This window comes from Petaurus breviceps, unplaced genomic scaffold, assembly GCF_028583685.1.
Source record: "Petaurus breviceps papuanus isolate PSGF00001 unplaced genomic scaffold, PetGlider_PUasm1.0 90879, whole genome shotgun sequence".
NCBI lineage: Eukaryota > Metazoa > Chordata > Mammalia > Diprotodontia > Petauridae > Petaurus > Petaurus breviceps.
Window position 1 is genome coordinate 12,570,370 of NW_027187368.1, and position 72,089 is coordinate 12,642,458.

Below are 72,089 nucleotides of genomic sequence, written 5' to 3' on the forward strand. Positions count from 1 at the left end.
GTCTCCTCTAAGCATCTTATTACTCATTTTCTGAGGACCCAATTCCCTCTGGCCTCATCAGATTCTGACTCAAGTACCAACACACTATCCTCTTTTGAAGATGCTCCAAGTCAGGAGATTCTCTGCCAGAAAATGCTAGTTTAGTGATGAAACTCTTTCTTTCTCAGGAAGCCATGGACCACATTGTTCCCTGAATGTGACTTCAGCATATTGAATTTTTGCTTTAACCCTCACCCCCCACCCCTAAGCTTCATGTCCTGGATGCCACAAGTCTTTGCTTTTGGCAAAAGTTACTGTGTCCTTGTGGCTTCCTCTGTTATAAGAAAATAGATGGGGTAAGAGGTTAAGGGCTTTTCTTTTCCTGGGGTTCTTGGCCTCTAATGTTGGCCCCTCTAACCTATTCTGCATGTGCCACCAGGTCCATCTTCTGATGACAGTGCTTCTGATAGGTCCCTTTCTTGCTCAAATACCTTCCATAGCTCCCTGTGATCTATAGGATCCAGTCTAAACTTCTCAGCTTGATATTCAAGGCATCCCACAACAATGGCTCTAACCCATCTCTTCAGCCTCATTTCCCACTGTTTCCCTCTACCCCACCATGCTATGTTCCACTCAAACTATTATTTGAGATTCTTGGAACATATTCTACCTTTTCTTACCTCTGTGTGTCTGCTCATACCACTCCACTGACTACTAGTGATGGCAGGGGACTTAGAAACCTTCTAGTCTAAACCCTCCTTTCACAGGCAAAACAAACAAACAAGCAAACAAACAAAAAACCCACGTAAGGCCCAGAGAGATGTTATTTGTCCAAGGTCACATAGCTTAGAAGTAGCTGAGCCCAGATTCGAACATAGGTCTTTTGGCTTAAAATTCACCAGACGGCACTGCACTGCCTCTCAACCATAAATAACAATATAATATTTGGTAAGTGCCCTTGTGCAGAATCATAAGGTCATGGGATTTAGGGTCAAAAGGGCCTTTGGAATTCAGTTATCCTACTCGAGATTTTATATATGAAGATACTGAGTTCTGAGAGAGTGCCTCTTAGTGTCAAAAATTTATCGCTGGAAAGGCTCTCTGTGGCAATCTGGATCTTTGTTCATTTTACAGATAAGCAAGCTGAGACTTAGAGAGAGGAAAGGTCATATGTTAGTAAATAGTGGAACTTGAATCTGTATCCAAATTCTGTGCTTTTCCCACTGTGGATGCTGTCTGTGAAGGCTCTGTAACTATAAAATGCTACATAAATAAGGTATTCATATTACTATTATTGATAAAGATGGAGCCAAGAAACCTGTGGGAAGATGTTCAGACTCCTGAGACTTTGATCTGGAAAGTGTCTTTCTCTTCTGTGAACCTCACTGAGAGGAACTGGGCTAGTTAGATCCGTTCTAGTGAGAGGATTGCCTAGTGATCCTTTCTATGCCTGGTCTAGGCAGTAATGAAGGGAAGGGAGAGGCCTAGAAGAACTTAATACCAAAAGAGACACTGAAGAGTGTGTGGAGGTGCTTTCACTGACAACTTGATTTGTGAAAGCCCTGGTTGGAGAGTAAAGTTGTACCAGCTAGCTGGGAGCTGGCCAGGGTACTGAACTAGCTGGGGTTTTTCACCATCTTTTCTGTGCTACTGAAATTGAGTCAAATATTACCTCTAATAGAATCTTAGAATATCAGAGTTAGAAGGGACCTCAGAACACAAAATATCAGAGTTGAAAGGATCTTTAGAACATAGACTCAGGGCTGGAAGTCCATCAATAAACATTTATTAAATGCCTACAATGTGCCAGGCATTGTGCTAATCGTGAGGACACGAAGACAAAAGACAGTCCCTCCCCTCAAGGAGTTCACAGTCTAAAGGAGGAGAAAACATGCTAATAATTATATACAAACAAGATATAGACAGGATAAATTGGAAATAATTAACAGAGGGCCATTGGAACACAGAACACAGAATACCAGAGTCAGAGGGAAATTTAGGCTATAGCTCAATCCCCTTGACAGATAGAAAAATGAGACCCATATAGGGGAGGTGATGACCTGGCTACAGCCACATAGTGGTAACTTGCCTAGACCAAGTGTTCTCTCCATTGTTTCAAGTTATTCTCAGTTCTCACCCTGGTGTCCCAAAAAGATGAGGATTCGGAGACTTGAGGAAGACACACTATTATAAAATGGTCCATTACTCCAAAAATTTGGAGGCACCACAGGATGAAACCATGTCCTCCTTGAATATAGCCTACAGAGTAAAGCCTGATTGAATCTAACCTATCTGGTAGAGTTCTGTACTGACTGCCCACAGAACATAGATCAGTATTTCCTCATCAAGAATGCTTTCTTCCCTCCCCAGCCTTCAAGGCTCAGCCCGAATCCCACCTCTACCAAGAATCTTTCCTTGATTTCCCCAGTCTGGTTGTGTGAACTGGGCCCCTTTATTTTTCAATCTGTACCCTCTCCCCCCTCCTGTTGCTCTTTTGAGCAAAGTATTTTCAGTCATTTCAGTCATGTCTGATTCTTTGTGACCCTACTTGGTGTTTTCTTGGCAAAGATACTGAAATCATTTGCCTTTTTCTTCTCCAACTCATTTTACAGAGGAGGAAGTTAAGGCAATCAGGGTGAAGTAACTTGCCCAGGGTCACACAACCAGTGTCTGAGGCTGGATTTGAACTCATAGTCCTGACTCCAGGCCCTGCACTCCATCCACTATGACACCTAACTGCCCTTTAAGCAAAGTGGCACAGTGCCAAGAACCAATGAATCAGGTGCTAGGTTTATTACCAATATTGTGAATATCACATAACTGCATCTGGTCCAGGTTTCCTCATGTATAAAATGGAGACAGTAATCTCTGAGACCTACCTCAAAGGGCTATTATGAAAATCAAATCAAAATACTTAAAGGGCTTTGAGAAGATAAAAATGTTTGGTTCTATTTATTACTATCTAATTCACATTTTTTATGAAGTTCAGATAGAAATGTATTATTATAATCTTTTTTTTTTTAAACAGAGTTCAGATAGAAAGTCCTGGGACAAATTACTACCTATTATTCTTTTTATATTTAATACTTTGACACTACTGTACAACTGGATAAATAACTGTTTTTTTGTATTATCACTGTTTACTACTACTACTACCGCCACCATCCCCACCACCACCACTACTGCTGCTGCCACCTCCACCACCTCCACCACTGCTACCACTACCACTACCACCACTACCACTACCACCACTACTACTACTACCACTACTACTACTACTACTACTACTACTACTACTACTGCCACCACTATAAAAACTGCTCATGTCCACATTGAATTTTACAGTTATAGTGTTTCCTTACAACATTCATGTGAGGCAGGTATTATCTTTATTTTACAGACAAGGAAACCAGTTTAGATTGTGTCTTGCTTAGGGTTATACAGCTAATAAAGGGTAGAATTAGGGTCTCTAATTCTGGATATTCAGATACCAATAGCAAATCCCCAGCAATAAGTCAAGGGATTTTAATCAATCCTTGATTTTTGTCATAAGAAGTGCTTTAAAAAAAGGACAATAACCTTCTTGAATCATTGAGGCCCAGGAGGAGAGGATGGGAATTCTATTAATCTAAACCCAGCCCATACAAAAATCCAATCAAATCCAAAGTCAGGGACAACAGACAACCAAGGGTGTAGTTTGATCTCAAGATTCATTGTCCACTTGATTGAACACTATATAAATGTTTTATTATCCATTAAACTGAATATTTATTAAGTGCCTACCAGGTGCAGAGTGCTATTAGTTGCTGGGAAAGAAAAAATTTTTGCTAAGATATGATCACTCTGCTCTCATTGGAGCTCAGTCTGGAAGGAGATAAGACACAAACATAAATATCTATAATGAACAGCCCTGCATGGTAAATATCAAACAAAGCTGAAAACAGGTGTTTACATGGATTTCAGGTGGACTTCAAAGGAAGTTATCACTGACTGGGGAAGTCAAGGAAGGCTTTATGGAAGAGATAGCATTTAGGTTTGGCTTTTAAGGATGGCTAGAGATTCAAAAGGGGACAGCAATAAGATATCTTTTCCAGCAAATGTTAGAAAGTTTCAAGTGATGAAATTAATTATTAAACTTACCTTTCTAATTGCCCTTTCTGAGGCTTGCTCAGCTGCCTATTCTTTGCCCCAGTCTTGAATACAGGGCCTTGAATATTAAGCAGGTGCTTAATAAATGTTTGTCGAGTTGAATTGCACTTTTCTGGGTCTTCAATGCCAAGCTCACATGTGTCCAAAATCATCTTCTAATTTCCTGCTTTGGAGATCAGCTTCCGCCTGGACACAGGGAAAAGGTCCTAGATCAAAGATAACCCCAATAGCCAGTCATAGCTCCTATTCTTTCCCATACAATGCAATCCTACCCAAAAGATACAGAATGTACTATGTCACTTAACATCAAAACAAACATTTATTACCTATTATGGAGGAGATACAGATGTAGCTTAAGGTTGTTGTTGGTCATGTATACATGATAAAGGCAGGGATGTAGAAGAAGACTGGGGAGAAAATGATCTGGATCTTTAGGATTAATTTTTATGCTTGCCCCAAGTCATTTGCCTGGGGTTAGGGGGACCTAAAAAAACTGGAGTGGGTAAAGTCCAAACAACTCTGTTGGGCATAGCCTCCCCAAAATGGCTTGGGGCAAGTCCCACAAGAGAATTAAGCAAGCATTATATGGCCTTTCTAATTTCTAAGTCAGATAGAGGCTTGGAATAGAAACCATTGCCCCTTGTGAGCAAAAAGTTAAGGCTAAAAGGAAAAACCACACAATGTCAATGGGTGCTACTTAGCTGTTTTGTGTTCCAAAAGGGCTTTGTAGTCAGGGAATGAGACAACTCTTTTTGGAGAGGGAAAGCCCATAATTACCAAGATTCTGAGGACTTTTTTTTTTTTAAGCAATTGGGGTTAAGTAACTTGCCCAAGGTTACACGCCCAGTTATTTTGTGTGGGTGTTAAGTATCTGAGGCCAGAACGATCCTGGGTCCTCTTGACTCTGGGGCCAGTGCTCTTACTCACTGTGCCACCTTCCAGCCCCCAGACTTTTCTTATGTGAAAGAAACTAATAGTTTTTCCCCTAGTCTGATATTTGTTGTATGAAGGACCTGCCTCCCTAAAGGAGCTAAAGTTTAAGCCTCTGGGCTCTAAGTTAAAAGGAACTTGGGCTTTAGCCCACTTTTCCTCACATAAGTGAAGAAATAGCACCTCAGCCGAGGGCCCCAACTAAAGTAAAAAGTTGGAAACAGAAATTTCCAGAGATATATGCCCTGCAGAGCCACACCAGGCATCTAACAAAGAGGTCAGTGGAGCATGTTCCTGTCTGGACCATGAGACCAGCAGGGAGCAAGTCCTGTGAGAGACTGCCTATCTCCCAAGACCAGGATGGAGCTAGCCCAGAGGAAACAATATCATGACATCAGTAGAAAATGGTCTTACATTTTTGAAGGTATAAATTGCCCCTTTACATGTGTGATTTGGCCACACATTCACTCTAGATGTATATTTCCCTACCAATATTTCCTAAGAATGCCCACTCTTCCCACTGATGATACATGCATTTGTGGGAGAATGTGCCCAGTTTAATTTGGTCTTCTGATTTACTACTAAAAATAAACCCACAGAGTGAGGCTCATAAATTGTGGCTTTTGAGTGGATTTGGACCCCCAGAGTATTCTGAACATGATATACTTTGAGGGGATCTATATTTGAATGAAAATGTTCCCTAGGTATAGTACAAAGTTTAGATGAAACATTTTTCCCTGCCCTTGTGGAGCTCAGTTTGGTAGGGTTGATATGACCCCAATACAGATAACCAGAAAACATAATATTTATTATATAATAAATACATGAGTGCTGTGTGAGATCACTACTGATAGAAATCAGGTAAAACTTCCTAGAGAAGGTAATATTTGAGTTGAGTTTTAAAAGCTAGGTAAGAATTAAACAGGTAAAGTATGGAAAAAAGGGCATTCCAGAAACAGAAAAAAAGTGTGAATACTAGTTAGTGTGTGTGTGTGTGTGTTTCAAGGATTGAGTGGGCCAGTTTGGCAAGTGTACTTTGTGGAGGGGAAACAATATGACAGAGATTCCTTTATATAAGAATGCATGTCATAAATTCTTCTTTCAGGTTAGCTCCAGGGAAAATCTTTGATGATGAATGTTTGTTTCTATCATCAGGGAATGAAAATTGTGTAGCCAAATGGATTCCATTTTTCCTTTAGGTGGCAGAAAACTAACATTAATACTTTGATCTGTAATCTCATTCATCTGAGGAGCTATACTGACTGCAGCCCAGTTATGCCTTCTTGTCCCATGCAACTCTTGTCCATGTCCTCCTTTAGATATCTCCAGAGAAGCTCCATTCATTTTGTCAAGCTTTCCTCCACATTGGAAAATTGAACTTTTTTCTGCCGGTTATAGTTTGTTCATTTGGGGTGCCCATAAGTATTTATTCTGACTTCTTCTGGTATCTTTTATCTCTTCTGTCATTTCATCATCTCTTCTTAGACTTGGTTTTAATCTGTAAGTTGGCAGGACATTGGCAAGCTAACATCTGTCCAGAGGAAAAAAGTGGGTAGGGGGTGGGGTTTGAAGTCATGACAGGATGTTCAGTAGAAAAGTATAGGGATGTTTAGCTTACTTATGTAAAAGAAAGCTTAAAGAGAGCTGGGTTATTATTTTTTAATTTTTTTTCCCACAGGGCAGGGGGAAGAGGAGGGATTACAGTTGCCTCCAAATATCTGCAGGGCTATCATGTGTGAAAGAGACATTCAACTTGTTCTGCTTGGCCTCTGCAGGCAGAACTTAGGAACAGTTGGTAAAAGCTGCAGTCATACTCAGCTGATGTAAGGAAAAGTTTACGAATAATAAGAATTTGTCTGAGTGGAACACACTCATTCTAGAGGCAGTGAGATCCGCCCCCATCACTGGAGGTCTTCCACAGAGACTGGAACACTATTTATTAATGATTTTATTGGAGGGATTCCTGTTAAGGCATGGATTGGATGGGTCTTTTCAAATTGTGAAATTTTATGAAGTAGGTGGTATCTAAATCTTATATAAACATAAAAAATTTTCCCACTAGACTCCAAAGTGGAAGCTAGGGTCTTGTTTTCAGCTGTCAGATCTTAGTCTCCTACTTTTTTACACATGATTTTAGGTTTTCTAATTTTTAATTTTAATTAATTTTTACATTAATTTTAATTAGACTCCTAATTTCATAGAATAAGGCTTTTCACTGGAATAATGCTTGTTACCAGGATGCATATACTAGTCCTAGCCATGTGTCTCATCTCCTAGGACTCATGGTTCATTTTCCCTCCAAATTTATTCCCCACTAAATCCTAGCATAGCACAATTTTTCCCCCATGGGGTATTTGGTGTCCACCAAACACCAAACTTGTTCACAGCCCTACATGGACTTAAACACTTACCTGCCAAAAGGTCACCAACCACTGTAAATCTAGGTCTCCAAATGCTCTCTAGGCTTATTTCTCATTCATTCTAGTTACACTATACCCAGAGGCCTTTTTTCCCCATTAGTTTTCCAGGCTACACCACACAAAACTTCTCTGTATACTCAAAACTAAACTACTCACTGTTCCCTGGTTGACCTTGCCCACCAAAGTTCTCCTCAAGTATTGTCTTTTTCATTGCCATAATCACCCCTCAGCTACACGTGCACTTTTCTTCCTCAAACCTCTCAAGACTCTGCTTGGACCTCTTCAGTGAACTTACATTATAATTTGCATTATGGCTATCTATATTTCTTATCCTTCCTGCTAGGCCAAGCTCTTTAGGGACAAGGAGTATCCTGTTTAACCTCTGTATTCCCAACCTCATGCGCATGTAGAGGGTGCTTATTAGTTTTGTAACTGGAACAATTCATGACAACAAAATTAATCTGTAGAACTTAAAAATTAAAACACTTTGTTTTCTTCTTCTCTAAAATCTGGAAGAATTTGAGAGATAATGTGCTTTAGGATAAAAAGCACTGATCCTAATCCCACACACCTTCAACTTCTCTCCCAAAGTTATACATTCTATCTTAATATGGGATCTGAAGCAAATTGCTTTATCTTCCAGGCCTTAGCTCCCTATAAAATTAAAGGGGGCAGGGTGTCAATACTCATTTTGTTGGAAAAGTAGTAGACTAGGGATGTGGAATATTGCATACAATGTCAAATTTGGCGCCTCTTTTGCTTAAATGTTTTTCTTAGAAAGTAAAGCTCATGGGGGTGTCATATATCTGGAAATAGCTTATGTAACACAGAAAGCATCAATAAAGCTTTAAAAAATAAAACTAAGATGAATGGGTTGCTTTGATTTGGGAATGTCAAACAAATTAGTACATGAAAGATGTATTGTAGGAAATAATGAACAGAAGAAATTCAATGAACCATCAGGAGACACCAGCAAAAACTGATGCAGTAAGAAGCAGAATCAGGAAAACAATATGTATGACTACAACATTATGAACAAAAACAGTGAGTACTGTGAATTAAAACCCACTTTGGGCCTGAGAAGAGATTAGAAAATGAACTTCCTAGGGGCGGCCTGGTGGCTCAGCAAGTAAGAGCACTGGCACCAGTGTCGGGATGACCTGGATCAAATCCGGGCTCAGATACTCAGCACCACACCTAGAATTAACTGGCCGTGTAACCTTAAGCAAGTTACTTAACCCCGATTGCTTTAAAAAAAAAAAAGAAAAGAAAAGAAAATGAACTTCCTTCCATCCTGTTAGAGAAGTAAGAGTATAGACACTACGGGTATAGATTATTGCATATGTTCTCAAATGCCATTGATATACTGGTTGGGTTTGCTTAACTTTTTTTGTTTATAAGAGAAGGATAAGTGGGGAGAACAATGGGAGCAAAGAGAAATATATCCAGAAATCATTGATGTAAAAACAAAAGACACCAACAATATGTTAAAAAGTAAATTAAAATGAAAGCATTTGATTAGATGATTTCTACTTTATCAAGGGTCAAAAGTGCCTTTCAGAACTAATGAACACTGAACAAGTCTAGTGACTTACAGATGTATTGCCCAATAGTGCAGCACTATAAAAGCTCTGGTTTTCATTTCTTTCTCACTCTGATCTCCAACTCAGCTCTGGCTGAGCCCCACCATGGAAAGCAACCCCAGGCTCCAACAAGTAAGAATCAGTAAAATTTGTGTTCCCATTCCTCTTTTCTCTTCCCAAATCATCCACATTGCCTCTACTAAACAGATTCCAGCTATGCCTTTCCATCCACAGCAAATGAAATGGAAATTCTAGTAATGAAAGCAGCAATAGTAATTTATGAAAGAAAAGCATGTGAAAATTATACAAAGGCACACACCGGGGAAAAGAAAGGGAAGGCTAGTCTTAGAATCATAAAACATCAAATTTGGAGGGAACACTATATGCATTAAAAAAAAAAAGATAAGTGGAAGATTGACCCAACAACACAATTTTTGTATTGACATTTGAGTTCTTAATAATACATCAAATGCTTTCTGTCCTTAGAACACTGCAACCAGGATTGAAGCAGGAATGAGGTCACACACTGCCAAAACTTTCCTATGGGAACCAGAAGTTGGTGATGAGAGATAAACACGTTGACTTCTCTTCTTGATTTACAAGCAGTGAATTTTTTCAAGGCAGAGGTGGAGAATGGATGATGCCTTGGTTATTGTAGGGATGGGCACGTAATTCCAGCTGAACTTCCAACCCATTAGAGGATTCCTAAGCTCCAGGACTGGATGAAAACTGATGATCTTGGTTCAGCTCTATAAGGATGCTCAGGCTGGGATGTTACATTTTTATGGCCTTCACATGAACATGTCATCATAGCCTGGGGGTGGGAGATGATCTGGACTGGGTCTGTAATGAAAATAGCAGTGGTGAATTTGGGGAGGAGGAGGGATTTGTAGTTCCCTGAGTGAACCAGAAATCATAAGATCAAAAGATCACAAGGTTATAGGATTAGAGTTGGAAGGGACCTTTTAAATGTCATCTATTCTAACTTTTTCATTTCACAGTTAAGGAAACCTGAGGCTCAGAGAGTTATAATAACTTATACAAGGTCACAGAGGTAAGAAATAGCAGTCAGGATTTGAACCCAGGTCTTCTGATTCTAGATTTAGTACTTTTTCCATACCAGGTCAGTGGAGGAGCCTTCTCATTTAATCATAGGTGTACCTGGCTTATACTCCTTCAAGGGAAAAGGATGGGGGAGGGCTCCACAAAGTCTGCAGGCAAGCTTCTGACACAGAAATGTGCTGGGCTGAACAGAAATGACAGGAACAGCCCAGGATGCCTTTGATTGCATACTACCCCTTGGTCAACTCCAGGGGGCCAATTCTGCTGCCACAGAAGGTAAGGCACTCATTAAATACTTACCCAGATGGACTAGTTCCAATGGGGCCAAAAGGATCAAATCGAGCTCCTGGAGGAACAGCTCCTGGAGGAAGCCGGTTAGGGAGTCCAGAAGATGGGTCAATGAGAGCTCTTGGGAAGCCAGATCTCAGGGGGTCCAAAATCATGCCACCTCTCTGACCCCTGAAGCAAGAAAGGAATTAGGGTGAGCAGTGGGTATCTCTGGGCAAAGGTAAAGGGTACAGGGAAAGATGATGCCATTATGTTGCTATTTTGCTGGAGAGATAGGAAGTTTGGCTCTGAGAGCCAAAGATGAGATGTAAATCTGGCTGTATAACTACATACTAATAGGAAGTGGTGAGTGTAGAAGAGCACACTCTATCGATTGAAATATGACTCTGGTTCTGAACTTGTGTCCTCAGTCCTGAAGGGTAAATTCAATTCTGTGAGGCTACGTGAGTCAACAGTAATATAAACAAAGAGAATCACCCCTACATTTTAGAACAAGGGTGTTCAATGGGACTAAAGGTGGGAGTCAGAATTCTCCAGTGTCATCGGCAAAGGGCCACAATCAATTTTCGAATGAGTAAGAGAAATGTTCTCTTTACTTTTGGTTCATTAGATTGCCCTTGTGTGTTGCTTGCTACATTATCATATTTTATGCCTTCTGAAGAACATTACTCAACCATAGCATTAATATAATGCAAAATGGCAATTTATTTCTTTTTCATGCTTGCATTAGGATCTACATTGTAAGCTCTGAAGATCCACATCTGGTTTTAAAATGGGAAATTGGCCACCACTGCTCTGGTTCATCTGCCTTATGCAACTCCATATATCTGAACCTTCAGAGGGGAGACTTAAACTTACGTTCCCAAACTTGCATGCAGAGCCAAGTAACCACTAGGTATCTCGCACCCCCCAACCTCCCACTTTTTTCCCTAGAAAGAGATGCCAAAGTTGTCATCAACTTGCAAAAGAGATTACTATCTTAAATTCAAATGATATGGTAAAGAAAGGACTCATAAGGGAGAAGCAAATGAATAAGGTTATCCAATAAAACTTAGGGGAAATCACAAAATATTAATTTACAGGACCCAAGGCTACTGAAGGACCAATTTCTGCAATGTGGGGTCTAACATCAATGATTTGTAAATGGCCCATGAGGCTTTCTAAGAAGGGCATCCACTTGAACTTCCCTAGGGCTGGTAACTAATCACACACCCACTGTTCTTTTCAAACTCAGTATCCCTGTCAGGTAAGATCATTTTCCATACCCCCAATTTGCACATGGGGAAAGTGGAGCTAGGAATCAGTGGTATAACTGCTTATATTTCCCCCGCCCTCAAACTTCCCTTCCAGAGGGGCTGAATGTTAGGTCTTGACACCATTCTCCATCTCACTGTCAAACAAATACTCTTCTTCCCAAAGTTGGGTGTCAAGAGTAGGATGAGCTATAATTATTTCTGATTTGCTTAGTTCCTCCTACCTCTTCCACTCTGAACCACGACTGAATAGATCTAAAATTAGAAGATGAGCTGTAGGCAGGGAAAGCCTTGAAAGCAACCTGGAGCTGTCACCTCCCCAGCCGCACTCACCCAAAGGGGTCCAGGTCCTCTCCCCCAACAGCAAAGGGACCCAGGGGATCACGCCTGAAACAAATGAAACACAATTATGCCAGAGCCAAAGGGGATGTGCAACGTCAGCCTGGCACCTGTGGGAGGGGACAGGGCTGGGCATGGTGGCTGAGGAGGTGGGGAGAATATGTACATAACTTTGGCAGTAGGAAAATATAGACAATGGCCAGCATTTTGGTCTCAGAGGAAAGACAGCATTTAAAGAACCAAAAAGTCTTTACAACCTACTTATAACCCAGAGGTGACAATGTCAGTTAGCCAGTTTCTTAGGACAAAGGCCTGTTCTCTCCTGATCCTAGGTAAGCCTTTAATTCTGCCTAATGTAAGATTACTTTAAAAAAAAGCTACAAATTATAGTACTGAAAAACCCACAAACTGGTGCTGTTCCAGTCAGCTTCTACTAATGAGCCAGGAAGGATTCTGTGGTTTAGAGTGGGTGCAGGTATGTTTCCAAGGAAGGGGATTTTATTGATCTGGGTCACTGTTCTACAAGCCATCAGCCACAGAGCACCTGTGACCAGGAAAAGGTTTCTGGTGGCCACTACCATCATGCTTCTAGTGCTAAACGGTATCCTCCATAAGTCTTACAATATCTGTTATTAACTCTGAGCTAATAATAGAGTTGGGGCAGCAGTGAGAGAGAACAAAAAGCATGAAAGGACAGTTAAGAGGGGTCATACCCATAACATGTACACTTGAAAACTGATACAAAATAGATAGGAGGATCTAGATACATACATATGTGATATACTTAGGGTCTTCTTATCTTTCTACTGGATGTGGTCTAAAGGAGATTCCTGAGGGAAACTGATTACCTACTGATTACTACAGGCAACAGATTTGCTTTCATCTTAAAACTCTCTATTATCACTCATTTTATCTTTTGGCTCTCAGTGAAACCAGGCATCCTCCTGATGACAGTTTCCCTGGCCTTCCTTTTCTAGAATTTGTTGTACTTTCACTCATTTGCTACCTCTCCCCCCCCCCCCCAACCTCTTCCCCAACTCCCTTGTTGAGGGTGGGGAGTTAGGATACTCCTTGCTCCCCATTGCCACTTCCAGCAAGGTAACAAGGTAATCCTTTTATAACTTCCTGCCTGACTCACTATCCCAACTCACCACAGTGGCTTTTCCAAACCTTTTAATCTCTCCTTAAGACATATCACAGATCCTCCTCCCCCCCTCACCCTTCTCAGTAAGAACCTTGCCTCATATTTCATGCAAGTCATTTGCTTAAAACTTCCTCTTCTGCCCTAAACTTACATCTCCCAGATGCTTTTTGCCACAATCTCACTTTACCCACCTCACATGATGAGGTGGTCCCTTCTCCTTACTGAAGTAAAAACCCTTCTAATATGCAAAAGTGATCCCATTCTATCCCTTCTTCTCCAGCAGCCTGCTCCCTCTACCATCCCCACTTCCTCGCTTATCTTTGGTCTCTCTGTCTGATTGCTACCTGCTGCCTACAGACACGCCAATCCTCAAAAGCTCTCACTTGAAATCCATCCCTGCTAGCTGCAGTCCCATGCCACTCCGCCTTGTGTGGTTCAACTCTCTGAGAAAACCATCTTACAACAGGCGCCTCCATTCCTTTCTCTCGCTCGATTCTCACTCTTGTTTGAACTTTCTGGCTTCTGACCTCATCATTCAGCTGGAACTTTTCTCTCCAAAACTACCACAGACTTCTTAATTGTCAAATCTCAAGGCCTATTTTCAATCCTTGTTCTTCTTGACCTCTCTGCAGTTTTTGACACTGCTGATCAGCCTTCTTCTTGATACTCTCTTCCTTCTAGAGTTTTTGTGATACTACTCTCCTTTTTCTCACTTATACAATGCTAACTACTGCAAAATTCACCTATTACCCCATATAAAAGAGGTAGCAGGCAGCTTATGATATCTATCCTCCTGGGATGCTGTTACCTATAGTACTGTTTCCCAGGCAGCATGAAGCAGACACCCATTGTATTAAGAGAAACTAGGTTTCCTCCCCTGCTTCATTGCAATTTTTGACCACTGGACAGAAGGCATGTAACTAAGATGATGGGAAATATCAATGGATGGTGGGGTGTAGGCATGTATGTACATAAATTAAAGCAAGCCTTGCATGCTATAGTTACACAAATATTTAACTGACATGTGCCACATCTGACTATAATAGACTATATGCTTCAAATGAGATTTCCTTGAAAAAAATGTGTAGCTATGCATTGAAAAAAAAACTAATAATAAATCTCATTCATATTTCATATGTCAGATTCTGGAGAAATATTTGTCTCATATTTATTCCATTTTATATACATGACTAAGAATCAGAAAATTTAGGTTTGACCATGGGTAAGGCACAACTCTTGAGAACCTGTTTTCTTCTCTAAAAATTAGAGATGAAAATCCTTGTATCACCTACTTCACACGGATGTCATGAAAAAACCCTGTGAAAACTGTAAAGTAATACAGAAATGTGAGCAGTCATGTATTACATAAATTATTCTACATTTATCTTGTACTTTATAGTTTAATTCAACATCTTTACATACATTTGATCTCCTTTGATTTCATAACTACTTAGGTGGTATTATCCCAGTTTTACAGGTAAGAAAACCAAGGCCCACAAAGATGAAGTCACTTGCACAAAGATCATACAGCAATAAGTAGAAGAAAGACCTTAAACGTAGTTGTCTGACTGCAATTTCTCTTTCCACTACACCACGTTGCTGTGGGTGGGTAGATATACATACAACTGTAAGTGACTAGAAAGGGAATAAGGAGATAGGAAATAGGGATATCCCCAATACGCCCTAGTAGATGTAAGGTTCTGAGGTGAGAAGGGACTGAAAAAGGCCAAGAAACACTGTTCTACATCCTTAGTATATATTCAGGTCAAGTTTTTAGTGGGGTACAGCATTTTCATGCCAACATCAATTTAAAAGAAAAGTGATCCTTTTCAACCTCTTCCTTTACCTGCATTACCTAAGGGTTGAAAGCATTTGCTTTCTTGGTGTCTAAAGGACATTTTTAATACTTGCTGTCAGAGATGCTGTAAAAGGGACTTGGTGGGAGATTGGATTGGATAACCTTTAATTATCCCTTCTAAGATTCTGATTCTAAGCAAAAACCAGTCATAGAACGACTTGTTTCTGGGGGAACTTTTGTAGATTAATGGCTAGCTTCTACCCTAGATAAAGCTGCTAAACATCTATGGTTCATCCTGTGCTAAAAGCCTTAAGACCCTGCAGGATAATACATAACATATAACAAAGCCTTGATATATGTCCTACCTGGCATACAATTAAAGAAACCAGCTTAGATTAGGGCTTTTATCTTTTATTTTAAAGGGTATCTTAGAGGATACTGAAGTATGCAGGAAGGGTAAACATACACAGGACAAATACGAACATGCAGAATACAGGCATAAAGGCTACATACCTAGTTCTGCCATTTTCACTGTTAAACCTATGGCTACTTGGTGATTCTAAGTATTTTAGCTCAAGGTCAGTCTGATGAAAACATTACAAATTAAGTCCTAAGTCCCAGGGGAAGGAAAGCTAAATGGATTTTTGAATCTGTAAGCAGGATAAAGGGTTTACATATTCAGTCTGGATGTACCCAAAGTATTCTCAGCTTAAAATGAAATCACCACTCGTGTTCTTTTATGAGGGAAAGCTATAGGCTTTTAAGCAAGGGGAGAAGAATATTATTATAGGACCACAGAATCTTGGGAGCTGAAAAGGACCTTAGATGTTGCCCAGCCCAACCAATACCTGAAACATGAATCCTACAACTGCTCTGATGGTACAACATCCTACATCTGAATACCCTCAATACTGCGGAGCATCTGATTCTCCCCAGGTCCTTCCAATGTTGGGTATTTTGGATGGTTAGGAAATTCTTCCTCATAATGAACTGAAACTGGCCTCCTTATAACTTTACTTATTCTAGTGAAGTCAATGGAACAACTCTTCAGACATTTGAGGATTCCAATCAAGCCTGACCTCTTACCTCTTCTCGAGACTAAACATTACCATTTCCTTTAAGTAATCATTTCAAGATGCTGTTTGAGTCCCCTTCCCATTCTGGTCACCCTCTTCTGGATGTGTTCCACCCTGTCAATGTTCCTCCTAAAATGTGGTACTCACAACTGCGCATAAATCCAGATGGGCTCTGAGTAGATTAGACCCCTGAGTAAAATGCTGTTAAAAATGGAAAGGTAGGGAATAGGGATAGAGGGAAGATAATGTCTCCCAAGGTATAAAATTTTCTTTGGATTACTAATTAATTGAATACAGGGCAAATCTCATTACCAAAAACTCGAAGGGGCTGCCCAAATTTCTTCATTGCAGTGGAATCTGGTTATGGAGACTATTAGCTAAGGGCAAAAAATTCTTGAGCTATATGGAGATTTTTATTGCAATATCATGAGACAAGTTTGTTTGCAAATAAGGGTTTGGCTAGATTTCTCTTGAGGCTCCTGCTTTAAAGATGCCAGCAGGAGTCCTAAGAGAAACAGAATCTCACCCTCCTGAAATGGCAGGTCCTCTCTCCCCGACGAAGGTCAGCCTTATGGTGGAATGACAAAGAATCTGCCACCAATGCAAAGTACAAAGATATGATTTGGTCTGGAGAAGAAAAAGCTAAGAGGTGGCTGCCTCAGACTTTAAGATTAGTGAACGGTGGTTGGTAACTGGTAGTTCTCTAGCTTCACTGATGATGAACTGAAAGGAGAAATGAGCATTGCCTATGACAAAATGGACTCGGTGCAGACACGAGAATAAACCAGGGTTAGGGAACCTGCGGCCTAGAAGTCCCCTAGGTCCTCAAGTGTGGCCCTTTGACTGAATCCAAACTTCACAGAACAAATCCCCTTAATAAAAATCCCCTCAACAAACTTTCTGACTGTGAGCTAAAACAAAAGGACTGTTGGGGGAGATTAAGGAAGAGTTTTCCCTAATTAATTTGAATTCCTATGCCTCATTAAGATTTACAAAGGAGAAAAAGTCTCATGTTATGGCACAGAAGAATGACCAGTGGACTTGTGGTCAATAAACTATGGGCTTGAATCCTGGGTTTGACACTCACTACTAGTTGTGATTAACTTTTTTTGAGCCTTAGTTTTCTTCATCTGTCTAATGGGGATAATAACATCCAGAGTTGTGAAGAAAAGTACTTTGTAAGCCTTAAAGGTGTATAGAAATATGAGTTACCATCATCTCCATCTGACAGATGAGAAAATTGAGGCAGAGTAAGATTAAGATTAAGTGACAAATTTGCTCAAGGACACACAGATATGACAGTCAGTGTTGGCAGCCATCCTGGGGACGCTTGGGGTGCTTGCTGCTACAACACCACACTACCTCACATTGAAACAGATCAGAAGTCAAAGACTATCAGGGCTGAAAGGGGCTTGGGAACAGAATGTTAAAGCTGGAAGAGATGAACCATACGTATCTACAACCCAACCAAATGTTTTCTTCATCTATATTCCCTCATACATCATGAGGCAGGTAGCCAGCTGCCGTAAGACATCTCATTCACTTCTGTCTTATGTTTTGAGGATGGGGGATGAGTTGCTTTTGGGGATGGAAGATTCATTAATTCCTGCCTTAGAATTCTACACTTTCTATCCACAACTTTCATAGCTTTTGGGGCTCACTGGCCCAGTGCGGAATGAACACTAGCTACTTCTCCCACAGAACTCGAGTCAGCTGCTGCCTCTAGAGCCCAAGGAGTTTCTGGCCTATTTGTTACATAGATGCCATGAAGATAAATTGTTAGCTGGCTCACTCACAGCTCTTCTGGCCCCAAATGACCCATGGTGAGAAAGGGGGAAAAAAAGGGAAAAGGACTGCCACTTACTGATGTGGGATCTCTCCCCAACTCTTGCTTTTGGGGATGCTGTAATTAACACCCCAACGAAGCCAGACAGGAGGCCCAGCTGCTGCTATTCCCTTTTTCCTTTCTTCCTTCCAGCCCCACCCCCAGGATGGGCATTTGAGGGGAAATAAAAAGGTGAAAGTGTGTGAGTCTGGTTGCTAAGCAACTTGGCAGCTAGGTAATAATAATGGAATTAGTGTCATTACTGACAATCTGTGCTGACAAAGGAGGGCGTGTTGGAAGGAAAGTGGGGGTGGGGTGAAAGGAGAGAATTCAACTATATGAAGAAGCATGAAAAACAGAGAGAAGCTTAGTTACACATCATCCCAAGACTTGGAGCTTCTGCCACTGCTTAGGAGAGACCATTCTATCATCCATCAAGCCTAAAGGAGACTTTTATTGATAAAAAGCTGAAATGTATTTCTTCTGGGCTTATACTATCTCATACCCAAAAGGTTTCCTCTTCCTCCTTGGGTAGGAATACCTGCCTAGTACATTAACCCCTTTGCCTCTGTTCCCATCTCTGTCTTACTGAATGAGTGGAATCAATTTCATCCTTTTTTTTCTATCTTATCTCACCAACCAAGCCCTAATATAAGGACTGAAGATTAAAATGCTTCCATGGTCTAAAATGGGTATGGGTGAAGCGCGGCTAATGCTGGCACTGCACCTACCTGCTTGGCTGCCTGTTTAATGTATGGAATAGTATCTGTGGATGCTGGGAGGTGAGAAGGCAGAGAAGAACTCCATACTCTTCCTCTAATCCGTTCTGGAAGGCTGCCACCAGCCTAATTTTTTAAGAGAACCGCTTTCCTATTACTTTCTCTTTTTATTTCCATTCAAGTCTTCAATGACCTCTCCCTCCATTGGCTAAGCTAACATATCCCGGCTCCTCAACTTCAAATGGTCCTCTACAACAATTTGGGCCCTATTGAGTCAGTATGAGAGATTTATTTGCCCTGGATCTGGAGTCAAAGGATCTGGATTCAAATCATGATTCTGTTACTTCTACTACCTGTGTGACTTTGGGCAAATCACAACTTCTCTGGGTCTCAATTTTCACATATATAAGATGAATGTGGAGTAAATATGATAGCTAAGGTACTGTCTAACTCAAAATATTATGAATTCATCTTTTTTAGCCTTATCTTCCAGTACTTACATGCATTTTCACTCTGATCAAACTAGCCTATTCATCAGCACAATTAACAAAAAAAAAAACCCTGATGAGTCTCAAAAAAAAAAATTGTGTTTACTAAGTGGCAAGGCCATGTGCTCAGCAAATGAGACATAAAGCTTGTCCCTCGAGGAGCTTATGATGTTTAGGAAGATCAAGATAATACATGCACACAAATAAGTATGAGAAAAGACTGAATTGTGATCAGAGATAAAGGCAATATGCTCTGGGAAAACTTGAAGCAAAAGACCTGCTTTCAGCTGATGGAACTGGGGAAGGCTTCCCTCCAAAGAGGAATTGGCACCTGAATACAAGACTTTAAGTAAAGAAGAGGACAAAGTGCTAAGTGATGGGCATACAAAGATGGTTAAGACTGCCTCTCCCCCTCAAGAGTTTCACAGTCTAACTGGAGAAAAAAAAAAAGACATGTGGCCCAAAAGATGGACCCTAGGGCTGAAGTGGTTGGGTGACTTTAAGAATTTGCTGACTTGTTTCATATCCTTTGACCCAGCAATACCACTCCTAGGGTTATATCCCAAAGAGATCATAGAAGTGGGAGGAAGACCCATACGTACAAAAATGTTTATAGCAGCTCTTTTTGTGGTGGCAAAGAATTGGAAATTAAGAGGGTGCCCATCAATTGGGGAATGGCTGAACAAGTTGTGGTATATGCATGTTATGGAATACTATTGTGCTATAAGAAACAAGGAACAGATGAACTTCATATTTACCTGGAGAGGCTTATACGAACTGATGCTGAGTGAGAAGAGTAGAACCAGGAGAAATTTGTACACAATTACAGACACAAGGTATGTGTGATGACCAACTTTGATGGACTGGACTCTTTTCAGCAATGCAGTGATATAAGTCAATCCCAAAAGACTCATGATGGAGAGAAATGTGAGCATCCAGAGAAAGAACTCGAAAGAATTCAGTTTATATCCAGATGGAAGCAAAATACCTGATCTTTTTCCTTTTCTTGTTTGTTTTTATGTCCTCTTTACCATTTTTCATTCCATCTGATAAAATCCATCTTTATAACATGACTAATGTATAATGGGAAAGTATTTACAGATCCTATACTTGACTGTATGCCGCCATGGGGAGGAGGGGAGGGAGGGGGACAAAATGTGACACTCAAGGAATAGTGGAATTGAATCTTGTAAACTAAAAGTAAACAAACAAATTAATAAAAAAAATCATAAAAAAATAAAAGAATTTGCTGACTTTGGCTTTTGAAGCCACTGTATTTCACCTGGTGTGACTGCCTTCTCCCCTCTACCAAAACTCAATCCATTCTTCAATGACCAGCTCAATCTTACCTCATTTGGATGCTTGCCCAGATAGCTTGCAACCACAGATATTAATCTCTCCTAACACCTCCTCAAAAACTATCTTTAACCCTAATACAGTAATTTTCTATACTTTCTTATGACATCTTGTATATGTTATTTATCTTGACATGTATACATCTTGACACTGCAATTAGGTTGTAAGCTAGTTGAAAGCAGGGAAATGATCCTAATTTTTTTGTGTCAGTTTGAGCATAGTACTGAATATATAATGCTATACATGTGAAAGAGTTTTTCAGTATCTGTTGAATCACCGACTAATGTGTGTAAATGTTCTGGCTTTATAACACCTCTTATTTCAAATGGCTTATGATCGGAAAAAAGTATAAGTACCACCAAAAACTTGTCATGCATTAGAAAGACTGAAAAAAAAAAAACTAATGGGAAAGAAACCACTCACTATGGGCAATGCCTTAAGGATTATTTCAGCAAGCCAACAGTTTCAGGAACCCTCATTCCCTCCCACTGGAGCTATAGAATCTTGGAACTGGCGACATCAGAAATCTTCTAGTCCCATCCTCTTGTTTTACAGAGGATGAAATTAAGTACCAGAGTGGAAGAGACTTGCTTGAGGTCTTGGAATGACAAAGCTGTGACTAAAATCCAGGGTTCTGGATTTCAATTTCAGGGCCAGGACTCAATCTCAGGTTTTGAATCCCCATCTAGTATTCTTTCTACTCCAAAGTGTTGTGTTGTGTCATAAAACTCTTGCATATAGTGGGCGCTCACAAAATACTTGGTCTTGAGGAAATATCACTAGAATACTAGAGTAGGATTTTTACATTGCTTGAGCTTCTACTGAACAAACAGGACCCTAAGACAGCTTCTAATAACTCAAAAATCACTTGCAGAAACCAGTGGGGTTAAGAATTCTGGGCAATGAGGGCGACTACGTGGCGCAGTGAATAGAGCACCGGCCCTGGAGTAAGGAGTACCTGAGTTCAAATCTGGCCTCCGACATTTAACACACACACACACACACACACACACACACACAAAACTAGCCGTGTGACCTTGGGCAAGTCACTTAACCCCAATTGCCCTCCAAAAAGCAAAAACAAAAAACAAAAAAAAAGAATTCTGGGCAATTAGAAATTTCTAACTGGTCTCTATGACTCTAGTTCCTCCAGTCTTCAATCCATTAAAACACAGCTACCAACATAATATTCCTAATGTTCATATATATTCCCTTTGCTGCTCAAAAACCTGCCTAGAGGAGAAAACCTAACTCCTTTCTCCTACCATTTATAGCTCTTCATTTTCTGGTTCTAACCCAGTCTTTTAACATAGTTTCACCTTATTTCCCTTCACATCCACTAAGTTCCAGCACAAACTAGACTACTTTTTCTGATCTCACTACTCTTATCCTTCCCACCCAAGGCCCTGATTAGGCTGCTTCCTCCCCAATTCCACTCAAAGAAATCCTTTTTGTCCTTTAAGGCCCAGCTCAGGGGCCACTTCCTCCCTCCAATATAATCCAATAAGCTTCTATTTATTAAGCACCAACTATGTGCAAGTTATATTTTATTGGAGGTCCACAGATAATGTAAACAGATAAGTCATATGTATGATAACTTGAGGATAGAGTACTAATAATTAAGGGGAGGAAGCCAAACACTGACCTTGATCTCCCTCCAGCCAAAAGCTACATGTCTCTTTAAATTTTCTTAGAATATAGTCTAGACGTCTCCTTTCTTCCAATTATATGCTGCTACTTTGCTATATATGCTATACTTCTTTGTATACCAATCGTATGCAATACCCATGCTCCTCCCAATGCTATAAACTCCTAAAGGATGAGTAGGGTTTTATATCATTTTTTTTGTCCCTAGGGGCCTAGCAGAGAGTTCCTGGTAAACAGAAGGGACAGAAAGAGACAGAAAGGTGCCGTTCAATTCTCTACTCCAACCAGGAAAAGGACCACAACAAGGACAAATGAATACCCAAGTAATGGAAGATTAGGACTTTAGATATAGATCATTACTTTCTTCATGCTACATGCTACCAACTCTGTACTTACCAAGGAGGTTGCCTGCTGGTGTGTGGGTGGTGAGGGGGAATACGAAGAGGGTCGTATTCTCTGGAGGTGGCAGGTGGAAACTCCCGAGAGGAACTGACAGAATCACTTTTGCTCAAAGAGTTGTGGATGGGCAAAACAAGGCCTGAGGCAATCCGTGTCTGGAGCTCTTTGCTGTTCTTGTAGACCCTGTGGGATCGAGAGGGGTAGTTAAATACAGGTACATTTAGTTGGCTAGCAACCTTAAAGACAGTTGACTTGTGGGCTGCCTGGCAGCTCCTGGGCAGGCGAGCAGCCTTGGCACCCAGATATGATCTGGCTGCCTGGCAGCCCTTAGTGGAGGAGGTGGTAGCCTGGCGTCTCTGAGTTTTCGGGCGACGCTTCTTCGGCATCTGATTTGCCCCTCCTCCTTTACTGCCCCATTAGAAATTGCTAAAGGGGGAGAGGCATGGGGATCTGAGTGGCACAGGGAGAGCATGTAGCTTTCAGCTGGTTGGCTCCCCCAGGATTCATTCACCAGCTCCCCATTGTGTGTTCATCCTATGTCATGAGGTTGTATCACCTGGGAAAAGGTATAGAAGGGAAGCAAATAACTATTAGGGAACATGTCAATGTACATGGCTCAAACCAGGTCAGAAGGTAGGACTTCAGAAGTTCTAGGCCTGGGTTCTTATTCTAACTTATTACATGTCCTAAGTGCATTAAATCTCTGCTAACTCTCACAAGAAGAATAATGGGCATTTTTTACTAACCAACAGCAGAATGCTGGAATGGCTCATGACATAAGATGTGGATGCCACAACAAGGGCCTTGAAAGAATTATCTTCCCCATATTGTGGAAAAAGTTCTGGAATGGGAGTCAGGAGATCGTAGTTTCTAGTCCTGGCTCTGCTGTGAATAATTTACTGTGTGACATCAGGCAAGCCGCTTCTCTCTAAGCCTGTATTCCTTTCCCTATAAATGAAGTTCTAATATTTTTGGATGCATGTATTCTAGTGCAGAACAATTTCTTACTTATCATCAGGCATTTGGGTCCCTATTTTGCTTTCTTTGTATGAATCAGACTGGAAGGAAGGAACTCTCTCCAAAGTCTGGCAAATTCTTGGGAAAACCTGGATTGTAGAAATGAAGCCTTATTCAAAAACTCCACCTGATTCAAAGGAAGATTTCTTGTTGTTTTTCACCATATAATTCCATAATTCCCAAACTGTAAAGGATCTTAAGATATCATCTAGTATAACTCCCTCTTGCCTTCAGCTTCTTCCCCCTTAAATCACCCACAGAGCTAAAAAAATTATACTCCTTAAAGCACAGGTCTAACTTCATCATCCCCCAAATAAAAAACGTTCAGTGGTTCTATACTGCCCAAAACAAAATACAAAATCCTCAGTCTGGTACTCAGTATCCTCAAATATATGGCTTGCTAGTCTTATTTCATATTACTCCCCTTAACACACTCTGTTCCAATCAAACTGGCTGCCTATCTATCCTCCACACATGACATCCTGAGTCCCACCTCTCCCCATCTCTATGCCTTTGCACAAATGGCTCCCAAAATCTGGAATGTACTTTTCATCACTTCTGCCTATAGAATACCTTTGTTGTTCAGTCATTTCAGTCATGACCCCACATGGAGTTTTCTTGGCAAAGAGACTAGAGTGGTTTGACATTTCCTCCCCCAGCTTATTTTACAGATGAGGAAACTGAGGGGAATAGGGTTAAGTGACTTGCCCGGGGTCACACAGCTAGTGTCAGAGGCCAAATTTGAACTCCAGTCTTCCTGACTCCAGGCCCAGTGCTCTGTCCACAAGGCCACCTAGCTGGCCCTAGAATACCTAACTTCCTTCAAAGCACAGCTCTCAAGCCACTTTCAATATGGATCCTTTCCTTAGTTATCCTTCATTACTAGCATAATCTCCCCTTTGAAATTACATTGTGTTACTTTGTCTTTACTTGTATACATGTAACACTTCTAATTTAATGTAAGCTCATTGAGGTCAGGGACTGTTTCACTTTTAATCATTGTATCCCTGGTACTTAGAAGAATGTTGAATTGCTGATGCTCATCTATAACATTTCCAGCAAGTGTTCATATTACCTGTGCTTAAATACTTCTCCAGTGATGTTTGTAGTTAGTTTTCCTTCAATAATTATAGAGGAAATTTCTGTTTAGGTATGGATTTAAGCTAAATGATCTCTTGAGGTATTTTTTAAGTTCAGAGATTTCTTGGGAGGTGGTCCATTCCCTTTTGAGATAATTTTGACCATTAAAATTTTTTCCCTTTTTTTTTGGAGTCACACAGAACAAATATTCTCTCTTTCCCAATGATAATCCTTCAGCTATCTAAAGAAACTCATGTTACACTCTCCCAACTGTTTTCTAAACTTAACAACCCCAGTTGCTTCAACTAGTTCCTACTATGAAATGCCAACAGGACTAGAAACCATCCTGGTTGTCCTGTTCAGGAAGAGAGCAAATTAATTCATCAATGTTCTTTCCAAAACTTGGCACTCCAAACTAGATACGATAACTCAGATGTGAAGTGAGCAAGGGCAAAGCACAAGCAAGGCTATTATTCCCTTCCTCATTCTGGATGCTGGACTGCTAAATATTAATAAAGACTGATGGAGCAAGGGTTTATCTGCCCAGTTTTTTTTTGTTGTTATTTTTGTTTTTTTGCCTTTTGGAGGGCAATTGGAGTTAAGTAACTTGCCCAAGGTTACATGGCTAGTTTTTCTGTGTGGGTGTTGTGTCTGAGGCCGGAACCAAACTCAGGTCCTCTGGACTCTGGGGCCGGCACTTTGCTCACTGCGCCACCTAGCCGCCCCTATCTGCCCAGTTTTATACTGATTTGGCAATGGCAAAAGAAACCTACTGCTTCATCTAATGTGACAATGAAGTCAGAGTTGCAGAGGAGCAAAGTATCTTTATACTCACTTGTTCCTCACCATCTATAAATATTTGTGGTCTGATTGGCACAAGTCCCTAAAGCATAGTAGAGATGAGAAAATAGAAGCAAAGACAGATTAAAATGTACTAGCCTGTCCTGTTTTCCAGACTGTGGAGGTTCCTTCATACTTGCTCTCCTCTATTTCTTCCCTGGGTGTTAAGTTATGAAAGACAAGAGGGGTAGGGTAAATCTATCCAAAATGTGGGTACTCCTCATTGCCAACTTTCAAATATCCATGCTAATGGGCTGGGAAATAAAATTTGTCCAAACAATTCAAAAGAAACAGGTACCATACCAATTCATTTACCTTACTGTCCCATCCTGACTAGCTCCTGTAGCTGGCAGAATTCTTTAGAATTCAAGAATCAGCTTAAACCATTTTATTTTAGGCACATTTAGGCTATGATTTCAGAGGCAAAGAACGTAGAAAGTTGGCTTTCCCAGGATTACATGGCATTTTAGAAAACTTCTCTTTCAAAGATTTCTTTTCTCTTATTATACTTCCACCACAAATAATTCTATGGGCATAGTAGATAGTCGATAAGTGGTTAAATTCAATTTCATTCAACAAAAATTTATTGGATTCTCTAACTGGGGCAAAGATTAATAAGACACAGTCCCTGAATTTTAGAAAGTATACAGTCTACTTTAGGAAATTTGGCAGACACAGAAATAACTCATATAAGTCTGAATAGGAAAGTCCCATGAGGGAGGTACAAATACACTACTAAAGGGATATGAAGGAAGAAAGTATCATAAATAGAGATAAAGAGAGTTTGAAAAGTTAGAGAAGGAAATGGAGGAGATATGCTTTGAATATAATCTGGGCCATAAAAAAATGGATAGAAACCTGACAGAGATGGGAAAGAGATTTTAAGAAGAGGGAACAAAGCGAATAACAGAAATGGGAAAACCAAAGGAGTGTGTGAAAAATGGTTCCTAATCTTTTATTGCTGGGTTAATTGTGAAAGGATTAGTAGTGAGACAGGAGAGGTAGGCTGGGGCCACATTTTGGAGGATCTCAAAGATGACAAACTAAGGAGCCTGGACTTTATCCTAAGGATAATGGGGAGTGACATGATCAAGTTTGAGCTTTAGGAAAACTGAATAATTTATACAATTTAAGAGATAATAAATTTACCTGGCTTATGAAGGACATCCCAGAACTTTCTGAGGAAAGCCAGTCTGAGATTTGATGCTAATATATCATACATGGATAACTGAGAACTTTAACAGCATGTGGGAGGTACATATTTCTAGGTTAGTTTCAAACAATTCTTTGGCTTGTCTCAATCTCATCCAGCTCTCTCTCATTATCCCACAATATCTTTCCACTAATTGTCTGATCTCTTTTTACCCTATATGAGTGGTATGGAGGAGGGGCAATTATTGGGAGTACCTGTGGAAGTCATCCAGGTGTTCACCATCCACATAATCCTCCACGTTCAGGGTCAAGTCCACCACCTGTTGTGACTTACACTCCTGGGGAATGGTAAAGGGAAAGAAAAGTTAGGGGGGTCAGGAGGAGGTTGCCAGAGACCCAGAGGGAATTCAGGGCACACCATCCCAAACTATTCAGTGGTGGGGAACCTTCAGTCTCAAGGCCTCAATCCAAACTTCCCAGAACAAATCCTCTTAATAAAAGGATATGTTCTGTAAAACTTGTTCAGTCAAGAGGTTGCCCCCAAAGGCCTAGAAGGCCACATGTGGCCTTGAGGCCGAAGGTTCCCCACCCCTGATCACACAAGAGACTGGCTGAGAGATTTCTAAGAGAAAATTTGAGGGTTCCTGAAGCATTGGAATGGCAAAGATCCAGTTCTAATCATTTTCCCTAATTCTGCCTTATGCTCTGAGCATGGAGATTCTGGCTTCAGGCCAACTGTAAAGAAAAATGTTTATAGAAATTTAAAGGGGTCTCCCTAAGGCAATCTCCTTCCTTCACCTGTTTTTTTTTTTTTTTACTAGTTTAAAGGCTGCCCAGTTTTCTGAATTCTCAGGGATTTTTCCAAAAAACATACATTATTTAGATGAGAACAATTCTGGCACAAGGATATTAGGACTCGACCCATTATTTATCCTCTAATCAGGTTAAGATTTCTTCTGGTTCTTCAGACCTTTCCTCTAGGTAAACCACTTCACCTGTTACCTTCAGATGGACACCAACAAAGTATTCCAGGTTACTGCCTAACATCTATTCTACTTCCCTCACTTTCCACTTCTTAGGTGAAATGAGCTTTCTATGTTCACTCATTACTGTATATAAAAATAGGACTTCCCTTTCTTTGTCCTAAATCTACATCTTTAAAGTGTCAAGCAACTGTAGATCTGAACTGGAAGGATTTTAGTGATTATCTAGTCCAACCCCTTCATTTTACACTGGTGAGGGGATAAATACCCAAAGAGGGGAACAACTTGCCTAAGGTCACATAGTTAAGGAGAAGAGTTAGGATGGGAACCCAAGTCTTTTGACTCCAACTCTAGTGGGCTCTTTCCACTATATCATACTGCTACTTCATTACTGGTTACAGCTCAGACATTATTGCCCTGACTGATCTTCTGCAGTGACACCTTTAACATTCTATAACCAAACCCTGCCATAATTATGCCATTTAGAGCACTGATCCTATGGTACTAATAACTACCATACAACATTATTCTGCTTAAATTCAGGTTCTAATAGAATCAATTACCAATATTTGGTAGTGTGTGAATTTGTTCTGGTGTCTGGATGCTTAGGCTCACCCTATTCACATACTATTTGTGATGATAAAGTTTTTAGTCAGATCCCTTTTGAGTCTTTGTTTATAGGCTGAAAAAAGAGACCTCCTCCCTTACCATGGAAGTCCTGCCTGCCTCCCTCCCATACCTTTGAATATAGATCTTGAAACTGCAGCAAATTAAGTGGATGCTCAATTCTGGCTGGCTGTCATATCTCCTTTTAGCAGGCCCCTGTAGGGTTGGGCTTAACTGCAGAAGACTCACCAAAGCATTGATAATCATGCTATCATCCACCATGATGGCCTTCAGAAGAAGTTCCTTTGACTTATCTTTGGACTCATAGCGAAGGACATACAGATCTTTATTGGCATTCCATCCATGTGGCAACAGTTCGGATTTCTTATCATCTGGACCTGGCTGTGAAGATATATGGGTAGGGTATAAGTGAAAATGAGAATTTCTAAAGCTTTCTTTTAGGGACAGGATAGTTATACACTTTAATGGTTTAAAAAACATTTGTATAAGTTTCTGGGTATTCTGGCCAGATTTCAAAATGGAGCTAGTAGAACTCCCACTTAAATTTGCTCTGTGCAAAAACTCGTCATACTGCACAAGACTATGCAGAATAGCAACTGAAAAAAAAACAACAAAATTTGGGTAGCCCTTTTCTTTCATCAAATTGCCCATGGCTTTTAACTCCCATTCTAGTCAAGATTCTCTCTGAATAAAGATAACCAGATTTATTTTCTACATTAGCAATCATGGAAGTTCTATGTATTGCATGAGAGTTATTCTTTGTTTTTTAAGGGGTATAACTAGAGATCATGCAATTACATTCGAAAGATTTTTTTAAAGGTATAGAGTTCTTGTTGGCATTAGAAGGAACACTAGGAATAATTTGTTTCAAACCTTTTAAAAGATCAGGACACAGGGAAATGATTTGCCTAAAGCCACTTTGTTAACCAGTGCCAGAACTAGAAATGAACCCAGGTTTCCAAACTTTTTTCTGTTACAACATGCTGACTAGGTGAATATCAACATTTGCATATTTTGATGTTTTCAGCCCTGGTTTTGCAATACCTCAAAGTGCTATAATTGTTTCAAGGGATGTCCTGAAATTCTGAAATGAAAAAAATTCTGAAAATACATTTTCTAAAACTACAGATCACACAGCACTTTAAGTGATAGAAAGGGACTATAAAATCAAACAGCTGGGATGCTACAAACCCCAAATAGCTAGGAATTCCTGGAATATTTTCAGAATGATCTAGCTGAAAGACAAGAAGCCTCAGAGGCCTAAAAATGGCAGAAATGAAACTTGAGGAAACAAAAGTGAAATTCAATAGCTTAGTGAAAGGTGAAAGAAAAAAAAAGCTGTAGCAAGAAATAAGTCTGTTAGATTTTAATATGTTCAATTTTAAGTATCTGAAGATTACTTCAGTGACTCAGAAGCTCTGACAAAGACAAGGTATATTATAGTCAGGGTCCCTTTAATTTTTCTTTAAAACACATGCTTGTGGCTTTTAATCCCTGTCCCCAATCTGGATCTCCTTTCTGAATAAAAATGACTGCATCTACTTGCTAAATCAGCATCTCTGTATTCATTAGGTGGAAAAAAATCCCACGGTGAGTAGGGTAGAAAACATACGACAATTTTTAAGATTGTCACTGTCTCTGATACTATTATCTTCCCAGCAATAAAAAGCCAAGGTTTGCCCCAGTATAAGAAAATGAAGGGAGGCCTGATGGGAGACAGATTGCCCAGGTTCCAAATACCTACTCCAGCAAAACTCCGAAGTTTGCACTAGAATGATTAATGATCAAGAAATACAATGAAAAACTACAATAAGTGAATTCTTCCACTCCAGAACTGTGCATTAGCTAAGAGCCTGGGGGGAATAAGAAAGAGGGTCAATAGCAAAGCCAGTGTCAGCACTTCCAGATATAGGCCAGAGACACGTGTAGCTTTCAGGAAATCATGAATGGAAACTGCTCACATTTATGAGAAGTAGAGGGCAAAGTAAAGACTGAGAAAATCCCCTAAACACTTACTTAAAAAACAACCCAAAAAACAAATAAAAAAGGGAAAAGTCCCAAGAACCAAATTCCAGAGGTCCCAGCTGAAGAAAAATACTACAAACATACAAAAAGAAGTTCAAATACCAAGGAACCACATACTGGATCACTTAAGATGTGGCAGTTTCTACAAAAAACTAAAGGTGATCTTGAAATACAACATTTTAAAAGGTCAAAGAGAGAACTTACAAATAAGGATAATTTACCCTGCAAAGCTGAATATAAACCAAGCATTTCTGATGAAAAGAAGAGAGCTGTGAACTTTAAAATATAAACACAAGAGTTCAAAGAAAACTTAAAGAGAGATTTACTCAAGTAGTATGAAAGAGCTGTATGATGATGTTGTGCTAATACACTACCGTAGAGGAGAAGAAAAAAGTATCCTTTCAGTATCTTCAAAGGGCATCGAAAGAGTTAAATAAGAAAAATAAGTGTGGACTGGTTCTGTTCTGAAGATTTGAAGAGGGGAAAGAGATGGGAAGTTAAAAATTAATACACTAGCATAGAATAGAGAGAGAAAGGGTAGAACTTGTTATTTCTCATAATTGGAAAGAAAAATAATATATAAAAATGGGGTCAAGGTGTTTGGGAAATGAGCATTATATGAAATAGCTAATGAAGGGCTGAAAAGACACAAAGAGTTTGGTGTTTACATCAAACTCAACAGAGAAAGAAGTGCAAAGAAGAGGATAATTTGGGTGAGGAAAGATATATAAGCAAAATAAACTTCCTAATCTTGAAGAGAAAATTAAAAGAAAAAGGAAAATCAAAGAACTAGAATCTAAGGGATACCTTAAATTGCTTCTTAGGAAACTGGGCTATGGCTGAACAAATTGTGGTATATGATTATAACAACAGTATTACATTACAAGAAACGCTGAAAGAGAATTTTAAAGAATCTTGGCTAAAATGAATTGATGCAGAATGGAGTAGACCCAACCAGGAGAAAAATTAGTAGAAAGCACACTATAAATTAGTACAAAGTACACTATAAAGAAAAACAAATTCCAAAGACAACTCTAATCAAAGCAATGACAGACTAGGTCTCCTGAGGACCTTGGATGAAACATTATATAACTCCTAACAAAGAAGTAATGTACACAAGATGCAGAAAGAGACATATGTTCCTGAACATAGCCACTGTGTAAATTTATTTTGTTTGACTCTGCTTGTTTGTCAAAAATATATATTTTTTTCCTTTGTCTTGGTTCTTAATGGAGATGGGAGGGAAGGGGCTGGGATTCTAGAGGGTTAGCAAAAGATTTGCCAAGAAAAGACAGCCACTGAAACATTTTTTAAAACACACAGAAGAGAACAGAAGGAAGTCCAGAAGGAAGCTCAGATATAACATATAAAATTTATTATATACTTTTTTTAAAAAAGCAAGCAGTATGGAATGGAGATTCATGATTCCATGTCAATTTCTTTTTTAGCGTTTGTTGTATGTATGGAAATGCTATTTTTTGGTGTTTAAGTGTGGAGTAAAAACTTTTTCTAAAGAAGTCAATTAAAAAAATGAGAAAACAGAGCTGGGACTGAATGGGGATTTCTGTTTAGGTGCAAATTGAACTAGAAGGTCTTTGAGGTCACCTCCAATTCAGATTCTAGAGACAAAGAAATGGATGATGATTTTATGATAATTTTAAATTCTAGAATGATAGAACCTTATGAGCTCCAAGGATCTCATCTAGTTCAACCCCCTAGCTGAAACATGAATATTTGCTGATGGCATCCTCAAGTAGCAGTCACATAGTTTCTATGTGAATACTTGCAGTGACAGAGCTACATACCAAAACAGTCCATTGCTGGACAAACCTTATGGTTGGAAAATCACTCTTTATATTGAGTTGAAATCTGCCTCTTTGTAACTTCCCTCCATTTGTCAAAGTTCTGCCCTAGGTCTACTGCAGGATAGGTAGTTTAGAATAAGACCATAGTTCAGCAATCAGTTTGTTTTTGGATCTTCTCTCCAGGAGAATCCAGTCTCATAACCACAGATTGCTGGGTCAACTGGGAGATACCTCAGAGATAATTTAGCTTAAATTCATCATTCTATACTGAAAGAAATTGAGGCCTATAGAGAGGAAGTGACTTGTCCCATGTCATACTGTCAAAGAGCACTGGAACTAGAACCTAGGCCTCATTTGTGAAGTCCATGGCTAAGGAAGACCACCTACAAATCAAATCCTCAGATCAGAAGGGTCATTACTATCAGGAGTGAAAAAACTCTGAATACAGAATCCTGGAGTTGAGTGAGCTCTTTAACGATTGTCTAATGTAAATATGCCCACATGTTCTTTTCACAAAGAATACCAGATTGGGAGTTAGAACTATACCCAAATCTCAGTTCTGCCACTATCTACTAGTCACTTAACATCTCTGAACTTCAGTTTCCTGAGGAGGTTCCATCTATAAATCCTACTCTCTCATAGAGTTAATCTATTTTACATGGATAACTTCTGTCTATATCCTTTGTGATAACACTAATGAAAAATGTTATCCTAGTGATAACACTAATGAAAAGAGCTTTAAAAAAAACCAAACGAACTTAATTGTAGTTTATATTAGAGGCAGTATGGTACAGGGGAGAGTGCCTTAGATTTGGAGTCAAGGTCTTAGGTTCAGATCTCTTCTTTCTCATTTACTACCTGTATAACCATAACCCTTACCCTCTCAGGGCCTCAGCTTCCTCATTTATAAAATGAGAGTGTTGGACTAGAGGTTGGCTTCAAGTTCACTTCCAAGTCTAGATCTATAATCCTATATTATCCTGCCTCCCACCCCAAATTACTTGGTAAAATAGTAACATTTTAATAAACTGGTGACCATCAACATGATATAGTAGAATCTAGATCAGGGGTGGGGAACCTGTGGCCTTGAGGCCACATGGGGCTCTCTAGGTCCTCAAGTGTGGCCCTTTGATTGAATCCAAACTTTTTCTGCCACAGGTTCCCCACTCCTAAAGAGTCTTTAGGTCTGGATTTAGATGTTCTAGGTTCAGTAATTACTAGCTATGTTGATTTTATACAAGTTATTTCCCTTCTTGAGACTCAGTTTTCTCATTTATAAAATGGAGTACTATATTACTTGTAACCTTTACCTTATAGCTGTTGTCAGGACAGCATTTATAAACCATAGAAGTGTAAGCTATTATTAACTGGTTAATAAAGTGTAGGGAAGCTAAAATGGAAAAAGCAGATTTTTATTTAAGGGTTCTTTTGCTAAATCATTTCTTTCAAATAACATTCAATAACTTGCCACCAAACAACATTTAACAAAGGGGCCTCTGGTTCCTCCATTTTTCTACCCCCTCCACCTACTGGTGGGGAGAAGGGAAAGGTATTTTATTTAGGAGTTTGCAAAACAGCATTTAACTGTGGTCAGCCCTTCTCCAAGCAAAGTAGAGTATAGACTGGAGGACAAATCACTCCAAAATTCATCTCTTACATTTGCCAAAAAGCCAGAAAATAAAAACAAAAAAATAAGAGGAAAGGTCAGTTTAACCTAAGTCCCTAAATGAATCTCAAAAGATAAACAGACCAGTGCCATATGCCTGACTTTATTAAAGGATGCCACAAACCAACAGAACATACAATCCATGACATTAATTCAGAGTTCAAATGTTAATCCTTTTCAAAGGGGCTGATTTAAACTTGTGAGTTTTTTCCCCCTTAACTTAAACACTAAATAAAACAAGCATTTCCATTTTACAACATAACAGAAAAATAGGATTATGTATAAAACTGCAAATTTCTATTATGCATAGAGCTTGTTTTCCTTTTAAGTTATAATAAAGTCAACACATAACTTTCAAATCTGTCTTTGTTTACTCTTGACTTTCCTTCTGTTCTCCAATGTGCATTAAAAGAAAATGCTTCAATGAACCTCTCTTCTTTCTTTTGTTTTTCTTTAGGGGTGTGTGTGAAGGGGGGCAACTATCTTTAGCTTCCTTTCCCTATAACCTCTCCAAATTTAGAGAAAAAAGAAAAGAAAAAGAAAATCCTTGTAGCACACATGTATACTCAAGCAAAACAACAACAACAAAATTCCCATACTAGCTATGTCTAAAAACTTATGTCTCATTCTGCACTTTGAATCCATCATAAATGGGCTAATTTTGCAACAGGATCAGGGATAGGAGGGAAAAGGGAGAGAAACAAGAAGTAACCAGAATATTACTTCCTCAAGGAGGAAAAGTAGCTTCTTTCTTCAGCTTTGAACAGCCACAAGAGAGATCTTAGGTAGAATACCACAAAGTCTTTTGATTTGATTTTAGAATTCTATCATAGGCTAACTTTAGCAGTGATTTTATCATTCCATCCCCCTGCCAGCACCCTTGACTGGTGGTCACCCAGCCTCTGGCTTGGACTCAAAGTGACAGAGAACTCAGAATAAAAAACTAAACTATTCCCTAAGTATATGCCAATGAATATTTGGAATTGAGGAAATATAGTGGAAGGGAGAAAACAGGTTTGGCATTGTGGAGAATCCATGGAGAGGTGATGGATGTGTATGTGTGTTTTTGGAGGAGTATTGGATCCTGGTTCCAGTAAAGAAACAATGTTTAACTGTAAACTGGGTGTAACTGAAAGTCAGTGAAAAGGAGGACATTTGGACCCCAGGATATGTCTGTGTGTGTGTGTGTGTGTGTGTGTATGTTCTCTAGCAAGGAAAGAGTAGGAAGACAGATTAAGAGATGATGTGGTAAAATGTAAAGAGAGCTGGAGGATATGGGTTTTGAATCCAGCCTGGGGAAACCACTTCACTACTTGGTCACCGTTTCCTTATCTAAATGAGAGTTAGAATTGCTCAAAACCTCCTTTTAGCTATAAATCTATGATTCTATTCCAACTTAGTGTGAATGTATGTGAGGCTTTAGGGAAACGGGGAAGGAGCAGTACATTGCCTGTGTGTCTGTGTGTGTGTGGGGGGGGGCAGGGTTTGTAATTGTTTCAGGCACTTGTTCACTCTGAGAAGTGGGGGAAAGGAGGACTGCCATACCAGCTTCTTAACTAAATTAGTAACCTAGTATTTAATAGAAGCTATGTGCCAGGTACTGTGCTAAGCTCTAATACGAAGAAAAGCGAAAAACAACAAAAAAAGTGTTTCCTCTCAAGAAGCTCACAGCCTATAGAAGGAGACAACATATAAACAACTATGTACAAACAAGATATATACAGAATAAATTGGGGATAGTCTCATACGGCAAGCACCAAGATTAAAAAAGACTGGGAAAAGCTTCTTACAGAAAGAGGAACTTCAGCTGCGACTTGAAGGAATCTGGGGGAGCCAGAAGGTAGAGATGAAGAAGGAGAGCGTTCCGGACACAAGGGACAGCCAGTGAAAAAGTTCGGAGATGGCGCTGTGTGTGTCGGAGGACAGCAAGGAGATCGGTGCACAGATCAAAGAGTACCTGGAGAGTGTCAATACGCGAAGTGGAGGGGCGTGTGTGCGGGCACCTGGGCATCCATGCTCGGTCCCCAGTAAGGCTGGTGCGTGGCAGCCTGTGAACAGACGCGGAGAGCTGGGAGGAGTGTGTTGAAGCCTTCTCGATTAAGAAGCAAGAGTAACTGTGTGAGGGGTCTGGCCGTACCTGGTCCAGGGGCAGAGGATGTAGGGGTGTGTTTGGGGGGAGGCAGAGGACCGTGCCTGGTCCCGGGTAAAGAAGCGTGTCCCTGGCGGGGCCCGGCCATACCTGCCCCTTGGTCAGGCCAGGCTGCACCCGCTCCGCAGCAAGGAGGCGGGGCACACGAATGCGTGAATACACCTGGTGCCCGGGAGGAGCGTGTGGCTGTGGGGAGATGGGGGAGGGGGGACCGGGTTTCCGGGCCGGACCGGGGCTGTACCTGGTCGCCGGTGCCCAGGCCTTGGAAGCCCTGAGTGACGAGCTCCCAGTGCACAAAGCAGACAAGCGCGTCCTGGCTGCAGGTGATCCCCGGCGCTGCCGAGGCGTAGAGCAATTCCAGGCCGGCCATGACTTCGTGCTAGCCAGCCGCCTGCCTACACAAATGTCAAGTCAGGCCTGCATCGCCGTCCAACAGTCCCCGCCTTCCAGCGGGCCCCGCCTCCGCGGAGACGGGGAAACGACGCGCAGACTGCGCAGGCCCGGGCTCCCACAAGCAAGGGCCCGGAAGGAAACTCGGTGCCCTTGCCTCGGGTTCCGGGTCCGGAAAGGAATTCTCTCCTCCGTCGCGCCGGGGCTCGTGCTCACGTCGGTGTCCGTGCTGCGGAAGCCGAGGGGAAGCGGGAAAAGAGACGGGAGCCATGGCGGTGGGAGAGAGGCAGGTGCGCGCCTGGGCTGCGAAGTGGGGCGTCAGGGCGCCGGTCTCAGAAATTCCCCAGGAAGAGCTCCTGAGACGCCTCGGGGTTGTGTTTGGAGACTTTCCAGTCCCCACCCCCTTCACCGCGTTCCTGCATCTGCTGTACGTGGATAGTGAGATCTCCACTTAGAGCAAATATCAAAACAGTAAAAAGTTAGAGGAAAGAAAGAAAACGAGAGAAAAATGGAATTCAGTTAAAAGAACTACATTCTGATGTATTTAAACAAGTTTGGAAGGAAGGACGTAGATAAAGATAAATATAATTTGGTATAGATGTAAATGCATCTTCACTTTAAGGAGAATCAAAGAGCCTAATAAAAATTAGAACTATGACAGGCAGAGGCAACACTGATTTAAAACATAAGCTAGTTTGTAAAAATTTTATGAAGATGGCAAAACGAAGAAGCAGTGGAGGGAAAAATCATTTTACAGAAAATTGGGCAAAAGTCATTTTAAGGGCATAAGGATTTAAAAAATGAAAGGAATTCAAGAACAGGGGAAAATGGAAAAGATCTGCCAAGATTTGTTAATAAACTTTTTTCCACTAATAAAGGACAATAAAAGCCACAGACTAATTTTCTCTCTGTATGTGGACAGCCTTTTCCTTCGTGAATCCTTTGGAGTTGTCTTATAATTTTACATTGCTGAGATGAGCTGAGTCTATCAAAGTCTGTCATCACAGATAATGTGTCTGTAATTGTGTACAATGTTCCCCTGGTTCTGCTCTCCTCACTCAGCATCAGTTTATATAAATCTCTCCAGGTTATTATGAAGTCCATCCGTGTCTGTCTGCTTCTCATATCTTATAGCACAATAGTATTCCATTACATTCATATACCACAACTTGTTTAGCCATTCCCCAATCTATGGGCATTCACTTGATTTCCAATTCTTTGCCTCCACCAAAAGAGCTGCTGTAAATGTTTTTGTACATACAGGTCCTTTTCTCACTTGTATGATCTTTTTGGGATACAGCCCTAGAAGTGGTATTGCTGGGTCAAAGGGTATGCACATTTTTATGGCCCTTGGGCATAGTTCCAAATTGCTCTCCAGAATGGTTGGATCAGTTCACAACTTCAGCAACGATGCATTAGTGTTCCAATTTTCCCACATCTTCTCCATCATTTATCATTTTCCTGTTTTGTCATGTTAGCCAATCTGACCAGTGAGTTGTTATGATTTGCATTTCTCTGATCAATGACTTAGAACATTTTTTCATATGCTTATAGGTATCTTTAATTTCTTCCTCTGAAAACTGCCTGTTCATATCCTTTAACCATTTATTAATTGTGGAATGACTTGCATTCTTATGAATTTGCCTCAGTTCTCTGTATGTTTTAGAAATGAGGCCTTTATCAGAGACATTGGTTTTAAAAATTCTTTCCCAATTTTCTGCTTCCCTCCTAATCCTGGTTACATTGACTTTGTACAAAACCTTTTCAATTTAATGTAATCAAAATTTTCCATTTTGCATTTTGTAATGCTCTCTATCCCTTGTTTGGTCATAAATTCTTCCCTTCTCCATAGAGCTGACAGGTAAACAATTCCTTGTCTCCCAGATTGCTTACAGTATCAGCCTTTATATCTTAATTGTGAACCCATTTAGACTTTATTTTGGTATACAATGTAAGATATTGGCCTATGCCCAGTTTCTGCCATACTATTTTCCAGTTTATCCAACAGTTTTTGTCAAATAGTGAGTTCTTATCCCAGAAGCTAGAGTCTTTGGGTTTATCAAACAGTAGATTACTATAGTCATTTGCTGCTGTATCTTGTGCACTTAAACTATTCGTTGATCCACCACTCTATTTCTGAGCCAATACAAAAAAGTTTTGTTGATTGCTGCTTTATAATATAGTTTTAGATCTGGTACCACTAGGCCACCTTCCTTTGCATTTTTTCCATTAATTCTCTTGATATTCTTGACCTTTTGTTTTTCCAGATGAATTTTGCTATTTTTTCTAGCTCTATAAAATAATTTTTGGTAGTTTGATCGATATGACACTGAATAAGTAAATTAATTTAGATAGAATTGTCATTTTTATTGTGTTAGATCAGCCTACCCATGAGTGATTAAGATTTTTTCCAATTGTTTAGATCTGACTTTCTGTGAAAAGTGTTTTGGAATTATGTTAATATAGTTCTTGGGTTTCTCTTGGCAGGTAGATTCCCAAATATTTTATATTGTCTATAGTTATTTTAAATGGAATTTCTCCTTATTTTGTTGGCAATATATAGAAATGCTAATGGTTTTGTGGGTTTATTTTATATCCTGCAACTTTGCTAAAGTTTTTAATTGTTTCAAGTAGTTTTTTGGTTGTTTCTCTAGGATTCTCCAAATATACCATCATATCATCTGTAAAGAGTGATAGTTTTATTTCCTCGTTGCCTATTCTAATTCCTTCCACTTCTTTTTCTTCTCTTATTGCTAAAGCTAGCATTTCTAGTACAATATTGAATAATAGTGATGATAATGGGCATCCTTGTTTTGCCTCTGATCTTATTGGGAATGCTTCTAGATTATTGCCATTACATATAATACTTGGTGATGGTTTTAGAGATATACTGCTTATCATTTTAAGGAAAACTTCATTTATTCCTATGTTCTCCAATGTTTTCATAGAAATGGGTGCTGTATTTTGTCTAAAGTTTTTCTGCATCTATTGAAATAATCATATGATCTCTGTTAGTTTTGTTATTGATGTGATCAATTGTGCTGATAGTTTTCCTAATACTGAACCAGTCCTGCATTTCTTATATGAATCCCACTTGATCATAGTGTATTATCCTTGTGACAAATTGTTGTCATCTCTTTGCTAATGTTTTATTAACAATTTTCGCATCAATATTCAATCGGGAAATTGGTCTATAATTTTCTTTCTCTGTTTTGGCTCTTCCTGGTTTAAGTACCAGCACCATATTTGTTTCATAAAAGGAATTTGGTAATCTCCTTCTTTGCCTGTTTTTTTTTTTTTTCAAATATAGTATTGGAATTAATTGTTCTTTAAATGTTTGGTAGAATTTACTTGTAAATTCAATTGGCCCTGGAGATTTTTTTCTTAGGGAGCTCATTGATAGCTTGTTCAATTCTTTTTCTAAAATGGGGTTATAAGTATTTTATTTCCTTTTCTGTTAATCTGAGCAATTTATATTTTTGTAAATATTCATCCACTCCACTTAGATTTTTAGATTTATTGGTATGCAGTTGGGCAAAATAACTCCTAATTATTGCTTTAATTTCCTCTTCATTGGTGGCGAATTCACCAGTTTTTATTTTGGATACTGGTAATTTGGTTTTCTTCTTTTTTTAAAATCAAATTAACCAGAGGTTTATCCATTTTATTGATTCCCCCCCCCCATAAAACCAGCCCTTAGTTTCATTTATTAGTTCAATAGTTTTTTTACTTTCAATTTTATTAGTTTCTCTTTTGATTTTCAGAATTTCTAATTTGGTATTTAATTGAGGATTTTTAATTTGTTCTTTTTCTACTTTTTTAGTTATATGCCCAATTCATTGATCTTCTCTTTCTCTATTTTATTCACGTAAGCATTTAGAGAGGTAAAATTTCCCCTGAGAACTGCTTTGCCTCCATCCCATAAGTTTTGGTATGTTGTCTCATTATTGTTATTCTCTTTGATGGAATTATTGATTGTTTCTATGATCTGTTGTTTGATCCACTCATTCTTTAGGATTAGATTATTTTGTTTCCAATTGATTTTTAGTCTATCTTTCCATGACCCTTTATTACACATAATTTTTATTGCATCATGATATGAAAAGGATACATTTAATATTTCTGCCTTTTTGTATTTGATTATGAGTCTTTTATGTCCTAATACATGGTTAATTTCTGTGTAGATGCCAAGTACCCCTAAGAAAAAGGTATATCCCTTTCTATCCCCATTCAATTGTCTCCAGTCCTATCATTTCTAGCTTTTCTAAAATTTCTTTCCTCTTCTCCCAGTACAATCCTTTTTTCACCCCTTAATTTTTTTTTTACATTATCACATCAAAGGCAACTTATACCCACATTCTTTGTCTATGTATATTCCTTCTAACTGCCCTAATAGAGATACAATTATCAAAAGTTACAAGCATCATCTTCACCTGTAGGGATGTAAACAGTTTAATCTTATTGAATAATACATTTTTTCCTCTTTACATTTTAATGTTTCTCTAGAGTCTTGTATTTGAAGATTGAATTTTCTGTTCACCTTTTGAATGTCTATCTTTTACCTTGAAAAATTATGTTAAATTTTACTGGGTAGTTGATTCTTGGTTGTAATCCAAACTCCTTTGCATTTCAGAATATCATATTCCAAACCCTCTGATCCTTTAATGTAGAAGCTGTTAAGTTCTTTGTAATCCTGATGGTAGCTCTATAGCTCTTTGATAATTTATTTTCAGGATTGACAATGAGCTTTAGGTATTATATACCAATTATTAACTCTGAAAATGACGAAGAGTTCATAGAGGTTATATGCCAACTGTTAACTCTGAAAATATAAAATAAGATAAAATACCAAAGTGCTCACAGGGGTCATAGGCAAAAAAAACTTCTTTATTCTAGACACATGTATTGGAGTCTCCTCTAGGACCAAGGAGACCCAAGGCAGTGAGGCTAAGTCTTGATACATATAGTTGTGGCTAGACAAAGAACCAAGTAGGGACTTATAACAATGAGGCAAGTTTACCTAGTGACAAAAGGTCTATTCATAGCTGGGCTTCATGACCTGAATGTGGCCCCTGCAGATGCTTGCTTGTTCATGCTCTGGGACCACTTGGGGCTGGCTTGAGCCAATTCTGTGACTTAGCTATGGTAGAGTTCATCCAGAGGATGAGTGCAAAGGATTGTTGTTATGCCAAGCTCTGGGCACAACTTGCTTGCTAGACCTTACCTCTGGAAGACAGGGTATCTCCTAATAGTAAGAAGAGAGCAGTGGTCTTGGCATATGATTCTGGCATATGACATTACTAAGCTCTTACTTCCTAAGCTGTATAGTTCATTTTAATTCAGGTGATCTTTTCACTAATTTACCTATAACTAAACTCTTGCATTATTGCTTGATTAGTTGCAATTCTGTTAGATAAAATTTTAGGAGTTGAAAGCATATCATACCTCTCCCACTCTACCATCCTAGTCTCCCCCCAAAATGTTTGTGGGATATTCTCTCCTAAAAATCCATTAAGAAGTTCTTAAAGGGGCAGCCATGTGGCTCAGTGAGTAAGAGCACTGGCTCCAGTGTCAGAATAACCTGAGGATCAAATCCGGGCTCACATACTTAGCACCACACCCAGAAATAACTGGCCGTGTAACCTTGAGCAAGTTACTTAACCCCGATTGCTTAAAAAAAAAAGTTCTTAAAAATTATAAAAACTTTTAAAACATAACATTTCAAGTCAGGAGGCCTGCAATGGCTTATATTCCTGTTGAGGCACAGGAAGTGGAATTCTGAGTTCTCCCAAACCTAGTTAATAGGTCACAAAGACATGGTCTATTCAAATAGTAATTAAAGTCTGCTCATTGGCAAACAGGGTTGTGACTTGCCCAGGGTCACAAAGCTAGCAAATATCTCAGGCTAGATTTGAACTCAGGAAGATGAGCCCAGCCACTCTATCCACTGGGACATCTAGCTGTTTAAGGATGCCTCCATTGTCCATATCTTTAAAGGAAAGGGAAATAGGTTGTCCTCTGACAATCCTGGAGGGGTCTCTCTCTCAGTGTTTTGTCAGCAAAACTCTTGCTAGGGTCCTCCTTAGTAGACTGGTCCTTTACCTGGAATATGGTCATCTACCTGAGAGCCAGTATGGATTCATAAAGGGCCAAGGAATAATTGATATGTTTGTTGTCCAACAACTCCAGGAAAAATGCCAGGGAGCAGAACAGAGGTCTGTACACAATGTTAAATGTTTGTTGATCTAAGTGAAGTGTCCACCAGAAATTATACACCAAAGCCCCTCCCAGTAGAAACCTACCAGAAGGGGTCCCTACCAGGGTCCCTGGAAACCACCTGATAGGCCACAATAGTTAGAGAACTTTCCACCTGTGTTACTAGAAACATACACCAGATACAAGTCTGTTCTTGTTTTTGCTAGGTAATTAAGGCTTCTCTAGAAATGGCATTACACCCCCTTGGAACCACATTTTATTGTTAGCAACATCTAGTTCTATAAAAATTTGTTTTGCAGAAGGCTCGATGCTGTCTTCCCTACTGGGGGGGGGGGGCAGTCGCCAGCTGGCCCAGCTAATAAACACTCCTACTAAATTGTAATTGGCATTGCTGTCTTGTTTCTTGGTTGTCCACTTTTTTTTGGAGGTTCCACTGGGATAGCCTTTGGTTTTGTATTGACAGCTGGTCTAGGCTCCCTGGAAGGCCGGGAAGGCAATCTGACCTGGGGGTGGCCACCGAGATGATGTTTGTCGGCCCCAGGCTCATATTGTTTTCCTGATCGGACCAGGAACCTGAGTCCTTCCCAAATTCTTTTGATTTGATCCACTAGTGTTTTTGGTTTGGTGAGTACTCTTGTAAAGTAAGAGGCTTAGCTGGACATAGCGTTAACCCCCTTACTGTCCTCCATGGGATGCTGTTGGAGTGCCTTGGTAGTTTTTTTTCTTTTGTTTATATTCTCTGTGTTTCTATCCTGTAACCTTAACTTTTTGTTTTTTGTTTGTGCTTTTTTGTATTTCCATCACTAGGTGTCTCTGTAACCTTAGTTGTACCTTTAACTTTTTGTTTTGTTTTGTCTCTACTTGCATTTTACCCCAGGGGAAATGCGGTTTGTGTTTTTGTGTTGAACTCTTTGTCGTTTTGTCTTTACCTGCATTTATGAGCCAATATTCATCTGTGCCCCAGGGGGAGAGGCTCCCTTCCCTACTTTGTCAATCTGAATGGTCCCAATTCGGCATTGGCTGGCCATCTGAGGGTACTTTCGATCCAGCCTTTGCTGGCTGAGTCCAGAAGATAAACTGCTCAGCCCCGAGTCTCAGCCCCGCGAGCCACTGCCCAAGATCAAAAGCTCAGTCTCTTGCCAGCTCCCCATCCCCTGACTCCACCAACCTGTCAGGGCTCTTCCCCCTATCTGACCAGCCCTGTCCTTAACCCACCAGCCTACCTGGGACAACTGCCAACAGTTGCTCCAGGCACTCAGTTGCTCCACCTGGGATCCCCAAAGGGAGGGAGTGCACTTTCTCCACTTCTGGAGAGGTTCCCCTGGAGCCCCTTTTGAAATCCAAAATCTCAGTGCAAGGGGCCCCCGGAGAGATAAAGACACCGCCAGAGTGTCTTGTTAGCTTTGGTTCATGTATTTTTGTGTGTTGTTTTGTGTATATCCTGTCTCTGGGATACCAGTGGCACCTTCATTGCTCCTACTGACCTCAAAGCTCTGGGCAGGTAGAAAGGATGAAGCCTTCTTCCTTTTGCCCTGCTGCATTTTGTGTATATCCTGTCTGTGTGATTGTGTAAGGAAACCTCTGAATCTGCCACTCTGTAAGATTCAAAAAGCAGCCAAGCAGTAAGACCTACACTAGAAAGATTGATAGTCTCTTAAAGAAAGGTTGTTGGCAGAAAAACATTTCTCCTTCTACTTCTTTGGACTCCAGCCAAGATCTATTTAAGATAAAAGGGGGTCACTTCAATGATCAAAGAGAAGTAGGTTTCAAAGCTGCACTTTGGAATAGTACTAACACTTAACCCTTTCCTGGGTCACAGAAAGAGAACTGTGCAATATCATTGGGAATATAGATCCAGGTAATTGAATTCATTCTGGTTACTATTTGGCACCAAGATAAATTTTAGTTTAACTACAAAAACTGGAATTTAAGGTCACCAGATTGATTATTCAATTGTTTTTATTTCAAAGTTCAAAATTAAGACCATGATTGTTACTGGTAAACAGTTGTATTATCTATGTTATATAAGAAGCAGTTTCTCTTAAAGTCTTGGAGTATTGTAATTTGGGAAATGCATAGATTTGAAATTTTGAAGGAATGAACACCTGAGAAAAGTTTAAGATTCTCCTCCCTGAAGTCCTACCTCTGACAAGGCTAAGGCTATGGTGCCTTCTCACTGTGATCCAGCTCTGACCAGACCAGTGCCACAGTGGCAAGTTACAACTGCTAAGATTCTCTTCCTTGTGGTCCCAGTTCTTCTTAGCTAGGGATACAGAGCCCTCCCCCTGTCATCCAACTCTGAGGGAGCTGAGGAGGCAGTAAGAGGTTTGAACCATTAAGATTTTTCTCCCTGTTGTCCTGGCTATCACTGAGCTAGGGCTGCATTGAAGTTAAATAAAGGGGGGAGGGGAGGGGAAGGCACAGCAGCTACATCAGAGCTACACAGGCTTGTCATCTGCCTACTTGAAAGGTTAAATCCCTGGAATAGAACATTTTTTCTGAATGACATGGGAACAGTTAGACAAAGGGAAAAGAAGCTTGTGAAACAAAGGTATAAACACAAGTTAATCATTATCCCATATACTAAGCCTGGGATACATATGAGAAAATTATATTCTTTCTATAGCCTAAATAGTTTAGTAAAAGGGTATTTGGCCTAGCTCCCACTAGCAATGGCTTTAGATCCCCAGGTACCCTGAAGCCCACCCCTCTAAGTAAGCAGAACCTGGAGTTTCTACTTCAAGTTCCCCAAATCCTCTCCTCAATGCTCCAGGCTACAATCTCCTGGAACTCCCCAGTTGAGTGGTGCCCGACCACCCCCATAACCAGGATCTGCTACTGTGGGGAGATAAGAAAAGGAGAGGAGAAAATGAGGTCAGAAGTCAACTAGCCTCTTCACTTGGTAAGATCAATCATTCTTATATGTAACTTGGAAATGCAATTAATGTAATCTTGCAGTTTATATTATTGTTGTATTTCTACACTGTATATTGTAAAACCTGAGTGATCATTGTGAGTCAGAAATGGTGTTAGATAAAGCAATTTTTAATCTGAATTTTGTTGAAATTAAAAGATGGAGAAAAATTGTGTAAGATCAGTAGTGTTACTTTATTGATTCTTCTAACCCTGACTTGTGATGTGTATATCTACTATTTAGAAAATGGGGTGTTCACACCTTTCCAAGTCTGTCTTTGTTTAAAAGGAAATTTTAGTTAAGATTGTTTAAATTTGTGAGATTGTATTTTGGGCTGCTGTTTTAATGCTAAAACCTAAAACTATTAATTGATTACTGTATATGGAAAGGAGAAAACTGGATGAAAACTTATTTTGACTACTTCTGCCCATTCAAAGCAATCCTCCTACATGTATAAGAACTGGCTAACCAGGGGCATCCCTCCCCCAGTCTCTCCTGCTTAGAATTCACATAAATTTTCCTTATATTGTAAAACTGTCAAATCCCCTAAAAACTATTTTTATTAGGCAAGGTCATTCAGCCTAAGAAAGGAATTTGTTTTAGTCATGTAGTTTTTAAATGAACCTAACTTGCTAAGAAGTTGTGAAGATTAAAAGGGATTTCTATCAATTGGCTTTTATATTTCAGAAGAAAGGATGGAGGGGTGGCCAGGTAGCACAGTGAGTAAGAGCACCGGCTCCAGTGTTGGGATGACCTGGGGATCGAATCCAGGCTCAGAAACTTAGCACCACACCCAGAAATAACTGGCCGTGTAACCTTGAGCAAGTTACTTAACCTCGATTGCTTTAAAAAAAAAAAAAAAAGAAGAAAGGATGGTAAATGGAATTCCTTATATTTATGAGACCTGACAAATCTTTATTGCTCATTACAGCTCCATGAGAATAGAAATAATTATAACTGGCTCTAGGCTGTGATTGGTGAAGCTTGTTGTTTAAGGTAAAAGGCACTTGGGACCATAACTAAATTTTATTTTGAGTTTGAGTTTGGGTAGAGTTGTCTGCATTAAAGCAGTGTCTCAGAAAAAATGCCATTAGCTACTCAGAGGGAATGTGATCCTGTACTGTTAACAGGTGGAAATCTACATTTGGTAAAGGCCAAAGGGACAATCTTAGCCTCTGTCTGGGATGGGATCCTTCCTGGCTCAGTTTACCCATGAGGTTCCTTTGAAAAGGAATGTTTCCCACCTATTCCTGAGTCTAGCTATGAGATGGAACAGATGCTGCATGGTTGGATATCTGTGACTTTACCTGAATTTAAACAGAGCCAAGGATGTTTTCTCCTGGCATATTTGGAATGTCACATGTCCCTGCTTTTTTCCTTCTATAACAGGTTTCTATGCTCAGAGCAAGTAATCAGTAAAAGATATGAGCTCTTTCGTGTCAGCTTATTTTACATCTAGAATTAGAACATGTACAGAAAGTTATTCAAACTGCTTAAGATCATTAAAAAGTTTTCAACTAACTTCCTTCATAAAAGTTTAGTGATCATTTATAAATCTTGAAACTGTTTTGAAGAAGGAAAATACTTTTAGAAGAAATTTTTACAAAAATCTCTAGTGTGATTTTAAGAGAACCACTAAAATCTCCATTTGCAATACATGTTTATTGCTGAATTGATGTAACAGGTTGTAAAGCAGACGAGAACTTGCTTTTTGATCTGAATTTGTAGTCATTTTATTATGTGTAAAATTCATCCCCTTTTTGAGATTCTGTTTGGTACCCCACCTCCTATTGTACTTTGGGTGGTGGATGCTGTTATGTACGCTAATGATTCACTTCTCAAATCCCTCCAAGCTCTCCGAGACATCCTGGACACAGTCCAAGCGGTGTACCAGATCACTACTCAGTCACCACCCTGGTATCCGTGCATCTGGTGACCTATCCGCTGTTAAGGTGGCCGGAAGAAAAGCCTAAATCCACCGCTCTGGTGACTTACAACTGAAGATTAAGAGACTGTGCTAATGCTTCCGCTCCTGGCATTCCTGCCTTTGGTCGGTTCCAACTCCTATGCTCCCACCTTGTACTCTTGGACTCTTAGTAGAACAATCATTGGGACTCTGATTGCAAAGAATGAGACTTATGGCCAGCCCACCCTCTCCTTTGATCTCTGTGCCCTGCTCAGCCCTGGGTTCATGTTGTTTCCTTATATAAGCATGTATTCTGGGGAACCGATGGTGTTGCTTGTGGAGACATGGGCAGCGAGAGCAGCCTCTATTTCACCCAGTCATATGTCTGCCCTGAGAATGGGTCCCCTGATTGTGGGGAACAAGGAGAATATCACTGTGCCAATTGGGATTGTGTGACCATTTCTGACTGAGTCTCCAGTGGCAGCCGTGACCAACACATTTCATTTCACATGCTGAAGGGGCACCAAGGTCATTGTAGTACCCTTAAGTCATGTAACCCAGTTGTCATTAGGATTTTGGATTGGACCAAACAGGATCAGCACAGGAAGGGACCCCGGGGTTTTGTTCCCATTGGTCCCAACCCGGTCCTCAACCCACCTCCTGGTGGTGATCAAACCCTGGATGGGCCCTCTGTTTCACCCATTACCACAACCCCCGCAGACTCGGGCAGTACAGTGGTAGACCCCAGGTTATGACCCCACTCTCACACCTTTCAGTCTGGTTTTGCTTGAACCCTGCCCCTCCTTATTTTGTAGGGCTCAGTTTAAATTCTACTGGGGTTCTACTGATTATGAAATCCAGAATCGGACACTTACTGGTGCTAGCCTTCCTGCCCGTTACAACCTTGGCTCGCCCAAGCTCATGCTAGGGGATGTGCAGGGTCAAGCCTGGTGTATTAAATCTAGTGGCTATGTCCTCCAGCAGTCACCCTCAAAATATTTTTCTGGCCTCCAAAAACATTTGGTTTGCCTGTACCCTGGGCCTGACGGCTTGTATGAAGGAACACCTTTTTGCTGGCAGCTCCCCTGAACTTTGTCCCTATCCTCGTTGGCCTTGGTATAGCCCTTTTTAATTGGTCCCCTTGGTTCACATCCCTTGTAACCTCCCTTATAGGACCACTTGCTCTGTTACTGCTGGGGTTGTTACTGGCCCTGTGTCTTATGAATTGCCTATCCACCTACGTTAGACCCCTGGACTCAGTTGAGTCCGAGTTTCAAGTATGATCAAGAAAAAGGGGGGAGTGAAGTGTCCACCAGAAATTATACACCAAAGCCCCCTCCCAGTAGAAACCTACCAGAAGGGGCCCCTACCAGGGTCCCTGGAAACCACCTGATAGGCCACAATAGTTAGGGAACTTTCCACCTGTGTTACTAGAAATATACCCCAGATACAAGTCTATTCTTGTTTTTGCTAGGTAATTAAGGCTTCTCTAGAAATGGCATTACACCCCCTTGGAACCACATATTGTTGTTAGCAATATCTAGTTCTATAAGAATTTGCTTTGCAGAAGGCTTGATGCTATCTTCCCTACTGGGGGGCAGTCGCCGGCTGGCCCAGCTAATAAACACTCCTATTAAATTGTAATTGGCATTGCTGTCTTGTTATTTCTCCGTTGTCCACTTCATAGCCAAGGCCTTTAATACTGCCAGTTGTGAGGGCTTGTGGAAAGTTATGGCAAAATGGTTGTCTGGAGTTTATCAGTATTGCACATTAGTTCCATGATGGCATGTTTGTGTGGGTTCTAAATAATTAACAATTGGTCTTCTGCTTCCCTAATCACCAATGGAGTAAAGCAGGGCTGTGTGCTTGCACCCATGCTTATTAGCATGATGTTTTCAGTGATATTGTCAGATTCCTTCAATGAGCATGAAAACAGCATCAAGGTTAGCTAACACGCTGCTGGTAAATTTTTCAACTTAAAAAGGATACAAGCCAAGACTAAAATGGAGGGAGAGTGGGTGTATGATTTTTTTTGTTCACAGATGATTATATACTTAATGCAGGCTGGGAGGCCAAGATGTAACAAAGTACGGACTGATTCTCTGCTGCTTTTGCTGATTTTGGCCTAATACAATAAACACCAAGAAAACATTTGGTGCTCTTCGAGAACAAAGGACAGCAACCAAAGTCTACTATATTGTTCACAAAGCAATTTTTTCCAAATTAAATTATGCTTACTCTCTTCTCTTTTCTGTTTACTTATCCTCTGCTTTTCAAAATCCAATAGAGTTAATACACTATAATTTCCAAATCAAGAGAGTTACATTTTAAAATTCTTAACATTTCTTATACAATAGTAAGAAATTTAAAATATAAATATATTTGTATATTTATATATAATTATTATATAGAATATAACATATAGATATAGAATATATCGAATAATTATATGTAAAATATAAATATATCTTAAACATTAATTGCTAACATTCTAAATTGATCACCTTCAAGGCCAATATAGAGAAACCTTGATCAAGGTGTACTTTAAGGGACAATAACTTATTTTTGCAGTTTTTAAACACATTGTCCTATTGTCAAATATTGGGTGAGTAGCTACAGGGACAGAGTACCATCAGGTGAGCAGTGCATAATAGCCTTAAGTTTCTGTAGGAGATCTTGTCCCAGAAGGTTTACAGGGGATTTAGATAGAAGAAGGAAGGAATGTACCACAGAAAGGGGACCCATGGAAGTCAAGCAAGGGGACAGTTTAGGAACATGCTGAGGCTTCCCTCCAACCGCAGCAACATTTAAAGGCCCTATAGAGGCACATTTGGAATTGGTCTTACTCATTAGGACTAATTTAGAATGTAGTATGTGTTCCCAACCTTAAGGGTGACATGGGGTTCACCATTTTGGGACAGGAATGGAGATAACCAGGAATAGGATTTCAGGTTCCAGGGAAGCAAAAAGTCCTTCTTTGAGATCAATAGGCCCTGCCCCTCTCCTGCACCTTCATGTGTATTACTGTTCCTCTGGGAACCTCCACAGCTATTTCTTTTTTAAATTTCTGGGGTCTTGCTTTTTTCTTTCTGCAATCTTTAGCACTATGGCCCTTCCTTCCACAGTAAAAACCATTCATCTAAATCAAGAGGTTTTGAGACTACCTCTGACTCTGCCTGTGTGAGGGCCTCTGAAACCGCCTGCAAGAGAGCAAGCCTGGTTTGGACTGAAGTTATATACACTGGGATAATGACAGCCTGTTCCTTCTCCTTTTCTTGTTTTAAATCAGATATTACAAAACCTAATTGCTTCTTGCTTTTTTTTTTTTTTTGTCATCTCTGGCTCAGTTGGGCATTCTCCCTTAATTCAAGGAGTTTCCCTAAGGGAAACTTTGGTACATGATTTTTGCTAATTCTAGCTTCCATTAAGAAAAAAAATTAAGGCACAGACAATTTAGATACTTGGGTGACTTACTATGGAGACAGTCTTGAAGAATGCCCTGGCTAAAGTTTTAATCTTTTCAGGAAACCCTCCTGAGGGACCATATGACTTAGCTAAACAGTCTTGCCATAGGCCTGGTGCTCAGTTTATGAATCTGATGAAGTTTCTAGCAGAAATCCCTTCTGTCTGTTCTAGACTCCAGCTTTTAGCACCAGAACTGGTGGTTAGTTAAGGGGAAGGAAACCCCTGGGTTATTTGGAAATGTTAGTGATTTTGATACAAATGAAACTTCCTGGGGAGACATAGGTTCATCATGCCATACTCCTCCAGCATAAGTGTAACGGCCAGTAGGTTCAGTCCTTTGCTCAGGGACCCAGTTTATGAGCTAATAAAGGACAGTATTAGGACCAGATCTGGAGACTGTCTCTCTCCTTAAAGAAATTAAAGGAGTGTTATCACAAGCGTCATTGATGAAAACATTTGAAGCAAAAAGAAAGCTGTTGCTATTCTCAGTTTGGTCACTAGATGTCTCCAGAGACCACATTATACAAAACTCCCCAGGATGATCAGATTGTGTGTGTGCGCCCAAATGACTTCATGTACGTAGACATCACACACAAAATCCTTTCTAATTATTTTGATTATTACCCCTATCATAGGGAGAGGGAGTGGTGCTCCTTGAGGAGGAATTCCTTTAAGGGATTACTTTCCAAACACCAGTTAAGAGTCTTCCTTGAAGGGATAACAATAACTTATCCCTACCACAAAAATTACCTAAAGGGATCATTCTTCTTTCCAATTTAGTCTGGGGGTCTTCCTTGAGGAAAAATGTTTCCTTTAAGGGATTGTCCTCTGGGGGTTACCAGTTATCTCCCACACAAAACTAACACCTCAAAATAATGTAGATAAAGTTGCAATTTTTGACACCAGACAGATACAATTGTCTGCAGTGGACTATTTGCATTATTTCTGACAGAAGATTTTGTTTTCAGGAGGAAGAGACAGTTTACAATGCAAATCCCTAGAAGAAACCCTTTCCTGTCTTGGAAAATTCCACCAGGGCCCAAAAGAAAGGAAAGGATTTACTAAGGGAGTCTAAGGGACCAGACTCCCCTGATTCAGGTGGGACCACCAAAATTGTGACACCTAAAATGCTAATAACAGTGTAACTGGGGCATATTTTCTCTGGGCAAGATAACAGTTTATTAACAGTGATGGCTATAGCTGTGAATAAAGTGAATCACTCTGGCAATCTCTGTAAAATCATGGAACTAAGATGGTGGGGGGTGGGGAATTTTTATTGAGACACAGGAAAAGAGAGAATTTGGGTAGTTGGGAAACCTTATGATTGACTGCAGCTAGGGAAAGTAGGTTAACCTTCTGGTGTGGCTGATCACCCCCCTCTCTGACAATTATAGAATATTAATTGTTTTAGGGGCCCCAACTGCCTTTAGTAATCTTGTTTAGAAAATCAGAACTATCCAAATCAGGACCACCAGGTTAGCCATTCCTTTGGGGAAGATGAAACCACTCCTAGTTTTACAAAGAAAGGCAAGCACTGAAGAATTGTCTTGTGGGGAGTAAGGAGGGAGGAGGCATTCAGTTTAAACTGCACTCTTGTTTACAGAAAACAAATGAGTCCCAGGTTAAACTGGTTAGAAAGCAAACTTTGAAGGGGTGGGGGGATGAGTCATACCATCCACTCCCTTCCAACCAGTTCTGTAGGCCAATTCTGACTAGGACAGATCAAATTTTTGAGTGAGGTAAGTTCAGGCAGATATTGACAATTCTAAAAATCAATGCAATGATTCAAATATGAATTATTAATTAATTATTCACAATTATAGTCATAACATATTATATTATTATAATTATACTAATTATTATATGCTTATATATTATATTATAATTATATAACATATAATTGTATTATATATGATATATGTAATAATATATAATTGTAATAGTTATTAGTTAATTATATTATAAAATCAGTACAGTAGAAATCAGAGGTAATATTAAATTTTATCAGACACAGATTTACATAGATTATACATGTGCGGTCATGTAAAATATATTTATTAGCCATGTTGTGAAAGAAAACACAGACAATAAAATAAAGTTTAAAAATATGCTTTGATATGCATTCAGACTCCATCAACTCCTTCTCCGGAGATGGTTAGCATTTTTCATTCTAATTCCTTCAGAATTGTCTTGGATCTCTGTATTGCTGAGAACAGTATGTTCTCATGTATTTTTTTTCTCATGTATAATTACATAAAATGTAATTCATTTACAATTGATCATCATACAATATTGTTGTTACTGTGTACAATGTTGTAACAGTAAGCACCCTGGCACACCCAGGATGGTCTGCTAGCACAGATTCTTGGATTGGCTTCTCTTAAAGGAAAGCAACTTTTAAGGGGTCAATAATCTAATTACACTCACTAGTTCAGGGGAAAAGTCAGCACCCTAAATGTCAGAGAAAATACAAACAGAGAAATTAGCCTAAAGACCAATAGACAGGGCTCTGATTGCCTGAATCAAAGCAATATTACTATACACTTTATGCACACCACTAGATCGAGAGAGCCTTTACATCTAAGCAGTGGGGCATCCTGAACATATTGCTATTCAATGTCTCATCCAGGAAATCACAAGGTCCTTCTCATAAGTGAACCCCCATAGCAAAATGCAAACTTTCCAGAATATATAATAAAGATACAGCATCTGACTGACTGAATTTGAGGAGCTTGAAAATCCTTGTGCCCAACACTTAATTACAAACTCTCCATAGCCCATAGCCTGATTAATTCCTCGCCAGGTCTCTATGTGCCTATTAAGGGGCAGGGAAGATCTCCAAATTCCCTTAACATCACAAATGTTCTCCTGGTTCTGCTCACTTCACTTTGTATCGGTTCATATCAGTCTTCCTAGGTTTTTCTAAAACCATCCTGCATTTTATTTCTTATAGCACAATAGTATTCTATCACAATAATATGACAACTTGTTCAGCCATCCCCCAAATAATGGGCATCCCCTCAATTTCCAATTCTTGACCACCACAGAAAGAGCTGCTATAAATATTTTTATACGTGTATGTCCTTTTCCTTTTTTTTGAATCTCGTTGGGATACAGACCTAGTAGTGATATGATTGGGTCAAAGTATATACATAGTTTTATATGCCTTTGGGCATAGAGTCATGCTTTCCACATTGCAGGGATTACTGGCATGATGCCCCTATGATCTGGAAAATCCACTTAAAATTTTTTGGCTCTCCCTTCATACCAGAGATGAAGTCTGAATTTTTTCTTTTTCTTTTATGGGGTGTTTATGGTACCTTATTGTAAAATTTGGGTTAAATATTTAGTCATAGGCTCTGTGTTATCTTCTGTTTTGTGGCTTCTGAAAAACTCCCCCTAAATTCCCATTTAATTTCTTATGCTGACTTGAGATATATTGAAACCATGATGGGGAAAATAACAATATAGAAAAGATAATTCTAGTTCCAAATTGCTCTCTAGAATAGTTGGATCAGTTCACAACTCCACCAACAATGCATTAATTTTCTCACATCTTCTCCAACACCCATCATTTTCCTTTTCTGTCTTATTAGCCAATCTGATAGGTATGAGGTGGTACCCAATGGTTTTTTAATTTGCGTCTCTCTTAATTTAGAGTTAGAGCATTTTTTCATATGACTATAAATAGCTTTGCTTTCTTTGTCTGAAAACTGTCTGTTCATATCCTTTGACTATCAATTGGGGAATGACTTGTATTCTTATAAATTTGACTCAGTTCTCTATATATTTGAGAAATGAAGCCTTTATCAGAGAAATTTGCTGTGAAAAAATTCTCCACAATTTTCTGCTTTCCTTCTAATTTTGACTGCATTGGTTTTGTTTGTGCAAGCCTTTTTTTTTTTTTAAGCAATTGGGGTTAAGTAACTTGCTCAAGGTTTCAGGCCAGTTATTTCTGGGTGTGGTGCCTAAGTATCTGAGCCCAGATTCTATCCCCAGGTCATCCCGACACTGGAGCCAGTGCTTTTACTCACTGAGCCACCTGGCCTCCCCTAAGCAATTGGGGTTAAGTAACTTGCTCAAGGTTACATGGCCAGGTGTTTCTGGGTGGGTAATAAGTGTCTGAGCCCGGATTTGATCTCAGGTCATCCCAACAGTGGAGCCGGTGCTCTTATTTGCTGTGCTACCTGGCCACCCCCTGTGCAAGCCTTTTTTAATTTAATGTAATCATAATTATCTATTTTATATCTTGTAATGCTCTCTGTTTCTTATGTGGTCATAAATTCTTCCCCTATCCATAGATCTAACAGATAAAAATTTCCATGCTCCCCTGATTTTCTTATTATGTCACCTTTTATGTCTAAATCATGTACTCATTTTGACTTTATCTTGATATATGGTATAAGACACTGGTTTATACCTAGTTTCTGCCAAACTGCTTTCCAGTTTTCTAAACAATATTTTGTCAGATAGTGAGTTCTTGTCCCAAAAGCTTGGATCTTTGTGTTTATCAAATACTAAATTATGAATTATTAGATGGTCATTTACTAGTGTATTATGTACCTAATCTATTCCACTGGTCCATTACTCTATTTCTTAACCAGTACCAGATTGTTTTTGATAATTACAGATTGGGATCTGTACTTCTAGGCTACCTTCCTTCACATATTTTTTTCATTGATTCCCTTGATATTCTTTACCTTTTGTTCTTCCACATGAATATTGTTCTTAGTTTTTCCTACCCCTATAAAAGTTTTTGGTAGTTTGATTGGTATGACATTGAATAAGTAAATTAAATAGAACTTTAAATTTTATCATATTAGCTTGACCTACCCAAAAGCAATTAAGATTTTTTCCAGTTATTTAGATCTGATTTTATTTGTGTGAAAAATATTTTTTAATTGTGTTCATATAGTTCCTGGGTTTGTCTTGTCAGGTAGATTTTCATGTATTTTATATTGTCTACAGTTATTTTAAATGTAATTTCTCTATCTCTTTTTATTGAACTTTGTTGGTAATATATAGAAAAGCTGATGATTTGTGTGGTTTTATTTTATATCCTGTAACTTTGCCAAAGTTTTTCATTATTTCAACTAGTTTTTTGGTTCATTTTCTAGGATTCTCTAAGTATACCATATATCATAGCAAAGGGTGATACTTTTGTTTCCCTATTGCCTATTCTAATTCCTTCAATTATTTTTCTCTTATTGCTTTAACTAAAATTTCTAGTACAAGATTGGATGACAGTAGTGATAATGGGCATCCTTGCTTCACCTCTTCCTGATTTAGGTATCAACACCATATTTGTGTCATTAAAGGAGTTTGGTAAGATTCCTTTTTTCTCTGTTTTTCCAAATAGTTTATATAGTATTAGAATTAGTTCTTCTTTCAATGTTTGGTAGAATTCACCCTTGAATCCATTAGGTTCTGAAGAGCTTTTCTTAGGGAGCTCATTTATAGCTTATTCAGTTTCTTTTTCTAAGTTGGGTTATCTAAGTGTTCTATTTCCTCTTCCTTAATCTAAGAAATTTACATTTTTATAAATATTCATCCATTTTGCTTAGTTTTTTTGATTTATAATTAGGCAAAATATCACCTAATAATTACTTTAATTTCCTTCTCATTGATGGTGAATTTATGCTTTTCATTTTTGGCACTGGTGATTTGATTTTCTTTTTTTCTTTTTAAAAATCAAATGATAAACAAATGGTTTATCTATTTTATTGTTTTTTTAAATAAAATTAGCTCTTAGTCTTATTTATTAGTTCAGTAGTTTTATTACTTTCAATTTTATTGATCTGTCCTTTGATTTTCAGTATTTCTAAACTGGTGTTTAATTGGAATTTTTTAAGTTGTTCTTTTTCTAGGTTTTACTTGGATGCCTAATTTATTGATCTACTCTTTCTCTATTTTATTGATATGTGATTTAGAGATATAAATTTTCCTCTACATACTGCTTTGGCTATATCCCATAAATTTTGGTATGCTGTCTCATTGTCATTATCTTTAATGAAATTATTTATTGTTTCTGATTTGCCCTTTTACAATTTTGAATCCAGTGCAATTAATTTTGAATCAAATCTAATGGAATCCAATAGAATCCAATTTAATTTTGAATCTACCTTTCAATAGCCCTTTATTGAATGTAACTTTTATTGCATTATGGTCTGAAAGAGATGTCTTTAATATTTCTGCTTTTCTACATTTGGTTGTAAGGTTTTTATGTCCTAATATATGGTCAGTTTTTGTGTAAATGCCGTGTATTGCTGAGAAAAAAAATATATTTCTTTCTATTAGCATTCAGTTTTCTCCAGAGGTCTATCATATCTAACTTTTCCAAAATTCTATTCTCCTCATAAACTCTTTTTTTGTTTGTTTGTTTGTTTTTGGTTAGATTTATCTAGTTTTGAGAGGGGAAAGTTGAGGTTCCCCACCAGTATAGTTTTACTGTTTATTTCCTCCTATACTCTTTTTCTTTCTTTCTTTTTTTTGCTTTTTGGGGGGCAATTGGGGTTAAGTTACTTGTCCAAGGTCACACGGCTAGTGTTTGTGTTAAGTGTTTGAGGTCGTATTTGAACTCAGGTCCTCCTGACTCCAGGGCTGGCTCTCTATTCACTTCACCACCTAGTCACCCTGTACTCTTTTTCTTTAAAAATTTAGATGTTAACCATTTTGGTGCATATATGTTTTTGCATCTATAGCAAAATATAGCTTTTCTACTTATCTCTTAATTAGATCAATTTTTCTTTTTGCTTTGTCTGAGATCATGATTGCTACTCCTGCTTTTTTTTTACTTAAGGTGAAACATAAATGCATGAAAATTCTGCTCTAGCCCTTTAATTTTATGCTATATTTCTCTACTTCAAGTGTGTTTCTTGTAAACAGCATATTGTAGGATTCTAGCTGTTAAATCCACTCTGCTATTTGCTTTTGTTTTATGGGTGAGTTCACCTGATTCATATGCAGTTATGATTTCCATTCCATTTCCACCATTTATCCTTCTCTCTCCTTTCACCCTGTCCCTCCTTAAAAGTCTGTTTTGCTTCTTACCACTGTCTCCCCCAATCCATCCTCCCTGCTATTAGCTCCTCTCCTTCTTTTATCACCTTCCCCTCCCAATTCCCTGTAGGACAACATAGGTTTCTGTACCCAACTGAGTGTGTACATTATTCTTTCTTTGATCCAATTTCTATAAGAGCAATATTCAAGCATACCTGTCACCTCTCTTCCCCTTCCACTGTAAAAGGTCTTTATTTTGTGCCTCTTTTATGTGAGTTTATTTACCATAATTTACTTTTTCTTTCTACTTTCTCTAGTGCATCCCTCTTTCTCACCTGTTAATTTTATTCTTTTAAAGTCATCCCATCATAGTCAGGACACACCCATGCCCTCTGTCTATTGTGAAATTGTAATCAATTACTTCTTTTAATCAATTGATTTTGCAGGACTCTTATAAATCATCTTAGGAAATGGGGCATTGGCTATAGGTAACTCCCTATTTCTGCAGAGCTGAGCCCCTACAGAAATAAGTGGTGGTCTAAATTAATCTTTTTAACTGGTCCTAACCAACCAGACTCCATGTATGACACAGATTTCTATGACATCAAGCACCCCACTTATCAAGGTCATTCATTGTTATTCTCTCACCAATAGGAAAGAAAGGGTATTTATTGCTCATACTGCCACTACCCCCAACACACTGAGTAGCTTATTATTACAAATCAACCAACTTCCTTATTCCTGTAACTCCATGCTATGTATTAATATCATGAATATGTATTAATCTCATGGATCTGTATTGTACTTAGTTCTTCTTTTTAGACTATAAAAATGCTTTGTATTCTGTCATGAATATCCTTGGCTACTGAAGAGTCTTGGATTCCTTTTATTGGCAAACCTAGCCTAGCTAATAAATTGATCATGCTCAGAACTCTATGTCTTAGTTTCTCTTTATTGTGACACTATGTATACTACTTCTAACTGCCCTAATAATAATAAAGTTCTTAGGAGTTACAAGTATCATCTTCCCATGTAGGAATGTAAATGGTTTAACCTTATTGAATCCTTCAGGATTTCTCTTTCATGTTTACCTTTTTATGCTTCTCTTGAGTCTTGCATTTGAAAATAAAATTTTCTATTCATCTCTGGTCTTTTCATCAGGAATGCTTGAAAGTCCTCTATTTCATTAAATATTCATTTATTCCCCTGAAGAGTTATACTGTTTTGCTGGGTAGGTGATTCTTGGTTGTAATCTTAGCTCTTTTGACCTTTGTACCTTTACAAGTAAAGATTGACCATATATTAGGGCATAAAAATTTTATTGTTAAACGCAGAAATTTTTTTTTTTGCTTTTTTGGAGGGCATTTGGGGTTAAGTGATTTGTCCAAGGTCACACGGCTAGTTTTTGTGTGAAGTGTCTGAGGCCAGATTTGAACTTGGGTCCCTCTGACTCCACGGCCAGTGTTCTATTAACTGTGCCATCTAGCCACCCCTAAAAGCAAAAATATTAAAAGCATCCTTTTCAAATCACAATGCAATAAAATTATACTTAATAAGGGACCACAGAAACATAGATTGAAACTAATTGGAGACTAAATAACCTGCTCTTTAAAGAATGAGTGGGTTAAAGAACAAATCATAGAAACAATCAATAATTTCATAAAGAGAACAACAATAATGAGACAATATATCAAGACCTGTGGGATATAGCAAACGCAGTAATCAGAGAAAAATGTATATCTCTAAATGTTTATATCAATAAAATAGAGAAAGAGCTCACCAATGAATTGGGTGTGCAATTAAAAAAAAACTAGAAAAAAATACTAAATAAAATGCTAGGTAAAAGATTATAACAGTGTATTTCAAAGATTATATATTATGACCAAGCAGGATTTATGCCAGGAATGCAAGGATGGCTTGACATAGGGAAAACTATTAACATAATTAATTGATTGTAATAAGAATGTAAATTTTAAAGATCTTCCCTGCCCCTAGGCTAATGTGCACCTGAAGCCTGGGGTGGGGGAGGCTTGTTTTTCAGTAGATACTTCTTGATTGGCCAGTGAGTCAATAAGGTTGTTACATTCTCTGAGCCAGGAGAAGGCTATATAAGCCCTGATGTGTGGCTTTGTTTTTGGGACTCACTTTGAGAAGTGTTCTGTGATTTGATCTGAATTCTGGGAAGCCATTGTTGAGAGTCCCCCGGCTTTGAAAAACCCAGAATGTGGAAACCCAGATGTTGACTGGGTATGGATGTAATGGTTGGACAGTTTGGAAATCTGTCTACTTGATGTTTCTGTCTTGATAATTATGCCTGTATACTTTGAGGTTCAGGGTGCTGACCTTTTCTCCTGAACAAGGTAAACGATATATGTCTGACTGATTAAAGTAAGCTTGTTAACCCATTTTGAGTTGCTTTCCTTCAACAAAGCAGATCCAAGAACCTATGGTAGCTGCAAACCCTGAGGACGCGCTTGGGGTGCTTGCTGCTACATTGATCAATTATGTAATTAATTGATTACAATTTCACAATAGACAGAGGGCATTGGTGTGTCCTGACTATGATGGGATGATTTCAAAATTATTTGTATCAATAATTAAAGTTACAAAAATAATATGATTATATGCAGAAAAATCTTTTGAGAAAGTATTCTTATTTCTATTAAAAACACTTGAAAGTATAGGTATAAATTGATTTTCCCTTAAATTGATAAAAAGCATTTACCTAAAACCATTAGCAACCATTATTTATAAAGGGGATGAGCTGGAAACATTCCCAGTAAAATCAGGTGTGAAACAAGGATGCTCGCTGTCACCAAAATTATTCAATATTGGTTTGTAAATCCTAGCAATAGCAATAAGAGAAGAAATAGAAGGAATCAGAATAGGAAATGAGGTAATAAAACTATCTCTTTCTGCAGATATATAATGATATACTTGAAAAATCCCAAAGACAACTAAAAAGTTAATTGAAATAATAATTTTAGCAAAGTAGCAAGATATAAAGCCAACCCACATAAATCATCAACATTCCTATAGATCAAAAAGAAAACCCTGCAAGGGGGTGGCTAGGTGGCATAGTGAGTAAAGCGCTGACCCTGGAGTCAGGAGGACTGGAGTTCGGTTCTGGTCTGAGACACTTAACACCCACGCAAAAAAACTAGCCGTGTAACCTTGGGCAAGTTACTTAACCCCAATTGCCCTCCAAAAAAAAAAAAAGCAAAAAAAAAAAAAAACCCTGCAAGAAAACTTGGGGAAAATAATTAAACCCAAATTCCCCCCAAAAAAAAAAAAAGCAAAAAAAAAAAAAAACCCTGCAAGAAGACATAGTAAGAGATATCCTATTATAAAAAAATCTCTAGACAATATAAAATACCTGGGAGTACACTTGCGAAGACAAATCCAGGAACTATATGAACAATATTATATAAAAAAACTTTTTAGACAAATAAAATCAGATTTAAATAATGGGAGAAATACCAATCATTCATGGGTAGGCAGGGTCAATATAATTAAAATAATTTTACCTAAACTAGTCGATATATTCAATGACATCCCAATTAAATTACCAAAAATTATTTTACTGAATTAGAAAAAATAACAAAATTCATTTGGCAGAACAAAATGTTAAGAATATTAAAGGAACTAATGAAAAATGTAAAAGAAGGAAGTTTAGCAGTATCAGATCTTAAATCATATTATAAGGCTGTAGTTATCAAAACTATCTGGTACTAACTAGGAAATAGAAAGTTAAATTAGCAGAACAAAGTAGACATACAATTTACAGTAGCAACTTCATGCTGGGGAAGTGTAAAGACTTAACATTTTGGGATAAGAATTCATCATTTGGTAAAGAAAAATTGTTGGGAAAGTTAGAAAGCAGTCTGGCAGAAATTGGGCATAGACCAATATCTTACACTATTTACCAAGATAAGGTCACAATGGATATATGACTTAGATATAAAGAGAGATACTACAAAAAATTTGGAGAACATGGAACACGTTACCTATCAGACTAATGGATAGGCATACAATTTATGGATAAACAAGAAATAGAGAGCAGTGGGAGGTGTAAAATGGATAATTTTGATTGCATTAAATTAAAAGGCTATTATACAAATAAAACAAATGTAGCCAAGGTCAAAAGGAAAGCAAAAAATTGGGGGAGGGGGGGAGTTTTTATAGACATTTTCTCAGATAAGGGTCTCATATCTCAAATATATAAAGAACTTTGTCAAATCTATAAATGGTCAAAGGATATGAATAGGCAGCTTTCCAATGAAGAAATCACAATATTTTATAACCATATGAAAAAATGCTCTAAATATTATTGCAAATTAAAACAACCTTGAGGTATCACTTTATACCTATCCAATTGGTTAAAATGATTGATGGGGAAAGCAACAAATGTTAGAGGAGATGTGGAAAAAATTGGGACACTAATTCATTGTTGGTGGAACTGTGAACTGATCTAACCATTTTGGAGAGCAGTCTGGAATTATCCTCAAAGAATTATTAAACTGCCTATACTCTTTGACCCAGCAATATCACTACTAGGTCTGTTTCCAAACATGATTAGGGAAAAAGGAAAAGAATCTATATGTTTTCAAATATGTATAGTAGCTTTCTTTGTGGTGGTAAAGAACTAAAAATTGAGGGGATGCCCATTAAGTGGGGAATGGCTGAACAAGTTATGGTATATGATAGTGATGGAATGTCACTGAGCTAAAACAAATGATGAGTTCTTTATTAGAAAAATATGGATAGAATAGACTTGTACAAAATAATGAAGAGTGAAAACAAGCAGAAGCAAGAAAAAATATATAATAATAGTAATATTGTTTTAAAGAACAACTTTGAGCAACTAAGTCATTTTGACTATTATAAACACCCAAATTGACTACAAAAACCTATGATAGGAGATGCTCTCTTCATCCAGTAAAAGAACTGATAGACATGTGTATAGAATGATTTTACATATTTATAGATATTCGTACATACATACATATACACACATATATGTCTTGAGTATACCTACCACCATCATAGCTCATTATGTTGGAGTTCTCTTCTTTGCTTGCCCATTCTTCCAGCCTATGTCCTTACTTTGGATTTGATGGGCTTTGAGGAACTTCTGGAGGGAAGATCTGGGCTGGTCCTTTTGCTGCTTTCTTGAAGTATTGAGTATTGTGTTATTCCAGGATCTCAGGAATAGGCTGGACATCTGCAAGCTTTCAGTGTTCCTGAAGTGATCTTATCCAGAGTAAAGTCTGAAAGGTGCCTGCCACTCCCACCCACTCGCCCACCCAGTCTGAGCTCTGTAAGTTCTTGAACTGATTTGGGGACTGTGTAAGAGTAGATTGCTGCTGGATTCAGCCCATATCAACCACCTGGAAAGCTCTGTGGTTCATAGTGACAGAATTGTAGACTCCTTTTTGGTCGGAGATATAAAAGTGAGAAATACTCTGATTACCTTGGGTTCTGAGCCACAATGCTGCTATTTCTTCTGCTGGCTTCTGACCTTCCTTCTTTCTCTATATACAGTCCAGGGCCTCTCTAGCCTGGCATACTACTTCCCTGCAGAGGGTTCCTTTTTAGTGTGCTCTGGATCTGTGGCTTAGAACTGGATAGTAAATAACAAAGCCCATTCACAAAGCTGCCCATTCACAAATGTCTCCATCACAGTGCTCCATGTGTCTATGGGGCTCCAATTTGTATCTGGGACCTCCTCTGGTCCTGTCACACAGCCTCTCCCTGGGTGCTGGAGTGCTCTGTGTATCGTGCTCCTGGCCCAAACTGTCCCCAGTGTATGCAAACCTTTCCCTATCTCTTTATGCCTATCTGAGTTGGACAAAATCTCATGGTGACTTTTTCTGGATTTCCCCATCAGGATTCAATTTGATATATTTTATAAATTTGTCTGGAGGAGTTTATAGATAGGTGCTCACCACACTGTTTCCTATCACTTTGCCACCTTCAGGGTTACAAACAGAAAAGCAGAGGCAGTCACTGCTCTCAAGGAGTTTACATTCTGCTGGGGGAGACAACACATCTAAGAGATGTCAGCCATGAATGATGGGAAAGTCCTGTGATGTAGCAGCAAAGCAGATGGTGATGTTTCCTTTGTAGTATCCTTTTCACTGATAAAGTCATATCAGTCTGATGTTGAATCATTTGATAGTGCCATGGACTTGGGTGATAAGGACTTTATTTTCTGGGTCTTTAACAGTTGTAGTTGCTGAGCAAGCCAGGACTTCTCTTCTGCCCCTGCAGAAGTAGTTGCCAAGTCACATTTCCACAAAGGTTCTTCTTGGGATGATGGCTGTGAGGACTGGGCCAGAATCAGGGCTAATGGGATTTGAACCCAGGTTCTCTGCCACCAAATCCAATATTCTTTTTATTATGTCAGACTGCCAGTATGTTGTTCACAACCTGCCTTTCTCTCTGCTCATATATTAGGTCTCTTATCTAGAAGAATCCATCCCATCATGCATTTCCTTTTGAAAACACACACACACATATATGAACACCAATAAAGCATTTAAAAAATATATATATATGTATATACAAATATTTTTTAAAATGCCTTATTGATGTTCTTTTAAAAATCACTGTCACCTTTTAATGACTTTTTCAGTGATACTTCCCACACAAAGCCTTATATTTGTAACAATTAGAGTCAAACAAAACAAATCAACTCCCTGGTCATGTCTGAAAATGCATGCCTAACATTCCATACCTATTGTCCACCACCTCTGTCAAGAGGAGTGGAGGCCTGTTTCTCTATCAGTCCTTTGAAGTCACATTTGGTCCCTGTATTGATCAGAATTCTGAAATCTTTCTTTTTTAAACAAATACATTTCCCTTTTTATTACAAACCTGATAATCATTAACAAAAACAAACTTTTCAATAGATAAAATGAAAAATAGTTGTATGAGAACTTCTTTTATGTACAGGTAAGTGTAAATTAAATATAACAAGGTAGTCACAAAATTACCTTGTTCATGTTACTTTTATACTACACTTACATACAGTAAGTGCTTAATAAATGCCTTCCCATTTTGTTCCATTTCCCTTTCTGAACTTTTTATTTTCTTCTATAAATTAAAAAAAAATTATAGATGACCTTTACATTCTTTTTCTTTTCTTTTTTTTTTGCAACTCATCACTATCACTCTAATTAACCCATCATAGGACAGCCTCCTCCCTCTACTCGACCCCCAAACATTTGTCAATCAAAACGGAACAACATATTGGCCATGTCTGAAACTGTAGGCCTCATTCTGCACATCTAATCCATTATCCCTCTGCCAAGAGACAGAAGGCATTTCTCACAATTGTATTCTAAAGTCATAATCAGTCATTGCATTGATCACAGTCCCATGAACTGTTAATGACAGATCTCTTACTGAAGGACTTCAAGGAAAAAGTGGATGACTAAGAGTTGGGCATTTTGTAAAGGGCATTCTTAGTCAGGTATAAGTTGTACCAGATGGTAGTAAAGGTTACTTTTAAATTTATGAGTCTGTGAACTTCTGTTATTCTTCACCTTGGGCCATGCCATCCTCAGATTTTCCAGCCCAGGGAAGAGGGGAGAGGGAGTTCTTTCCTCTACTTGCCCCAGGTCAACCTAGCCTCTGATGCCTTCAGGTTGTGGGAGAGGAAACTTTCTCACTCTTGGTCACTGGCCCTGCAAGTCTATAACTTACTAAGGGTCCAAGGAGAGGGGAAGAAAGATGTCTCTCTTCTCTCTGACTGGGAACTTGCAAATCCCAAGGCAAAAAGGAGGGAGATTCTGCCAACCTCAGATTTGCTTGGAGGTCAGGACCCCCTCCCCATAATGGCTCAGTTGGAGAGGAGAGAGGTGTTTCTTCTTCCAGTCCACCCAGTCTTGTTTGGGTCCAGGGAGAAGTATGTTCTCCACTCCTCTTTTTCTGCCCTTGGCCCTGATGGTCTTGGACTTCCTTCAGACCCAAGAAGAGGGAAAAGGGACTTCCCCTTTCTTCCAGTCTCTAGGCCCTGAAGGCCTAATTTATCATCTCTTCTAGATTATTGTAATAGTCTCTGAACTCTTCTCCATTCCACCAGCCTCTCCCCTCTTCTATCTCTCCTTCACCTAGCTGCCAAAATGATCTTCCCAAGGCACAGGTCAGACTAGTCACTTGTCTTCAGTGATGCCACATTTCTTGTAGAGGCTCTTTACCCAGGCATTTAAGACCATTCACATCTCTCCCTGACGTTAATTGCCAGCCTTACCCTATAGCGCTCTCCTTTACAAACCCTGCATTCCAGGTGCTCAGGATTGATAACTGTTGCCTCATTTTGATTGTCTCTGGGCTCTCTCCCATGCCTAGGATGGACTTACTCCCCATCTCTGCTTGTCCTCATCCTCTTCCTTCAAGGTCTAACTCAGGTGCCACATCCTCTTTGCTGCTTTCCCTAATTCCCCACCCCTCCCCTCCCTAAAATAAAGGTGTTCTCTTTCTCCTCAAATATTCCTAGAGCAATTTGGATCTTACTTATTTGTACACATGTCATATACCCTTCCTTTTCCCTTCCCTTAGTAGAATGGAAGTAAGGACAGACACTGTCATTTTAAAGTCTTCGTATACCCAAAGAACATATAGTATCTTGCATGTAGCAGGTACATGATGAATGAATGAATGAATGAAAAAATGAAAATGGCATCATCAGGATTTGACAGTTCTTTGACCTGTCTTTGACTAGATATTCCTAACATTTTTAGTAAAAGTAAAATATGTATGATATTTTTAATTCAATTAAGAATATATGCAACAATTAGAGACTAATGCCAGACAGTATACTCATGTGTTAAATAGTGTGAGGCAGAAAGTAAATACTTCTATGGAAGCTCCCAAAAGGCAGAGAGCCCTGTGGGTCAGAGTAGTCAGGAAATACTTCATGGAGCAGGTAAGCTGAGCTAGGCTTTAAAGCACAGGTAAGATTTGGAAAGGGAACATTAGAGAGAGAGGTAAAAAATATCTGTGGAAGACTCAAAGAAGGCAATGAATGAGTCTAGCATGTTTTAAGGGAATCAGCTTGATTTTCGTAGAACGTACATCTTGGAGCCCTGGAGGTCATGAGATACACTTTTAGGTAGAGGAAGACTTTCTAGGTTGTAGAAGGTCTTGATTCCTGGGCCAAAGAATTTAACTTATATCTTCTGAGTATAAGAGAGCCATTGAATGTATTTGAGCAAGGGAAAGAAGTGGTTAGATCTGTGCATTAGGAAGATGACTCCGTCAGTGGGTTCAGAATAGATAGAATGAAAGAGATTGAAGAAAGGAAGATGATGGATAAGAGTCTGGATAGGAAGAAATTTTTAAAAATGACTTGATATTGAACTTAGAGCTGGAAAAGACCATAGAGATGACCCCCCCCCCTCATTTTAGAGAGTAGGAACTGAGGCACATAGAAATTAAGGGCCTTTTCCAAAATCACATGGGTAGTAAATACAATGATGAGGTTCCAGACAGAGGAAGTAAGAGAAAAGTTAGGGCCAAGGATACGGCTTCTAGAAACTCTCCCAATATTTCCTTACCTGAGATAATGGCAAGTCACTTTCCCTTTCTGGGCTACCTTTGTAAAATGTTGGTTTAGAATAGTCCCTAAGGTCTCCCTGACAACTCTAAAATCCTATCATCCTTATAATGCTTGTCAATACCTAGAAACACCACAAGAGGGCACCCCATGCTCAGGCAAAATACCTGAAGTAAGTGGATTTTGAAGGATTGCCTCCCCTTTCCCTGGGGAGGGGCCCTTCCCTCCCCATGCCCTAGGACCAAGATCCCCAGAGCTTGTTACAGGATTCTGTCTGTCTTATTGGAGGCTAGTAATCAAACATTTTTCTTAGGACTTAGGACAAGTAGCTGGACAGTCTTCATCCCCTGTTCTCCTGCACCCCAATACACTTTGTCTCAAATTCTCCTAGTGGCATTTTGTGCTGCCCCCTTTCCAGTCAGGATTGTCTCTTTTCTATTCCTGCACACATGCACTTATCTTTATAGTGGTATTCACATCATTTCTCCCCTCCCCCCCTTGAGATTCACCCTCCTTGCTTTCCTTTATCTTATCAATCCTTCAAAACCTACCCTACATCCTTCATCCTCCAGAAGGTCTTTATGACCACCTCAGAGACCTCTTCCTTTCCCGAGCTCCTAAATGCTTATATCACTCAATGTAGCACCCTCTCTGGGCTCACTCTCCCAATTCACACTTGAGCAGCACTGGCAGGTTGGGTCCCCTAGAAGGCAGCTCTACTTCTCCCTTCAGGGTTTTAGGGTAACTCTGAGGGGTTAAAGTGCTAGCAGTGTTGCTCACGAACTCCCTCATGCAGTCTACACAGATTATCAGTCAGACTTAACTAACTGTAGAGAGGGGCATTTGCTAATGTGATATAACAACAATGAACAAAATGTCCTCTCAGAACTCTGGAGCTCATCCTCCAACAAGGGCACACAGGTCCACAGGAAGAGTGGGTTCAGACTTAGAGTCCGATGGTGTTGAGGCACACATACGAGATACACGTGTGGCCAAGGGGTTACTCTTACCTCCTGGTTTCTTTCCTCTTTACCTACAGTCCTCATGGAATTCCCCATAGGCTCCAAGGGTTGGTGAAGTACTGACACTTGCTTTCCCTCAGTATCTCTACTTTGTCTTCCGTATCTTTTAGCTTCCAATGCTGCCATCAACCACTATTGGCTCCAGTGAACACTCTGCTGACACCGATGAGAGTTTCCAGTCTCATGACTGTTCCAAGTTCACAAAGATGTCTCCAGGACATTCCTTCTGGGCTCACTCTCCACACCCTCACCTTTGCTCTCCTTGGCTACAGACCCAAAAGTCTCTCTCCTCCCGATGCTCTTGAACTTGGAAGCACCTAAAGCTTAACTGCTTTGCTACTGAACATGAGCCTCAGTGCTACTTTATTGAATTATTCAAAAGCTGAGAGAGGTGAGTCAGATTCTTCCATGCAGGCACAAAATATGTTTCCTGGGTGATGCATCTATTTTCATTCAAGGACCCAAACACTTCATTTCCCCCCAAATGATTAAGGCCTTGATCCCATCTATTTTATACCTTGATTGATTGATTTAATTGAGGTAGAGCCTCTTGTGTTTACATTAATTGGGGGTGGGGATACAAACCCCAGCCCTTACATCCAAATCACAGAATCTCAGGACTCAAAGAGGCATCAGAGGTCACCTAGTTTACCCTAATACAACCCTCTAACCCCATTTAACAGATGAGGGAACAGGGGACAGAGAAGTAAAGCAAATTGTTTAAGGTTACACAGCTAGTAAGCACCAGGGCTGGGATTTTAAACCATGTCCTCAGACTCTGGGCCCGGTGCTAGTTCTATCACACTTATTAACAACTGTTTATTGAGCATCAATTAAGCACTCAGATCTATAGAGGGCAGAGAAACTTCTGGCATGGTGTGGCCTCTCATCTGGGGCTCCTCCCAGTCTCCTTGGGGAGAGAAGAATCACTTTCATGGTCGCTTACCTTGCTGTGCATCAGTTCTTTGACAAGAAATCTTCCTAAATCTCAATCATCCTCCTTGGAAGAAATGAGGCCAAGGTGGGATGACCAGCCTTGCTCCCTGCCCCTAAACTCCCACAGCAGAGGTCACTTGCAGACTTAGCCCTACCAGAGGCACTGAAACCAATATGCCACAAGAATGGGCTTAATTAAGCCTCCCTAGTAAGGGACCCACGTATCCTTTGGAGGGTGTGATGGCTTGTAGTCAGGGGACCTGGCTTCCAGTTCCAACTCTGAAATTTACTAGCTTTGTAACCTTGAATGAATCATTTTAACTTTCAGCCTCAGCTTCTGTCTCTGTGGAATGTAGTGAATCATTCTTGTACTGCCTATGCTGCAAAACTTTTACAAAGAAGTCTATGTGTAAACTTTAGAATGCTGTAAAGATGGGAGTTGTTATTGTGTGGGTCATTCTACCAGTAAATTAAACAACAAACATTTATTAAGTGCCTGCTATGTGCCAGGCATTACATTAGTTACTAGTGATATAAAGACAAAAAAAGAAAAAGAAGGAAGGAATAAAAGAAAGAAAAAAAGAAGAGAAAGGTAAGGATGGTCCCCATGCTGTAGTGAGGGGCTCCTGGGTGAAGGCTATCATTGTAAGGAAAAAAGAAAGGAAAGAAAGAAAGAGGGAAATAAGGAAGAAGAGAAGAGAAATAGAGAAAGGAAAGAAGGAAAGACATGAAGGAAGAAAATAAAGGTAAGTATGGGGCCCATGTATAGTGAAGGGGTCCTAGGTGAGGGCTGTCATTGTAAGGAAAGAAAGAAAAGAGAGAGAAAGTAAAAAAGGAAAGAAGGAAGGAAAGAGAGAGGCAAAGAAGGGGAGAAAAAAGAGAGAAGGAAAGAAGAAAAGAGAGAAAAAGGAAGAAAGAAAAGATCCTTACTCTCTAGGAGCTTACTTTCTGTCAAGGGAGAAAACATGCACATGTTTATATAAATACTAAGACAAACACAACTGAAGGAATAATACAAAGTAGTTAAATAGAAGGTGTCCCAAAAGTCCAGGTGCAGTTTCAAGCTCTTCGAACTTAAGGGCTTTCGGGACACACTGACAGTTGGAGGGGAATCAGCAAAAGCTTCCCCTAGAAGGTGGTGTTTGAGGGACATGAAGGAGTCTATGAGGCAGAGGTGAGGGAGTACATTCCAGGCGGGGGAAAAGGGAAGGGGGGATGGCCAGGACAAAGTCAGGGAAGCAGAAATAAGAGTGTTATGTGTGAACAATGGAAAGAAGTCCAGTTTGACTGGATACAGAGCCAAGGGGAGATGTGTGCACTTAGGCTGGAAATCTATGTTGGAGCCAGCTTGGATGGAGCTTTAATTATTAACCAGTAAGTGAAATTTTATCTGAGAGGCGATAAGGAAGCTATGGGAGTTGATTGAGTACAGGGAATGACGTAGTTGGATTTGAACTTAAGGAAAATCCCTGTGGCAGCTGGGCATCAGGGCGGCATGTTGCCCATGTCCATCACTGAGCAACTAATTCTGTGATGAGCAGAGTAACTCATTAGGAAAGGATTAGGCTGGCAGAAATCATTATGTCATGTTAACTCGACCAACTTATTTAAATTTCTGAAATGTCCTTCTCTCTCTTCCACACATTAGACACTCCCTCTCCCATCTCCATATCTTTTCATTGTCTGTCCCCCACACCTGGAATGTACTTCATCCCCACAGGAGGGGTAATGGATAGAGTGCTGGGCCTGGAGTCAGGAAAACCTGAGTTCAAATCTGGCCCAGATACTTACTAGCTGTGTGACCCTGGTCATGTCACTTAACCTCTGTCTGCCTCAGTTTTTTCAACTGTACATTTGGGATCGTGTACATTGTAGCACATACTTCCTAGGGTTATTGTGAAATTCAAATGAAATAATATCTGTAAAAACATTGAGCAAGTGCCTGGAGCTTAGTAGGCACTTAGCAGTTTCTCTTCCCCTTCCTTTTCCTCTTCCAGACTCTGCCTCATAGGATCCCTTTTTTCTTTCAAGACACAGCTCAAGCATCACCTTCTATACAGAGCCTGTCTTGATCCTTTCATTTGCCAGTGCCTTTCCACTGAAGCTACCCTGCATTTAACTATTGTGAGTTTATTATTTTTATATTTATTCGACACAATACAATTATACACACATATTTACATATCAATCTTTGTATCCCCATTGCTTAGCCAATGCCTGGTGACACGCACTTATACCACCCCCATGTATGCACACATGCACGTGTGTGTATACATGTGTATACATGTATGTGCACATATGTGTGTACGTGTATGCACATGTACAGGAGTACTGTGAAGCCCAAATGAGATAATGGATATAAAACCTGGATGGGTTTGCAGACCTGTTCATGCCAGTTATCATTACTATTAGCCTCTAGTCTGTTGATGACTTCTTTCCCTGAGCCTTTTCCTATTTAGCTGAGGCAATATTTATATAACAACACAAGGGCATGATGGTAAATGCTTAGCAACTTAGCTCTCCAGGGGAAAAAATGTATGCATACACAAACTTTTAAATGTAATCTGAATTATGAACACTTAAATCCAAACAAGGGCAGCTAGGGGGCGCCATAGTGCACAGAGTGCTAGGCCTGGAGTCAGGAAGACTCATTTTCCTGAGTTCAAATCTGGTATTAAGATGCAAACCATGTGACCCTGGGCAAGTCACTAGCCCTGTTTGCCTCAGTTTCCTCATCTGTAAAGTGAATTTGGAGAAGGAAATGGAAAATTGTCCCAATATCTTTGCCAAGAAAATGCCAAATGGGGTCATGAAGAGTCTAATACGACTGAAATGATTGAATAACAAAATTACTTCTTTAAATCTTTTTTTTTTTTTGGA

The 72,089-nt window shown here is 39.3% G+C and overlaps 1 protein-coding gene across 1 annotated transcript; it reads right to left on the minus strand.

Annotated features, from left to right (window-relative positions):
• Positions 1 to 9,319: 9,319 nt before the first annotated feature.
• PSMF1 (proteasome inhibitor subunit 1) lies at positions 9,320 to 36,191 on the minus strand. The gene is made up of 7 exons (XM_069073864.1): positions 36,041 to 36,191; positions 28,383 to 28,535; positions 26,800 to 26,882; positions 22,453 to 22,638; positions 11,998 to 12,051; positions 10,424 to 10,582; positions 9,320 to 9,904 (listed from the first exon to the last, which is right to left on the minus strand). The coding sequence occupies exons 1-7, from the start codon at positions 36,167 to 36,169 to the stop codon at positions 9,853 to 9,855; spliced, it is 816 nt and encodes a 271-aa protein (XP_068929965.1). The 5' UTR covers positions 36,170 to 36,191; the 3' UTR covers positions 9,320 to 9,852.
• Between the last annotated feature and the right edge of the window lie 35,898 nt (positions 36,192 to 72,089).

Excerpts from the sequence above, each read along its gene's own strand:
- PSMF1 (XM_069073864.1), bottom strand. The coding sequence starts at position 36,169 with ATGGCCGGCCTGGAATTGCTCTACGCCTCGGCAGCGCCGGGGATCACC. Across the intron at positions 26,883-28,382 it reads GCATGATTATCAATGCTTTG|GAGTGTAAGTCACAACAGGT; the intron begins GTGAGTCTTCTG and ends ACCATTCCCCAG. Across the intron at positions 12,052-22,452 it reads ACCAGCAGGCAACCTCCTTG|GCGTGATCCCCTGGGTCCCT; the intron begins GTAAGTACAGAG and ends CATTTGTTTCAG.